At 40.3% G+C, this 72,089-nt stretch overlaps 1 protein-coding gene and 2 pseudogenes across 2 annotated transcripts; 2 read left to right on the forward strand and 1 right to left on the reverse strand.

The window, feature by feature from the left end:
- Window positions 1-8,131: 8,131 nt before the first annotated feature.
- On the reverse strand, window positions 8,132-9,801 carry LOC129680506 (arylsulfatase K-like; annotated as a pseudogene).
- A 15,905-nt stretch (window positions 9,802-25,706) lies between these two features.
- Window positions 25,707-26,144, forward strand: LOC129680507 (60S ribosomal protein L26-like; annotated as a pseudogene).
- Window positions 26,145-27,357: 1,213 nt separating this feature from the next.
- On the forward strand, window positions 27,358-45,678 carry Atp1b4 (ATPase Na+/K+ transporting family member beta 4). 2 transcript variants are annotated; one of them, XM_055612193.1, is made up of 8 exons: window positions 27,358-27,420; window positions 31,700-31,961; window positions 35,778-35,906; window positions 36,166-36,270; window positions 40,913-41,109; window positions 42,313-42,369; window positions 44,703-44,798; window positions 45,517-45,678. In XM_055612193.1, the coding sequence occupies exons 1-8, from the start codon at window positions 27,358-27,360 to the stop codon at window positions 45,676-45,678; spliced, it is 1,071 nt and encodes a 356-aa protein (XP_055468168.1). The 2 variants fall into 2 exon arrangements, with proteins under 2 accessions (XP_055468168.1, XP_055468169.1); XM_055612194.1 differs by having other exon boundaries at window positions 31,700-31,949.
- The last annotated feature ends 26,411 nt before the right edge of the window (window positions 45,679-72,089 follow it).

Raw genomic sequence — 72,089 nt, forward strand, 5'->3', positions numbered from 1 at the left:
TATTCTGAATTTCAGACACATTATTTTGGAGCCTTTCATTGGTGTTTATAAATTTCTAACATTTCCATGTTTCATATTATAGCTTTACAAAAGCATTGTCTCCTCCTAATATAATCCATTCATTTTCTGGATGTAGGTGCTAAAGACCACAGATTTTGTTCTCAGTTTTCTGCCTTTCCACTAGAATATTTATTTACTCAACACTTGCTTGATTCTTTTTTCTTTTTCTTTGATTCCATTTCTGTATGGGAGGTAAATTTAAAATTAGTTTAGTATCCATTGAATAGTCTACTTAATTTTTAAATCATATTGAATTATGCATCTGTATGGGTCTGTGTACATGAGTGCAGGTGCCCAAAGATGCCAGAAGTCTTGGATCCCCAAGGAGATGGAGTTATAGGCGGTTGTGGGTCAACTCATTTTAGTACTGGGACTTTAATGCAAGTCCCCTGGCAGAACAGTACATCCTCTTACCCACTGAGCCATCTCTAGCCCTTTGAGTAAATTAGTATGTACTAGTTACCTATGGGGTATTTACTTTTTATCATCAGTAAGTTCACGGAATACTATGGACCACAAACTTATAAATGAATAAGCACATATAAAGCAAAGAATTACATAGTACAAAGCCTCAGAAGACTAACAATGCTTTCAAGAATCTTGAGAAGGCGCTGTAGAAATGGCTCAGTGCTTAAGAGCATGGATTGTTCTTCCAGAAGACCCAGATTTGATTCCTACAGCCATCTGTGACTCTAGTTCTAGGGCATTCATTACCTTCTTCTGCTGTCCTCAGATACACAGACATATGTGAAAACAAAATTCTCATCCCCATAAGGTTAAAACAAATGAATCTTTTTTATTTAAAAAAAGAGAGAGAGAGACTCTTGAAGAATGTCAAGTAACATCATGAATGAATTGGAAGAACGGTATGTACGGAACAGAGGAAAGAGCTTTGAAAATAAATCAAAACAACCCTGAGATTTCACCTTACACCCATCAGAATGGCCAAGATGAAAAACTCAAGGGACAACATGTAGCCCGCGTGGTCGTCTCGCCTGCAAGAATGCACACGGACACCAGGATTCTTCTGCAGCAAGCATTTATTCAACAGTAATGAGAGGAAGACCTAGAGCCCCAAAATGGCACTCCTTTTATACTCTAAATGGTGACTTGTTGGTTCCTGATTGGATGCAGCCCATCAGGCCATCTTACATCACTAAGTGAGCTAATCTTTGGCTCGAATTCAGCTTTAGCGCATGCGCATAGGCAGTTGTTTACAATCTCACACACCGTATGCCGGCGCCATCCTGTAATGGCGTTTGCTTCAGGCTCTTTACAACAACACATGCTGGAGAGGTTGTGGAGAAAGGGGAACCATTCTCCACTGCTGGTGGGAATGTAAACTGGTACAACCACTCTGGAAATCAATCTGGCACTTTCTCAGACAACTAGGAATAGCGCTTCCTCAAGATCCAGCCATACCACTCCTAGGCATATACCCAAAAGAGGCGCAAGTACACAAAAAGGACATTTGCTCAACCATGTTTGTAGCAGCTTTATTTGTAATAGCCAGAAGCTGGAAACAACCCAGATGCCCCTCAACTGAAGAATGGATGCAGAAACTGTGGTACATCTATACAATGGAGTATTACTCAGCAATGAAAAATAAGGAAATCATGAAATTTGCAGGTAAATGGTGGGACCTGGAAAGGATCATCCTGAGTGAGTTGTCCCAGAAGCAAAAAGACACGCATGGTATATACTCACTCATATAAACATACAATATAGAATAAACCCACTAAAATCTGTACATCTAAACAAACTAAGCAAAAGAGAGGACCCTAACTAAAATGTTCAATCCCCATCCTGAAAGGCAAAGAGGATGGACATCAGAAGAAAAAGAAAATAGGAAACAACAGAGGGCCTCTGAAAGCCAGAAGAAAACAGGAAACAACCTTGAAACCTGCCACAGAGGGCCTCTGAAAGCTTCTGCAGTATAGACTGTCAAAGCAGATGCTGAGCCTGATGGCCAACTGATGGGCAGAGTGAAAGGAAGTCTATGTAAGAAGTGGGAAATAGTAAGAGCTGGAGGGTACAGGAACTCCACAAGGAGAGCAACAGAACAAGATAATTTGAACACAGGGAACTTCCCAGAAAATCATACTCCAACCAAGGACTATTCATGGAGATGACCTGGAACCCCTGCACAGGTGTAGTCCATGGCAGTTCAGTGTCCAAGTGGGTTACATAGTAATGGGAAGAGGGACTGCCTCTGACATAATCTGATTGGCCTGCTCGTTGATCACTTCCCCCTGAGGGGGGAGCAGCCTTATCAGGCCACAGTAGAGGACAATGCAGCCACTTTTGATGAGAACTGATAGACTAAGATCAGAAAGAAGAGGAGAACCTCCCCTATCAGTGGACTTGGGGAGTGGCATGCATGCAGAAAGGGGAGGGAGGGTGGGATCGGGAGGGGAGGAGGGAGGGGCTTATGGGGAGATACAAAATGAATAAAGTGGAATTAATAAAAAATTAAAAAAAGAAAAAAAAAAGAAAATGGCATATGAGTGCCTCGGAGACATGAAGGTCCTTGTCCTGTGAAGAGAATGATGAGGAGTTTGAGGTGGTTGGAAAGCAGTGTTGGAGGTCCGGAGGACTTAACAAAGGAAATTGGAAAAACAGATAGTACTAAACCAGAAAAGAACAAGGAAAGATATTTCCTCTCACATTTCCTCTACCACCAACTGCAGCACTGTCAGTATTCCTGCTTCTAAAGAAGAATTCATGCTAGAGATTGCGTAAAGCAAGCAAGTAATCAAGTTTTATTGCAGCCAGCAAGAAAAAAGCAGAAAGGAAACCCACCCTCCAGGATAGAGGGAGTACCAAGCAGAGCAATGGAAAAGGGCATCCTCTAATATCTGGAGTCATTAGTACTAACCAACCATTTTCTCCTCCCCTTAACCCACCCCTAGGGCAATCAGGAGTGTTCTCCTTCCTGGAATAGACAGAGGATTTCTTAGAAGCCATCTTTACCCACAATTCAATCTGTTACAACGTGTTCAATCTGTTAGATACATTAGATGCCAGACTATGCACAAAGTTGAGTTCACTAGGAGTAAAGTCCACAAATGCCTCCCACATGCTTCCCAGAAGAAAGCACGTGGGAGCTGGACAGAGCTTGCACAGAGCAGCGTTGTTGTTTTGCCCAGAACCTTGTTCTTCCTCTTATCTGGTCAGCTTGGCTATCTCGCACCCAGCAGCAAGCCTTATTCTCTTCCCCAAGTGTTCCCAGCCTCGGTATTTTAACCCTAACACTGATTTTAACCCTTACATTTGTGCTCACCATAACTAGGCTGCTCTCCTTAGGACCCCTTAAAGGACATCAGTATGTACAGACTGTACTTTCATAAGTTGGGCATGTTCAGATTGAAATATAAGTCAGTGGTTCAATGTTTACCCAGCATTGCGGAAGACCTGGACTCTACCCTCGGCACCACAAAACAAAGCAAAACAAAATTTGCAAAGTTAGTTTTAGTCTATTTAATTCAGAATATGAAATAAGTTATATTCACAACTTGAAGGAGTAAGTTATTCACATTTCGCATTAGATGAAAACTACTACTGGTGATTTTATTTCCACCCAGTCATTTTCAATGTACATTATATACAAATGTTTTGACCAAAAAAAAAAAAACAATTTTACAATACATGTAAAAACAGGGGTTAGTTAAGACATTTTTGAAGAAGCAGAAAATAAAATATTTTCTTTCCCAAATATAAATATTTTTATTTATGCATGTGTTCATGTATGTATGCATATACATGTTTGTGAGAGAATGTGTATAAGTTTGTGTATATTGTATGAGTTTGTGCAAGTGTGTGTGTTTGTAAGTGTGTGTGTGGTATGTAGGAGTATGCAAGTGTACGTGTGTGTGTGTGTGTGTGTGTGTGTGTGTGTGTGTGTGTGTGTACACCGGGGCTTTCACCGAACCTAGAGCTCACCAGTTGGCTACAGTAGCTGCCAATGAGTTTTAAATATCCTCCTATTTACTTTCATCCCCTACCCCAGCACTAGAATTACGTATGCACACCTTGCCCAGCTTTTTACATGGTCCCAACTCTGATCCTCATGCTTGTACAGCAGGCACTCTACTTACTGAGCCATCTCCTCTGTTCAAGATATGAGACTTATTGCAAAGGCACAGTACAATAAGCCACAAGACAGTATAATATTGGCAGAGATAGGAGGAGAGAAGGAACAAAAAACAGTGGCTCTGACCAAATTCCTGTAATGTGGAAACTTGATACATCATGACAGATATGGCACTGTAGCAAAATAGAGAGAAGATGGCATTTTATTCTAACGCCAGTGGTAGGACTAGAGAGCGGGTTCAAATCTTAAAAGCACTGACTGCTCTTCCAAGGGACCCAAGTTCAATTCCTAGCACCCAAGGCTATTAAGAATTGCTTATATCAGGCAGAATGGCTATCAGTAATAACACAAAGAAAAACAAATGCTTGCATGGGTGGGAGGAAAGGGGAACACGTATAATTCACTACTGATGGGAGTGAGAATTAGTGCAGCCACTTGGGAAAGCACTGAAAACTTCTAAAATAAAACAAGAACAAAACCCTAGAAGTAGAACTACCATTTGGTCCAGCTATATCATTTCTTGGCATACCCAAAGAACTCTATACTAAGATACCTGCATATCCATGTTTTCAGATACTTCCCACAATATCTAAAAAATCGAATCACCCTAAATGTCCTTCAACTTATGAATGAATACTAAAAATGTGATACATATACACAACAGAATTATATTAAGCTATAAGTAAAAAATAAACAATGAAAAAAAAAAGAATTGCTTGTAACTCCAGTTCCAATGGAGGAATCCAACACCGTTTCCATCCCCCACGAACACCACTCATGCCAGTGGTACATACACATACATGCATGCAAAACACCCATACATGTAAGATGAAAATAAATAAACATCAAAAAGTTTACAGAGAGTTGTGAGCCACCTTGTGGCTGCTGAGATTCAACCTAAGTCCTCTGGGTACTGGGAATTGAACCTGAATCCTCTTGAAAAGTAGCCAGTACTCTTTTAAAGAAAGGAAGGAAAAGTTTGTTTTCATTGTTTTGTTATTTGATTTCAACTGGAGTCCTGTCCTAACAGCTATGCATAGAGGTCAAGTAAACATGCCTAGCCTTATTCTTAACTCTTGTTTTGGAGGGTTGTGGGAAAAAGAAAAAAAAAACTTATATCCTCTCTCACTTCATTTCTAAAAAAATTATTTTTTATATAACATATTTTGATCATATTCCTTCCCCTCCACATACTCCCCTCACAACACTTCTGTAACTCCAGTCCCAGCATATTCTCCACCCTCTTCTGAACTTTGTAGACAATGAATTGAATATGGTGCACAGAAATACATACAAGCAAAGCACCTATGTGCATAAAATAATAAGTAAATAAATAAAATGTTCCAAGAATTTAAAAAGCATGTAATTCTTTCCTGTGTAAATCTTTCCTTTGTTTGCAAGTGATTTTCTTAATTCACTTTTTCTCTTGTCAGCATAATAGAAGTTACTTGCATTACTGATCCGTTCAAAGAACAAGGTTATGGTTTTGCTCATATTCTCTACTTTTATTGCATAGTTTATTAGTTTTCATTCTTATCATTTTAATTCTTTCCTTCTTGATTGTTTTATTTTTACTTTGCTCTTTTTTCCTAGCTTCCTCACTGAGAGCTTAATTTATTAACTTGTAGTTTTTCTTCCTTGCTTCCGCTGGAAGAAATCTGGCTGCTCTGCCCAGGCTACTATCAAACTTCTGGACTCAAGTGATTTCTCTTTTCATTTGAGCCTCCCAAGAGCTGGTACTTAAGGGCATGTGGCAATAACATGGATTCCTCATCATCTTCCTCCTCCTCCTCCTCTTCCACCTTCTAATCCCTTCCTCCCCTTCCTTTTCCCTTCCTTTTTTTCCTTTTTTTACATTCTGCACACAAAGCCTAGAACCTTGTGCATGGGTAGGCAAGTGCCCTTTCCTCATGTGTAATATAGTTATTTGCAATTTTTAATTTCTCTAGTTTTGTATCAGCTATTATCTTGTAAGTTTTGATATACCAAGTACTCATTTACACCCATCTCAAGTTACTCCAATTTCTCTTATCATTTACTCATAGAGCCATACATCAGGTTGTTAGTTTTCATTTTTGTAATACATTTTTGAAATTTTGTTTATTTCTAACTTGGCTACATTGTGTATATAGAATTTTTTTTACTATTTTTCTTTCTTTTTTTCCCCAAAACTAGATTTCTCTGTGTAGCCTTAGCTGTCCTGAACTCACTGTGTTGACCAGGCTAGCCTCAAACTCACAGAGATCTGCCTGCCTCTGCCTTTCTGAGTGCTGGGATTACAGGCTTACACTACCACATTTGCCTATTTTTTTATTATTTATAACATCCTGGGTATATTGCTACTTACTTTTTGAAATATTGTATGATTTACTTACCTCAAGAGAATATTCTGTGCTCACTTGAGGAGAATGTGTGTTCTGCTGCTGTAGGGAAGAATGTTTTACACATAGCTGTTAGAGCTGTTCGACTTCTATTAGTGGTCATATCCATCATTTTCTTGTGTATCTTCTCTGTCATCCTATTCATTCTTGAGACTAGGATATTGGCTGGTTTGTCTATTTTTCTTCTTAATTGTCTAATTTTGCTATAGTTATTTTTTGTTAAGTGAAAATATATTTGATATGTTTTTCGGATGGGTAAAGCTGTTTTTAACATTTACTTGTAATACTTATTCGGTATGAAGATTTGTAAGTATGTTACAAGAAAATACAAATTTCTACGTGTTAAAGAAATCTCAGGTCATTATCAAGAGACAATCTTAAAATATTATTTCCAGTGTTTTAAAAATATGTATGTTACTATTTCATGTGTATGGATGTTTTGCCTGCATTTATGTCTGTGCACTGCATTTTAACTGGTGCCCTAGGAGGCCAAAAGAGGTCATTATTCCTCTAAACCTAGAAACATGGACAGTTGTGAGCTACCATGTGGGTGCTAGGAATTGAACCTCTAGAGTTCTCTAGAAATGCAGCCAGAGCTCTTTATCACTGAGCCATCTCTCCAGCCCTCTCCCCTCCTTTCCTTCAAAAGCTAATACCTAAAACTTACATGAAACAGAAAAGCAAGGCTAACAGCCAACAGAGAGAGATTGGTTAATAATAGAAACAGGGAATGTAATCATAGTAAAAATTATAGTGGCAATTGGATATATGAAAAAGTTCAACAGTTACAATAAATAAAAGTAAAATATTTGCTTTCAGGCTAGCGAAAACACCAAGTTACCCAAACTTCTTTAAAGTAACTACAGAAATTCTATAGCTATTCTTGATTCAGCAATATCACTTCTCACTGTCTACTGTTAATTAGAAATAAATACATAAAACAGAAGGCTATATGCAAGAAGAGACAGCATAGCATATTACTAATTGTGTGTGTGCTTGCATGTGTGTGTGTGAAGAATATATCCATTGGTGCCAAATGTGTAACATGTCCACAAAAGGATACAAACAAGGTAGTTTTAGTAGTTGTCTTTTGGAAGGGGGCCTGACAGGAAAAGGAAAGAAACTTCTTTATATCCTCTTTGTACCTTTTGACACTTTCCCTTTCTGCGGATGTTATCTATTTTTTAAAGTATTGAAATGAGCTATATGTAGGGTTTATGTTCCACAAAATAATTCTAATACATCAAATGCAACCAAATAATCTCATCAAATACAAGTAAGTCATGAAACATCATGGTTTATAAATAATAACCAACAATTATTAAAACATTTAATATTCTATTCTATGTTATCCAGGGAAACTTCTACTATTAAGCTGTCAGAGATCTACAGCAATAAATCCTTAGTAGCAATCATTTTTGAAAATGTGTAGTTGTGTAATCATTAGCCTCAAGACATAATATATATTTTACTACCTTAACCTACAGTCCACATTCTACCAACTGAGCTGTTAAATGAAGTTTACAGTACATACTTTTAAATGTATATAAAATTAATAATTACTAATGCTGTCTCAGCTTAATCTGCATGAGTGTATTTATCCACAGCACAAGAACCCTGTTTTGTTATTGTCCACTGCTACTGCAGAAGACTCATTTTCAAGCCACAGGTGGATCATGTTTTCATGCTTCCTTGGTTCTTTTCTTTGCTCTTGATGCCGCATAAGGTGTGCCATAACATTAGTTCTACACTGTTTCTACATGATAAACTGTTCTCTATTGTATTGGTGAACAAAAGCAGGCAAGGCATATTGGGGTAGTTTATAATATAATGAAGTTTCTGGCCAATAGAATACTAATTTCTGAAAATTCCATAGCAATATTTGTTAGTTCATCTAGATCTGAGGAAAGACCAAGATATTGGGGCCACATCGAAGAACCATGAGTGTACAATATATACTCCCACTGCCTGTTCCTAACATGTGGGTAGAAGCATTTACATTGGACCCATGGAATTCATTCAGAATCCAAGGCATAAGGAAGTTTCTGTGTGCATGTTCATTCACAGATAATCCTGATGACATTGGTAACAAAAAGTATCCACTCTTGGTCTGAGACAGAGGAATCGCAACAATAATATCAAGCATAGTAGGATAAAGATCCCCGAAAGAAACCATACTTGGTACTTGTAGGTTGGCCAATAATCAACAGTGGAACATGGGAACTAGGTTCATAGATATTCATTTTATAAAACTGCCAGTGTTCCGTGGCTATCGCCGTACATATAACAGTATTTTTTTTCTGTAGAAGAAAACTTGTGAAGAACCAAAATCATTTCAGCTACCATGACATTTATCTCAACACAAATAGTGTATGAAATTCTCTAATGTTCTTAATTTCCTTTTCAGCAAACTTCCCAGTGTAGTTTTTGTTGTTGTTGTTGTTAGCATGAAAAGAATAATAATCCACAGGCTACATTTCTGACAAAGGTAACCTACAAAACTACCTTGTTTGTATCCTTTTGTGGACATGTTACACATTTGGCACCAATGGATATATTCTTCACACACACACATTGGTATTATAATGACATCACAAGCTACTTTTTCATGCCAATAAAGAGTTGTGTGAAATGTTGAAGAGCCAAAGTTTTCTCCTGAAGATAGTGAAGGGTAAAAGTGTGGTAAATTCAACCCCATGTAAAGGACAAATGGTTTAGTGTAGCTAATTGCATCATATCTTAGAAAGTTGATCACTTTTGTGTTTTGCCAGTTCCTTCCATCACTCTCTTTTATTTTTATTAGAGATAAGACTAACCCTAGGCCTACCTTCTGGTCTCAGTCATAATGCAATATCTCTTGTTCATGCTTCCACACAATCACCAATGTGGTGATGACCTGAAGTATAGTTTAGTTTCCCAAATGTGTGTATCTGGTAGCCATACTTCTCTATGACATCCATCCATGTTATACAGAGACCCTGAAGAGGCCACTCCACACTGCTGCATATGATGGGTAGCAGATGAGAGTTTGTGTACTTTCATGAAGTTGATAAAGGAAAGTTTTGCTCTCTCACTTCCTGGTTGAAATGTTAGTCTTCCATCAAAGAAATCGCTGGCAAGCAGCACTACATTAGGTGCCTTGTCCACTCTCATCCTCTACTCTTGTGGACTTGTGCCATTGCCCCCATCACTAGCACTTGCAACAACAGCATAGAAGACAGACAGAGGTGTCCAGAGGCAGTCACTACCCTTCCTCTTCCAGACCATTGTTTAAGGGCAAGGAGGGCTAGGAGCCTAAACTTTTAGTTTGATTTCCATATCCTACAGTGGGGTTGAACTAGTCTCATTACAAAATGTGTTATGTCCTAGTATTTATTTTCTTAAAATCTACCTTGTTATGCTTTCTTTGTTTAAAAATATCTTATTTATTCTTTAATAATGTTATACATGTATATAATGTATTAGTCTCATAAGCATCCCTATTTCTCTCTTTTATATAATTCCTACTCCCTCTGGACCCCCTTTTTCTCCCCAGCATGTCCCTCTCCTATTTCCATGTTTGCCTCATTTTCTTATAGTTGTTTTTTGCATATCTTTCCACTCTCTTTTACTTCTAATTTATTTTGTATTTTTTATTCTAAAACATGTTTTTAAAGTAGCATATATTGGCTATGTCTTGAAGCCAATGCCTGCTGGATAGCTTGTTCAATACCATAGATGTCATTGTTTTTGAGAGAAGACCTATGCCTAAAGTCCAAGCTGTCCTGTTTTAACCTCCCAAGTGCTGTGATTCCAGGCATGTGTCACCACACCCAGCTTCAATATAATTACTGGTGTAGCTGTATTCATGTCTGTCTGTTTCTTGTTTTCTATATGTAGTATGTTTGTCTCCTTTGTTCCTGTATTGTTCCTTTACTGATATTTTTACATTAAGCATATTATATTTTAAAAGCAACATTTTAATTTTTAAAACTTCTTTGGACTTTTATTTTCTTAGTGCTGCTGTAGGTTCAGTATATTCTTATTATCAAAATAATTTTGGGAACCTATTAAATTATTTACAGTGAAATATAAATAATAGTCCTATATTGAACAATATATCCTATGACTATGGAAATAAAAATATAGTAATAACATATATCTGTCTTTTGAGACTTTATTAAAAGGCTACATACTATATGGTTCTAATGATATAACATTAAAAAAAAGGTAAAACTGAATACCACAAAATGTCAATGATTGCAAAGTGTGAGGAAAAAAGAATGAATGAATCATAGAATACAGAAGATTTTGAGGGCTATGGAACCATTGTAAATGATGCTGTAATAATGGACATGTCACACAGAGTAAATCCAAATGTAAACTATGAGCTTTGAGTGATAGTTATGTATCCATGTGGACTCATCCATTGCACCACTCTGATGGAGAATAGTGCTAGTGGGGGAAGATATGGAAGAGAGCAGGCAATGTTTCAGAGTTCTCTTTACCTTGTGTTCCATTTTTATGTGACCCAAAACTGCTCTGGATGAAACCAATTGAAATGTATTTCATCAGTTAGCAGAACTTTGGCATAGAATGTGTGTGACCCAGCATCCATCCCCAGCACTGTAAGAAGGTTTTATGTGCATTGCTTTCACATTTTGTAAATGGATAAATGTCTGAGAAGTTATTGTAGCTATAGCGCTTTAAGGATTTTTTTGTTGTTGTTTGGTTGGTTTTTATTTTTTATTTTTATTTTTTTTTTTTACTCATGGTCTCTCTTTGTAGCCTTAGATGCCTGGAACTTGCTATGTAGACCAGGTTGGCCTTGAAATCATAGAGGTTCAATTGCCTCTGCCTTCCAATGCTGAGATTAAAGGCTTGTGCCATCATGCCTAGCCAGGTTCTTTTATTTTTGGTAGGATCTGGTAGGTTAAATTTGGACTTAGTTATGTATACTGAGATGTCTCCATGAAATTCAATGTCTTTTCCAAGTCTATGTCTTATACCATCCTTATGTAGAATCAAGTTAAGAAGTATTGACTTCCCAAAAACTCTTAGCTCCAATCCCAACAACTGAATAGTAATACTTAGTAGGCAGCCTAATTTTAACAGCAATCATAGATTTCTTCTTTTTCCTTACCTTTAAAGGTCCCTTTGTCACTATTTTTGAAGGCTCCTTTAGATCCCAATCTTGTTAAAAAGTCAGCTTCTCTCCTTGACCCACAAAGTCACAATAGCTGGGGGAGGGAGGTTACTGCCCCTCTGCCACCCTTTGCTAGAAGTCAATCAGCACCTGCCTCCTACTCATCTCCCAAGATGAAGTGTGGAAGAAGTTCTGACATCACACTTGGAAAGTTTCTTGACTCAGGATCAAGGGGATTATACCAAGAAAGAAGACAAGCTAATGATTAAAGTGAGAGTTGGGGATACTGTTTCTTTGCTACTATTCCTAGCAGTACTGTACTAACATGTGATTGGCCCAGTTTAACACTTGAGTTTCTATCTGAGAAAACAGGGAAAACAATCTGTCTGGACTCATGGATTACTTGGGGAAAACTGTTTCTGTTGCTACCATAAGAGTGACTGACCAAAGAAGTCTGGGAATTTTTATAAATAAAATAACCATGATTCTGTAAATACCATGTCATTCCACGGCATCATTTCTTTTTTAGCCACATTTATTTTAAGGAACAGATTGTTGATTTTTTTATCATTGTGTAGATACAGGTTTGGCTGGGAATGGGAAGAGTAGAAGTTATAAGGGATTTATAAGGTATAATTCTTGCTTTCAAAGTTCTCATACTCTTACTTGAGAAAGAAAACATTTACTGGGGCGGAGGAAGTATAGTGACAAACTGGTGAACATCCTAGCAATTCAAAGCATACAGTCCTTCCAGGAATGAGGTTAAGTTCTTATGAAAAGAACTATTGTGTGGCTAATAAACTGTGAAAAACGGAGACACTAGCCAGACATGGTAGCACGTGCTTGTAAAGTCATCACTTAAGAAGCTGAGGAAGGAGGATTATGAATTCAAGGCCATCCAGGGCTACATAAAGTCTATCTTTTAAAAAACTGAGGGTACTGTATTTGTTCCTTAAGAATAAAAGACAAAGCTGGGCACAGCAACACATGCCTATAATCCCATCACTCTGGGAGACAGAGGCAAGCAGATCTCTGTGACTTTGAGGCCAGCTTGGTCTACAAAGTGAGTCCAGGACAGCCAAGGCTACACAGAGAAACCCTGTCTCAAAAAACCAAACAAAAAAAAACTGTTAGGGTCCAAGAATCACGGAGGAAAGACCCCAGACTCAGGTAGTGTGCATGAACAAAGAGTGTTTATTGTGCAAAAGTTACCTGCATGCTGCGATCACCATTAGGACAAAAGGGTGACACAGAAGTGAGTTCATAGGCTCAATTTATAGACAGGGGCTTTGTGTGGCAACTCTTAAACTAATTGGTCATAAATGACATAAGTTTATGAGGGAACCCAGGATTGATTGATTTCTTAGGGATTTTACCCTAGTTACTGGGGACTTTGTTGACTCATTGATGTTTGGCTTTCTCTCATGTGTTAACCTTTAATTTAATTGGGTAGAGCTGGCTATGCTTTACTTTGGGAACAGCAAGGCCATGTATTCATAAACATAGCTTCGGGTCAACATGATTTGTTAGTTGATTGGTTGTCCTCAGGTTGTGGATTTTCTAGGAATTATTTGTTTGAACTCTAAGAAACAGATAATCAGGCCTAGTCAGACAAAGTAGAGAAAAGAACCCTGCATGGTGTCAAATTAGACAAACAGATAGACCCTTAATCTGCCCCAGCTTATTTAAATATCAACCAGGCCCAAACAAAATAGATCAGGGCTGTCTGGAATCCTATGCCAGTAGACTCCAGACCCCTCAGCTATTGGACCTGGATTGGAATTAACTAGTGTCTGTGGAGGCTGTATGACTCTGATTAGAATTGGCTAGCCTTTTGGAATTAAGTCCTCCCCAAACAAACATTCCTTTGATACATTGTTGTCGTTGTTGTTTAAGAGAATGGCTCTACTAAACACAGATCTGAAATCCCAGCACTTGGAAGATTAAGGCAGGGCAGGAGAATTATACATTTGAGGATAAAGAGAAGGAAAGAAATAAAATGTAAAAAGAAAAAGAAATGACTGTTCTAAAGCCTACTGGGATCTGTTCTTTCAAGATGTTAGCAGATTCCAGAAGCCTTATTTCCTTGACCTTCCTTTCTATCCCCAGTGTTGCTGTGCCTGTGTTAAAAAAGAAATAGGACTCCACTCCTTGGACAGTGTGCTACATCTCAGCTGCCCTACAAGTTTAGACTGACCTTTCATCTAGTTAAAGCCCAGGAGTGAAGTTTGACTCCATCAAGGAAAAGTGGTGAGATATGTGGCCCTATATGGACAGTACTTAAATTCAGTGGGGTACTACATATCAAATTAGCAAAATATGGATGGCCTTCTATTCTAAATGTTCTGCTTTCCTGATAAACAATAATTTCATGTGATTTATTTGTTTGTTTCCCAAAGTAAAGAGCAAGTATCATGGGAGTGATGATCCTGTCCTTTTTCATTCTCTGCATTTAGTATCAATATCTGACATGTGTTATATTAACGATGTAGTTTATAGATGGATGGGTTCATTACTTAACAAATTAATTAAACTAGATTCAATCTTGGCAGGGTGTAGATGAAAAGTAGCAAATAAGTGAGGAAAGATGGTGAAGGATAAACTGAGGTCTTTGTTGGGAGTCAAGGAATGACTACAAGAACAGAATGGAAAATGTGGAAATTTAGAGTAATTGTGGTGAGAAAGTGAGTGTAGGAATAAAAAAAAATGATTGTTGAGTATCTTCTGAGGGCCTAGTACTTACTTTAACATGTATGAATTCATTTCACCTTCATTATTTCAGAGATGATAACTATTAAATACAGGCTATAGAGATGAAGACTAATTGTGACTTGAGAGATTAGCTAACATGCTCATGAGGACTCTCATGCGACCATCTTCCAATGGTTTTGTATGTTTCTGAACATCTTATGACAAGTCATTCTGATCTACACTGTTCCAGCGTATTTTGCCAACTCTGTGTGTATAGCTTTTCAAGATAGCGTCTCTCTGGAGCAAGCAAAAGACTCAGATTTATTAAGCTCACTGTTGCTTGCCTGTATTACAACATCTAGTATGTTCAGGCCAGGCAGTGCTGGCACACACCTTTAATCCCAGCATGCAAGGAGTCAGAGGCAGATGGATCTCTGTGAGTTTGAGGCCACCCTAGTGTATACAAAGTGAACCCCAGGACAGACAAGGCTACACAGAGAAACCCCATCTTGAAAAACCGAACAAAAAAGAAACAAAAACCAAAGAAAGAAAGAAAAATGAAAAGTCTGAGACAGACCCTGTGTTCAGATATTTCCTCTTTGAGTAACTTCAGCAGGAGTTAGGGGCAAGGTATATTAATCTAAGACAATATTTATATTCTGGCTAATACTGTTGCTATGAGAAAGAGTTCCTTATCTCTCAGGATATTAAGTCAGGAGTTTCATGTCTTCTGCCAGCATCAGGGAAAATGTGACAAGCTACCTTGTTAGCATTCGAGTCATATTAAGAAATCACAATATCTTCACAGCTCTTCTCTGTCACAAGGTGAAATGCATAAGATTTTCACCCAGAGCTCTTAACCCCTAGGATTTGTATCCTTTTCCCAGGGTGGTTTGTTTCAGGAGTTTGGTGTTGCATTTGATGGCATTCTACCCTGAGTTTTGCCTTGTACCTATGGGCCACTAGAACTGACATAAGTTTTCAAGTTTGGGGAATGGGTGATCCATCGGGGACAAATGGAACAAGTTTAAAGTGTCTGATTGTTTTTCCTGTTATATTCTAGGTGAGTGAGAAGACTTTTCTTGCTTAGTCATGTTCTTTTCTGGGGATATGGTTTTTTTGAGTCAGGAGTTTGCCAGGTAGAGCTATATGAATGGAAAGAATCCCCAGAGGGTACAACTGAACATCTTAGACACTTCATAAATAAACAGCTAGTTTTAGCAGTTTGAGCAATGCTGGCTAAACCCTACATTAAAAACGCTCAGCTTTGTTCTCCTGTTCTGGGCCATCTGAGAGGTAGGATTCCTAGATTACATTTTCCCACTGGTTTTGAAGCCTTAAATTAATCAGGTAAAGCAGTTTCAATAGCTATTTCAAATCTCAGGTGTCCCAAGAATTCCTATTGTTAATTTAGGTCTTTTCCTCTCATTGTTCACAAACTCTTTTTTTTTTTTTTTTATCTCCGGTGACATTAACATGGTTGACAATCCATTCTCTTTGTTCACTAGAGCTAGAGAAACAGCTGCCATTCTGGGGCTGTAGAGAGGAGAAACAGGAGACCGTGGAAAAAATGAAGCCATTTTCATTTATCATGTTCCCAAAGGACTGTTCCACCAGAAAGCCTGATGATTAGTTTAGGATTTTCATCAAAATGATGGCATGCCACCCTCACAATAGCCCTCCGAAGACATGGAGGTCTTATGAGATTAAGTGACTGGGCCAACATTACGCTGCAGTTATAGAAGCCCTGTGTTAGAATTCCTTTCACTACAGTGGATGTTGGTACATTCAGAGGGGAGTTCCAAGGAGCTGGAGAGCAAGAGCCTTACGACAAAGACTCTGATTCCAACAAATTCTGGCCATGCTGTCCAGAAGACATAAACTTGGGGGCCAAGAACCAGATGAGTCAATTTTCTTCCATGCCATGCTTCCTTCCAGAAATGTGGGGCTGAAGGAACATTTGGATTGGTGTACTGGTGTACTGCAAAAATTTGAGACTTAGAAAAGTTGCCCTAGCCTTTGCCATCCTCTCTTTGGATCTTTCCAGCAGCTATTGACACTGAATGCAAAGAAGATGATTGGGTCATTGGGGAAATAGATTCTCTAGGCTGGATTCTACTTGAGTTGAAGTCAGAAATGGTGAGAAGAAATAAGTTCAAAAAGGGAATAAGTTTTGCTCCACTCTAAACTAATCACGGAAGACTAGAGAGAGGAAAGTTAGGTCCTTGGGTCACAAGCCTGTACACCAGTGGTTCTCAACCTTCCTAATGCTGTGACCTTTTAGTATAGTTCCTCATGTTGTGGTGATTCCCACCCATAAAATTATTTTCACTGCTACTTCATAACTGTAATATTATTTCTTTATAAATTGCAATGAAAACATATCTGTATTTTCTGATGGTCTTGGGTGAATTTCGTGAAAGGGTCATTTGATCTCCAAAGAGTTGCAACCCACAAATTAAGAGCTACTAATCTGCATGGTAAGAGGATCTTGAGCAAGTTGACTCTGGGTTCCTTTGCTTGACTTGTGTGTCTGCCTGAAGATGCAAGAGAAAAGAAAATAGCTTATTTCTGGCCTGTTAACTTTGGTCGGCAGCAACAAGCCATAGAAATACTTTTATTTTTCATGGTCTGAGTATTAGGAATTCTTTAAGGACAAGGGATTAGCTCAGTGGTAGAATGCTTACCTAGCAAGCACCAAGCCCTAGGTTTGGTTCCCTACACACACACACACACACACACACACACACACACACACACACACAGAGAGAGAGAGAGAGAGAGAGAGAGAGAGGAGAGAGCAGCACAAAAAGACAAAAAGAACAAACAAACAGAAACTAGGAATTCTATAAACACTGGTAACTTCATCTAGTGTGCATTAATTTAATACTTTAATCATAGATAAGAGGTTTTCTTAATATACCACAAAGAAAACAAAGGTTATAGGGGAACATACATATCTTAGGGACCCACCAAGGATCCCAAACTATCTCTAGTCAGCATTATGCCATTTCCGCATGTTGTGTGTCAGGCAGGTATTCTACCAACTGAGTATATTCCCAGTCCCTCTTTTTCTCACAAGTAATAGTCCTGCTTCCCTCTTTCATTTTTCTCTTCTTGCCATTGACTGGAAAAAAGCATAACAAATAGAAATAATTCCATAGGGTGTTACTCTACTTCTCTTTGCTTGCTACTGTCTGTCCAGTTGGGTATCGTCTTCTGTGTATTTTTATCTGTTATCAAATTGTGTGGCTCATTCCTGACATAGTCTAATTCCATCACCAAATACATATGTGTGTATAATACCTACATACGTCTATGACAGAAAGCATATATGTAATTGTTAAATGGTAACAATTTATAGCTAATGGGCATGCAGGCATTTATCATCATTTGCTATAAATGTGTAGCATTTTTCCAAGTAAAAAGTTGAAACCGATATTTATAACTGGCTGGATTTTCCTTCCTGAGCAGGTGAGAAAGAGCAAAGTACTGGACATAGTATCATAGATGACAAGTCTAATATCGAGGACTTCCCTCTGGAGGTTCAAGTCAGCCTTAGACAAAACTAATCAAATAGAAAGTCAACTGGACAGGAAAGAGAGAAAACCAGTTATTTATGTGGAAAAAGCAACTCTGTGTGCCAGTGTTTCCCAAAGCATGATATGTGAACCTATTATCACATTTATCTTAGGGTTTATTAACCCTTCAGCTTTCTGTGCCTATACCTCAGACCTACAGAATCAGAATTTGGGGATTGGGGTTGGGAAAGCAGCATTGTTAATATGCTCTTCATTTATTTTTGTGCACAATGAAGTTGAGACTCATTTATATTCTTTGTTTGACTTATTGCCTATCTCTAGAAAGTTTCCCCCCATTTTCTGCCCAATAGGTAAAAGCTTGCGCCATCCCTAGAAGATAAGCTGAGATATATGTGCCTTCATGAAGCTTTTCTTGGTTTCCTGTTTCCTTAACTTCAGTACTCTTCAATTAAGAGAGGTGAAGGATACTGGGGGTATATCAAGTGAGATACAGGTGCCTATTGGGATATAAGAAGTTGCACATTAGATGAAGTGTGGGAGGTATTAATATTTAATTCCAAACTTTTACTTGGAAAATATATTACCAACTGAAAGTAACCTTGATAAATACCAACATACCTTTCATTTGTAAATTGTTAACATTTGATATTTGTATATATGTATTCTTTTATAAATACATATAGGCAATGCGTACATGCATGTATTTGGTTATAGCATTATAAATAAAATTACAATCATATCACTTCACAATTAAATACTCCTAATACCTTCTAAGAATAAGAGAATGCTCTTCTTCTTTTGCATAGTTGGAAAGCATCATATCCCAAAAAAGCCAACATTTTGATAGACTAAAATAACATCAGTTCAACATTCTAAAATTCTCTCCAAATTATTCTAGTTGTATTGATGGGATTCAATCGAGAATTACGGATTTAATTTCGTTGTCTTTTAAATATTCTTTAGCCTAGATTCTGAATGATTCTGTTTTCCTCTCTATTAATATTAATACTTTTGAAGAATCCAGGAAAGTGTCTCATAAACCACCTGGATTTTTCTGACGTTTTCCTCATGATCACATTCAGATTAAATATTTGTGGCAAGGATCCTAGAGTATTAATGTTATTTGATTCCCTGATAGTGCTGGCTCATTTCATGTCAATTTGACACAGATTAGAGTTAACTGAAAGGAGGGAACCGCAACTGGGAAAATACCTCCATAAGATCCGGCTCTAGGACATTTTATTAATTAGTGATTCATGAGGAATGGCCCAGATCATTGTGGGTTCTATAAGAAAGCAGATTGAGCAAGCTATGAGAAGCAAGCCAGTAAGCAAAATCCTGCCATGGCCTCTGTATCAGCTCCTGCCTCCAGGTTCCAGATCTGTTTGAGTTCTTGTCCTGACTCCTTTCAATAATGAACAGAGATATTGAAGCATAACCCAAATAAACAGTTTCCTCCCCAGCTTGCTTTTGGCCATGGTGTTTCATCACAGCAATAGTAACCTGAACTAACACACCACTATATCAGTTAGATATTCATATGTCATTTATAATGACCCTGTGTTTAGCTGTGGTAAATTTGATGATAACTTAGCTAAGATGTATGTTTTCTGAAATTCTTCGTTGTAAAGGTGCTTTTTTTTTTTCTTTGAAAACAACAAGTAATCTTTGGAGTAATACTTAGAGACTGAAATATAAATTGACCCTGAAAAAAACACTGAAAACTGAAATCAGGTTTGCCATGAAAATTTTCACTAATAGTTTTAGAATCCATGGATCCAATTGCTGGATTGATAAAAACAAAAAGAGTTCTAAGAAGTCATATGTTCTTGGAGATACTTACAGGCAGCAGCCACACAAGATATGATACCATGGCACCCACTTTTAATCAAAGTACTTAGGAGTCAGAGTCAAGCAAATCTCTCTGAGTTGTAGGCCAGCCTGTTCTAAGTAGAGAGTTCCAGGACAGCCAGAGCTACATAATGAGACCTGTCTCAAAGAAAAGATATAACAGTAAACAAAGAAAGGCACTTAAGTTAAACCATTCATACCAGTCTAATGATTGTATGCCTGGGAAAACAGGAGATAAGAGAGGTGAAGGCCACATAATTATTATGAGCAGAAATAAGCCTGGGAAGATGGAACAGAGGGCAAGGTTGTTTGCTCTGCAAACATAAGAACCTAAGTTCAAATCCCAGCATCCACTTGAAAAGCTGGTCATGGCTGTACATGTCTATAACCCCAGAACTGAAGAGCAAAGACAGGGGTGTCTCAGGAGCTCACTGGCCAGGCAGCCTAGCCAAAATGGGAAACCTCCAGTTCAGTGAGAAACCCTGCCTCAGAGCAATAGGTAGATAGTGACAGAGAAGGCTTCTGTGTTATTTGTGCACAAGCATGCACACTCCTATTCTTGACTGAATATAACACTTCCTTCTCTTACTGACAGACACACACAGATGAGAGAGAACAGAGTTGGAAATAGAACGAAAGGAAGATGGAAGAAACTGTTTAGGCATTGTGGCACTTACTAATAATCTTAAACTCAGGAGACAGAGGCAGAAGGATCATCATGAGTTGTAGGCTAGCTTCATCTACATAGCAAACCCCTCTTCAAAAAGAATGAGAACGTAGCTTATAGGTAGCATACACAATTCCCTGGGTTTGATGCCAAGAACTGGGGAAAAAAAAAGGTGGATACCAAATTAAAACCCAGTTTTAATTCTAGAATCCATATTTGTACAGTACAGTATACTCTTTAATAAACAATTTCCCCTGACTTCAGAAAACTCTTTCCCAGTTTCTTTTCAAGAGTTCTAGGTTCACAACATTCCTGAGAGTGAGATAGCAGGGACACTGGGATTTCAGGGGGATTTGGCAAGTGCCACTGAGAAATCAATTGACATTCTTGTGGTCTTACAGAAAATGAATAACTGGGCATGGCTGTTGATGGAGAGATCTTTAGATCTTGCTTATGAGTTTGACTTTGATTTAATACACAGCTGAAAGCCCCTGTGATTTTTGACTAGTGCTTTGCTGAATCGTGAGTTCATGGTAGATGAATATCACCTGCCTTCAGTGAGGTAAAATGCAGCTGCTTGATCATAAACAGGGTTGCAGCATTTTGTAGGAAAGCCCAGTGTTGCCTAACTGCCCCTTCTATGCTTAGCATTTTTGATTGGATCTTATTAGGTTCACAGCTCTCTCTTCTCTCTCTCTCTCTCTCTCTCTCTCTCTCTCTCTCTCCCACCTGTTACAGGGAAATTTTTTTCCTCTTAAGATATAACTACCTTTAATAAAGAAATTTGCTTAACCATGTTTGTAGTAGTTCTATTTGTAATAGACACAATCTGGAGACAACCTAGATGTCCCTCAGTGGAGAAATAGATATAGAAATTGTGGTACATTTACATAATGCAATACTACTCAGCAATTAAAAACAAGGAAATCATGGTGGGATCTAGAAAAGATCATTATGAATGAGGTAATCCAGAAGCAGAAATACACAGATAATATATACTCATTTATAAGTGGATATTAGCCATATAACATAAGATAAACATACTAAAATCTATAGCCTCAAAGAAGCTAAACAACAAGGAGGACCCTAAGGAAGATGTATAATCCTCACTCAGAAGCACAAACAGGATAGACATTGGAAGTAGGAGAAGACAAGGAACAGGACAGGAGCCTTCCACAGAGGACCTCTGAAAGATTTTACCCACTAGGGTATCAAAGAAGATATTGAGACTCATAGCCAAACTTTGGGCAGAGTGCCAGAATCCTTATGGAAGAAGAGGGAGCTAAAAAGATCTGGAGCGGACAGGAACTCCTCAAGGAGAACAACAGAGCAAAAATACCTGGGCTCAGGGAGGCCTGCAGAGACCTACATTCCAGCTATGGACCATGCATGGAGAGGACTTAGACCCCCTGTTCAAAGGAAGTCCGTGGCTATTCAGCTTCCAAGTCGGTTCCCAAGTAAGGGATACAGGGGCTGTCTCTGACATGAACTCAGTGGCTGGCTCTTTGATCACCTCCTCCTGGGGGGGAGGTGCAGCCTTTCCAGGCCACAGAGGAAGATGATGCAGCCAGCCTTGATGAGACCTGATAAGCTAGGGTCAGATAGAAGGGGAGGAGGTCCTCCCCTATCAGGGGACTAGGGAAAAGGGCATAGAGGGAAAAAAGTAAGTGTAGGTAGAACTGGGAGGAGACAATGGAGGGGGCTGCAGCAGGGATACAAAGTGAATAAACTATAATAAATAACTATATAAATAGAATTAAATGTTTAAAAAGATATAACTACTTTCAGGAAATCTCTCACACTCACTCTATACCATCTATCCTCTTCAGACAGGAAAGTAGCCTTGGAATGTGTGCCAAATTAGTGTAGTCCATTGTTTCCTTATTAGTCTACCAACTCCTGCTTGAGAATGCACAGAAAATGCAGCAGTGGAACACATACAACACATATGCTTACATATATACACACATAGACAGTAACACACACATAAACACAAATATATATATCAACTCACATACACACATATACACACAAATAAGCACCAACACACACACAAATGCACACAGACATACATATACACCAACACACATATACATCAACACATGCATATACACACAAATGTATACAAACACAAACACACAAATACATATGCACACAAAAATATACAGCAACACACATACACATACAAGCACACACAGAAATATACAGACACATATACAGAAACATATACATATACACCACTAACACACACACACACACACACACACACACACACTAATAATCCGAAGACTCTTCTGCCCAAAAGTGCCATGTGTAATGTTGGGCTTCATTGACCATTTAATTTCAGGCTACCCATTTCTTAGTGACAGAGGTGTCAGAGTGGCAAGTCTGCACCTGTTGCAATGTCTCACTTACAGCTAGACACAGATACAGATACAGATACAGATACACACATATAGAATATCATCCCAATTTTAGCATATGTACTGTTGAATAAAGTGCATGTACATATAAAGTATTGTCCAAGTTTAGCATATGTTTCAATAAAGCAGCCAGCATCAAAGATGTAGACACAGCACATTCAAGGTTAGGCAAGCACTAAGAGGTCATGCATCAAAGCCTTCCTACCCACTCTGACAGTGAATGCTCAGGACACCTCTATTCTATGACACCAAAGTTTGAGCAGCTCCAGGGACAAGTTGCTTTACTAACGTGCAGAGGCAACTGATTTTTTTACTTGATTTGCTTAACAAAAACCTTCCAAAAATAAATTCTGTTACTCCTATAGTTTTTTGCCTTTAGAGGCTACTGCCTTCCTTTGGTATGACTTGGAACAAGGGAAGTGCTTTTCCCATGTAGAAACTAAAACTTCTGGCACCAGTTCCCAGCAGGGACTCTGAAATGACTTCTTCCCTGTGTATTCTGAAGTTCATTTTCACAGTCAGTGCTGCCCCACCTATATTGTAACACTCCACCTTGCTCACCGAGCAAGCAAAGGTTGCTAGGAGGCTGAACTACTGTGGATCCACTGCAGTGCCTTCATTTTGCTTGCCAAAAGCCATTTGAGGCAGCAGGTAAGTAAGCAGTTATAGAGGCACATTGGGTTCCTGAGAGGTACAAGTCTAGCAAAGGCAGGAATAGGCTCTAACTTAATAATCTGCTCATCACACACAGTAAGAGACACCCTGACTTATTCAAAGACACCGTGGGTGGTGCAGAGGATGAATAAGCATGATTCACTGCCACTCTGGCACCCGGGGCACAAAGAATAATAAAACCCAAAGAACTGTAGCCACCTGAGTAGTAAATTAAGAGGTCCACGGCTCGGCTAGACTCTAGACATCAGTGTTACCATGGCAATGCAGGGCCCCAGCGTTCAGCAGCTATTACAGAGCAAACATCTAATAGGCTAGGTCGATGTCACAGCCAAAGCCCAAGAGGCTTGCAGAGAAGACCAATTAGCATATCCATTTATTACAGGCCTCTGCACACTTCTTCTCTTAATTCCAATTACTTGTTTTTTGGAACCAACATCTCTTTCTTGTATTATACTCATTAGTACCTTTAAGCCAGCAGAAATAAGATTGACTTTCCACAAGGACTTCACAATTTCCCAAGCCTTCATTTTTTTCCCCTTGGGGCCTAGTCTTATATAGTCACAAACCCATGGCCTTCAGTCCCTCGAAATGAAAGCATCTTTTACTTTACAACTGTACTTGACAGGTGGAAACTGCTTTGGAATGTGATGTGCTAAGGGATTTTCCTGGAACCTAGTGAAATAGGGATCTGGAGCCATAATCTGAACCATTTAGGTCAAGGAAACCCTCTGATCATAGCCAGTGAGCCTGCTGGCTATGCCTACTGGCCATTACTCAGAGGCTAGCTGTTCAGAAGGGGGAACATTGGATACCAGGAACCAAGCTGACACCATCAAAGTCAGGCAGTTACTATTCCATTCTGAAGAACTTCCTTTCAAGGTCTGGCCTGAGGCCTGCCTATTCTGGAATCCCTCCCTTGATCATCATTACCACAAGTGAATTCTCCCTCTTCCATTCATTTCAAGGAGGACACCCTTTGTTAGGAAGTGTTTATGGGAAGCCTCAGGCCCTAGTTTGACCTCTCACTTCCTTGCTCAAATGACTTACCTCTGGAAGAGGAGCCAGTGTTCTTAACCACTGAGTCATCTCTCCAACTCTTCTTTTTACTAGAGTTGAGTATAAACACATACAGATTTTTTATTTTTATTTTATTTTTGTTTTTGATATCTTATAGGATCTGGGTTTGGTTTTCTCATCCAGCAGTTGGCACTACAGAGGGCAGTCAGGACAGTAGTCAAAATGCATTGCAAATATATTAAGTATGTATCAAACTGATAACCCAGAATACTATGGGATAAAAGATTCTGGACAATGCAATCTTGTTACTTGAAGTCTTGTCATTCCAAATCTTCTTTTTGTCTCCCTACTCTTGACTCTTGAAATGTAACTAAAATTATTATATTCTCTTTTGTTCAGATGTATTTTATTCCATGTTTTCACTCAGGCAAAGTGAGTGTTGGTGTCCATGGAGGCCAGAAGAGGGCATTATTTTACCTGAAGCTGGAGTTACAGATAGTTGTGTGCAACCTGACATGGATACTAGGAACTGAACCTGGGTCCTCAGCAAGAGCTCTTACTGCTGGGCCATCCCTTCAACCCCCTGGAAGATAGGACCAGTTAATAGATCCTGTATTTAGTTTTGAGTCTTCTATGGGCCTCAGATTTCTCATATTCAATAGCAGGGATAACAGTAAGTACTGGAGTGGAGAAAGTATAAGAAATAGAGTCAGATATCAGTCCAGTGCAGATCATTCCATGAAACATATCTTTTTTTATTAATTACACTTTATTCATTTTGTATCCCCCCATAAGCCCCTCCCTCCTCCCCTCCCTATCCCACCCTCCCTCCCATTTCTGCATGCATGCCCCTCCCCAAGTCCACTGATAGGGGAGGTTCTCCTCTCCTTTCTGATCTTAGTCTATCAGTTCTCATCAAAAGTGGCTGCATTGTCCTTTTCTGAAACATATCTTAATTTTATTGAAATCCAAAGAGAGTAATAGATTTCTCTTTTTTGTAAGTAATTTCTTTCTCTTAAAGAAATGGGGGCAGGTGTGTCTGTAAGAAAGAGTCCTGGTGAGTGACATTAAAATAAACGAAGTCTTTATTTAAAGTTAACCATAACTAAAACTATTGACATCAGGGAATGTTCTGTGGACGGTCATGGGTAATCCTCAGCCATCTGTGCCTCGGCGCCAAGATGAAGTTCCATCCCTTCATGACTTCTGACTGAAGCAAGAACCGCAAACGGCGATTCAGTGCACCGTCTCACATCCAGAGGAAGATTATATCTTCCCCTCTTTCCAAAGATCTGAGACAGAAGTGTAATGTTCCCTCCATGCCCATTTGAAAGGAAAATGAAGTTCAGGTTGTCCAAGGACACTACAAAGGCCAGCAGATTGGCAAAGTGGCCCAGGTGTACAGGAAGAACTATGTCATCTACACTGAGCAAGTGCAGCAAGAAAAGGCTAACGGCACAACTGTCCACGTGGGCATCCACCCCAGCAAGATGATTATCACCAGGCTAAAGCTGGACAAAGACTCCAAGAGGATCCTGGAGAGGAAAGCCGGGTATCAGCAAGTAGAAAAGGAGAAAGGTAAATCCAAGGAGGAAGCAATCAAGAAGATGCAGGCATAGAGGCCTCTCATAAACAACTTTCATTAAAGACTGTTTCAGTTAAAAAAAAAATGAACTATTGTCATCAGAATAGTATTTGTTTAGAACTATGATTAATTCTGCCTAAGTGATTATGCTATTGGGCTTGCTAATGCCAAGAACCTTCGTTTCTGCAATATCTGAGCTCAGCCATCTGGATAAAATATAGGTGGAGAGTGGTTTTTAAAGGAAAGGTCACAAATTATCTAGACCCTGGAGTGGTGAACCAAACAGACTCAAACTGCTATACCATGTTTTTGTTTGTTTGTTTGTTTGTTTGTGTGTTTGTTTGTTTTTAGCAGTTTCTACTCATTTTCTTTTGGTGGATCCCATTTTGGCTTCAAGAGTTATATATGTCTGGGAAACTGACACTGCAAAGGTCTGGTTTGTTCCCTGCCCTGATGCTAAGGGATAAATATAGATCTCAACCACTACAGATATTTGGCCAGTATTCCAAGGGTGTGTGTATGAGGGGCAGTGACTGATGGGGCCACTGTGACATGTGGCCTAGAAAAAGGCTTCTTTATATCCAAGACCCTCTTTGGAATAGGGAGGGTTAAAGCAGGAGCTTTACACCTAAAATTAAAAGGCAGAATACACATTTTCAGGACTTCGTGGGCTGATCCAGTAAGGAATATTTTATAGGTGGCTTAGAGAGTGTAGGGATAAGATGGTAGGGAGAGCAGAGAGAATCTTCCCTGACACCGTAGATCCTTTTGCATGAGATCAGCCTTACAAAAAAAGCAAGTTATTCTTGGCCATCTCCCCTCACCCTAACTCCCACCCTTGCCCCACCCCCTTGCACACACACTGATATCCAACTTTCAATTGAGAATAATATGACTTAAGACTTCCATTGAGTCCTTCATATTTCAGGTGCTGGAGAAGGGGAAAGGGAGGAAAGGCACGTGGAGGGGGCAGTGAGTTGCTCATCCTCGTGACCCAGAATATCAACCCCTCCCTGTTATGATGAGCTTGCTTTTCCAAAAGGGCTTTTCTTTGATTCCAGGAAGGGGCCAACCAATGAGAGAGGAGCATGCATGCTAGATTATTTTGGGGAAGGGCTCGTGCCAGCAAGGTTCACTTTTAGTAGGCTCCAAGTGTCCCCAGCAACCAGTGTCTCCTGTACCAGCAGAAGCTCCAGAACTCTGCCCTACTCGCCTGCCTCTGTGGCATCTTGGCCCACTGAACAGCCATGAGAAGGCAACTCCGTTCCAGAAGGGTTCCTGCCTTTCCTTACGGTTACCGCTACAGACTTGTGAGTCTTGGGGAGCAGAGTATTTTGCTGCCCTTTTTGAATTGGTTGGGTTGGGTGCTGTGTAGACTTTGGATTATGGCTGTCTTGCCTTAGGATAAAGAGGAATAAATGAGGCTTAAAAATTCCCAGGCTTTGGAGGAAGAGCAGTGACTCCCAGAACCCAGAGCACCCTAAATTACTGAATGGAAGGAGGGCTCATCTCTTTGTGGGGGAACAGAGATAAAGGCATGGGAAGTTACTAGGGAATTAGGAGCCCTTTGAAGCTTTACCTTAGGAGTCTATTATATGAGCAGACCTCTGGAGTATGGGAGCAGGGGTTTCATAGCAGGAAATTTGGCCGGGAAAAAGGAGAAAGAGAAGAGGAAATGAAAGACGCTGCCTGCCCAGCTGTTTCAGTCCCTTTGGGTGGTGACTTTTAGGAGCCAGCTGCTCTTTTTCTAAGGCATAACTCTCAAACTACAGCTAAAATCACAGAATCCTTGATAGGAACCAGACGGAGACCTAGACATCATCTCTCCAGAACCCCTCGTTATGTTAAAGAAGGCTGCTGGGTAGCAGAGTTCTAGATTGACTTGCAAGTTAGTGGGAACCCCAACATGAGAATGTGCATCTTGTCTCTAACTTGTGCTCTTTCCGCTGTGTTTGTGGTAGGCAATCTCTCAAAGCTCCGATCCACTGTTACTCATGTCACTACTTTGTCTGCTACCTCACCTCACCAAACATATACATACACACTCGTGCACACACACTGCACACACCTTCCATATCATTGTTTACTTCCAGGTTCCTTTACAAATGCTTTTACTTCCAACGTGTCTTGGCATTTACTATGCTCTAAACCATAAATGTGTACATATACAACACTCTCATGAGGGGTATTCTGAAATATCCCTAAGATAGTTATTAGATGATTCCCAAAGGAAGCAAAGCGGAAACAATTTCTTTTTGCATATGGCCACTTATACCCCTAAGGAATTGAGGGAAAAATGTCAAGAGTGAGCAGGGGGAAAAAAAAAACATAATTCTTCTTTTATCCGCATGTCAACCACTAAGGGAATTGTTTAGCATTCTTAGAATCTTTCTTTTGATACCTGAAATTTCTTTCCTCTCTCAAGATCAGTCACAGTCTACAGAGTATATATTGCTGTATCTTATTTGGCTTCCTTCCTATGCTGAATTGCTAAAAATGTTGTGTGTAATTTTTACTATTCGTCCAGGAGTTTCAATTTTAAGTGAGATCTTGCTCTTCATAATATCTGATCGAGTTAAAAATAAATCATTTGCCACAATTGTATGTGTATTTTTTCTTTTAAATTAATCGGCTATTCAGATGTTTGCATGATGTTAACTCAGTGGAAGATACAAATTTATCCTTTGGGTCATACTATTTATTTGTATATTTGTTTATATGTTTATATATTTAGATTGCTCAAAATGGAGCTACCTTGTGTCCTTCAGGTTTCCCTAAAAGGGAAACATGAGGGCCCCAGTACACACCCACTACCATATCCGAGCATGCTCACACTCACTGTCACATGAGGGTGGTGCCACTTTAGGAAACTGACAGAAACAGAACCTTGGAGAGGAACGTCCTCATCACCAAAGCATTTCCTACTGGAGCGTGTTAAATAATTGCATGGAAGTGCATTTTATGCAGGATTTCATTAACAGGGAACCTCTGGGAAAAGCCTGTGTTGCACAGTGTGACATTTTCCTGTCCCTGGAAGCAAGGTAAAGGAAAGAAGCTATTTGAGGTTCCTGAAATAAGGCTCAGGTGGTAGGAATATGTGACGGGAAAATAAGCTCCAAGAAGATTAATTCTTCCTGGGAGGATAAGACTTTAATGGCAGCCATTTTAACAAGATTACTTTGAGAGCACATATCAACAAATAAGATAAGGCTGAGGTCATTGCCAGCTGCTTCCTCTGTAAAGCAGATGTGGAAGGCAGGCATGGGTAACAAAAGGAAGTCATTCCAGAAATATACAGGGATTTGAAACCCTTCCTGATGAAATGTCACATTTCACATTCTGTGAGAATTTGGTGCACGGGTTTTCTAGGGATAATGATGAGTTGCTAGTCTAGTATATATGAGCTTAAGGATGGCAAATTCTGAGACTATTCCTCCAGAGTCCAGGCAGTAGCACTGATAATACTCACTGAGTACCTTACTATGAGCTTCACACTGTGGACAGACCACAAAACAGTAAGAAATATGGACCTTCCAACTGTATGTCAATGCCTGATTTGGGAGATAATTGTATACATAAGTTCACACACAAGTGAAAGATTTAAAGATATGCATTAATTCATTTAGCATAGGCAAGGTTGATTTTCCTAAGCCTTATACTGTAAATCCATGTTAAAGTCAGAAATCCTTGATTATACGCACCTACATTTCAGAAACATAGACTCTAAAACATTATCATGTTCATAAATCTGCTAAGCCACTTCTAGCCACTTGTGTTTAATGTGATGGAGGAGAAAGTGTGTAGTTTATCAAGAGACACAAGTTCCAAGAATGTCAACTCTGTCATGGATTTGCTGTGTGGCTTTAGCCAGATCCTCTCCCCTCTGTGGAGCTCAGTTGGACAATCATATTTTGGAATCCCCTGTAAGTTCTGACATGGTATGTAATATGAAGCTGTATGTTTGAACATATTAGAAATCAATTCAAGGGTGCTCTTAATCAAGAGCTGGAGAGTTCTGAGCAGACCAAATGCAGAGAACCAAGATTTGTAATTCTGTAACACTTTGACTGATTCTGAACCATCCAATTTGCTCAACTCTCTGCTAGAGGCAGCATGGGTAGCTGAGTGCCCTCTAAGTGGCCTTTGAGGAATCAGGCAGGAAGGGGGCAGTACAGAGTCCATGGCCTCTAGCATTTGACAACGCCAACAGGTGCACCGGCGTTGACACTCTTCAGACTTGGACAGCACAGAGAAGGGAGTGTAGCCTGATTTTCTGCTGTTGCAGGGAGCCTTGGCGTACTCCCAAAAGACAATGGTACAACCCTCCAGCCTTCACCTCAGAGGCATTTGAAATACCACTGACGTCATCTGGTTTTTTTTTTCCTTTTTCTTTCTTCCTCTCTTTCTGTTTTGTTTAGCTTTTGTAAAACATTTCAAAGACTACTGTTTCAAATCTTCAGTGATGGTTGTAATAAATCAACAAATGTATGCTGAGTACTTACTTTGTGCCCAAATTTTCGTTTTATATATTTTAATTTAATTTTTAAAATTAAGCTATAACTACATAATTTCCCCCTTTCCTTTTCCTCCCTTGAACCTCTCCTATTTAAGCCCCTTTTTACTCCCTTTCAAATTTATGGCCTCATATATATATATATATAAATGCAACCTGTTCAGTCTGTCTAGTATAACTTATACATGTATGGTTTCAGGGCTGACCACTTGGCTTTGGGTCATCAGTTAAGATGTGCCTAACTTTTTTTATTTTTAATTACACTTTATTTACTTTGTATCCCCCCTCTAGTTCCCTCCCTCCTCCCCTCCCAATCCTTTCCTTCTTCTCCCTTCTTCACGAATGCCCTTCCCCAAGTCCACTGTTAGGGGAGGGTTTCTTTTTCTTCCTTCTGATCCTAGTCTGTTAGGTCTCATCAGCGCCTAACTTTTTAATTAAGCTACAGGGGGAAACAAAGGAAGTATCTGCTGGGATCTCATCTCTCAGAGGATCTGTTCATTTAGCTTAAGGCAGGAAGCAGGAAATGAGACTTTGTGTTGGGAAGGCAGTGGAAGTTTTGAGGAGGGGTACAGCAGTTGGCCTCTCCTCTTGATATCTGTCCGAGCCTATTTTTAGCCCCAACTTAGGATGGTGAGGTCAAGCAGCTGAAAGTGCACAGAGCATTAGGACAAAGCTGGCTCAGGCTGGGAAGTTGCCATCAAAGACATAAACGTCTAAGACTTCTCAGTCCTTCAGTGCAAGCTCCACTCAGTCCTGATAGGTCAAAGTTCATTAGGAGTCCAAGGGCCTGGGCAGGGCCAGTGCCATAATATGTCCTACAGGAAAAACCTAAATACCCGATGTTGAAAGTAAAATTTAGCACCACTGTGGAAATAATAGTTATTCAATATGATCCATAGAAAGGATGCTTCCTCCAAAAGAACGGAGAAAGCAAATCCACCTCTTACAACAATGGATATTTTTCTGGGGATGTAGAAATTTGAAACAACTCCAAATATTGAGTTTGTTTCTATTTGTTTTCGGCTGCCATGAGGATTTTTTTTCACAGAGAGATTTGTGTTCTGTCACCGCTCTAGGACGATCAGGATGAAGTGAATCATAACTACTTAGCAGATGAAGAGGAAGAAGCGGAAGAAGAGGCTCAGGTGATACTGGCACCTGGTCTGGAAGAAGAGGAAGAAGAAGAGGAAGGAAAAGAGGAGGAGGAGGAAAGGGAGGAAGAAGAAGGTCAGGGTCAGCCACCAGGTCGTGCCTGGTGGCAGAAATTGCAGATTGTGAATGAATACCTGTGGGATCCGGAGAAAAGGATGTCTCTGGCCCGAACAGGTCAGAGTCAGAGTAAGTCCCATTGGTCCCAATTTCCCAGTCTGGTGTCCTTGGCTTTTAATGTGGTATCCAGAGCTCCTTGGCAATACACTGAATGGGTTTGTTACAGATTTCTCTTAACATTTCACAGAAAGACACCAATAGCTGGTAACATCCATAGGTTTGTGGACAGATTGTATTCAACAGAAAAGACACTAAATAGATGAACAAGAGTGAATGTGTTACTGAAATCTACTAATGTCAATACACAGTATAAAGATAACACTGAGACTAGGTTGAAAGATCACAGGATTTCTTTCATGTCAACTTCATGTCACTGTCTATGCATGTGACAATAAGCTCATCATTTACCCTCTCATAGCTTCAGTCTCCCCATGTGGGAAGGTAGGGGATTCTGCTCTGCTTCTTTCATAGAATCAGCATAAGACTCCAATACAGGATGAAAACCATAAGGTTGAAAAGACTGTGTGGAAGATGTTTCTAGAATACAAGACCAAGGTCCTGCTAACATGACCAAGGGTTTATAAAGCTTTATTAGTTCACTTACCCATGTTTAGAGAAGGAGAGCCCAGAAGCCTGTCCTGATCCCCACTCTTCAGTGCTTTATACCTCCATGGTAGACACAGAAAAATTGCTTTTAAAGAGATTACTAGGGACTAAAGTTGAGCTTCCTTGTTGTTTGATCAATGATAGAATGCTGTTGTCACCACTTTTACTGCACAAATTGTCCAGGAAGCCCTTCCCAGGGTTATACTCACATCTTAAACTATTACTGCGGAGCCTTCTCCTCAGAAGTTGTTCAGGGTAATAAAGAATCATACTTGTCACATCTCACGCAGAAAAAAAGAAAGCAACTGTTGATTCCTAGCTCAGGTAATCCACAGGAGAAAATAAATTTTTAAAAAAAAGCAGTGGATGCCATGGATGAAGTACTAATCCCCTGATGCCATGGAACTAGGCTGTTGAAGTTGATGGCCATTCCTTCCAAAGGCACTTTTGACTAAGATTTGTCAGTTTTGTGCTCAGTGCTGCTAATTCAACTCAGCTTGCCTGAAGTAACCAGCTCTATTTCCTGAAATTAGGAATAGCAGGTGTGAGGCTCTAAACAACACACAACGCCCATTGCTCCTCCTCAGTTCCCAGCCCCACCCTGGAACTGGAACTAATGTACCATTTAAGGGACATTCCAATGTTCTGGAAGCTGCAGACAAATGCTGGACATTCACTGGAGCTCCAGAGGGGGCACAGCTGTTTCGTCCTTGCCTAAAGATGCCGGGAAAAGCAGGCTTTATGAAATGCAAGTACGATTCTGGGAGGGGGAGCCATACTTTAACCTTTAAACAGCCACTGAAACTTCACCAGATATCATCCATCTAAATTGCTGTGGTGGACGACAAGCTGACAGCAAAGAAAGATGAGGTAGGAAGGTTCAAGTCTTTGGGGAAAACACAGCCAGGGGGGATGCTTCATTGTAAGCTGCAGCCAGACCACTGGTTCACAGGTCTTAGGCTAGCTCAGCAATGAAGACACCTATGAAACTGTCCCAGGGTGAAGGACAAATGTTCATATGACACCTACATCGTGAGGTTAAGGCATTTGCTGCCCTCTTTTCTGACAGCTAGGTGACCACTTGGGCATTTACTAATCCTACTCGAATCTTGTCCAAACTATTTGCTCAGCGTGTTAATACAGTTTGGCCTTTTCCTTCAGTAGCTAGGCAACACCGATTTTTAGGAACCGTATGTTATTTTATTCAACACTGACAAGAATCATATGAGGTCATTTTGGTACTATCTCATTTACAAATGCAGAAACTGAGGCTGAGAGAGGATAAGTTACTTGCCTAAAGTCACACAGTAACTAAGTGGCAGTTCTGGGGTTCAAATACCAGAGTTCATTCTCTTGTCAGAATGCCTCAGTATCTTCACAAATTTGAACAATGAACAAAGCCTTCTATGATTTGTAAAGTCTTTGGAAACTGGCTAAGAGTTATGAGTATGAGCAGTTAGTGGTCTGTCCAAGCCTGGGTGGGAGGGGGTGTATTCAATGCAGAAGCCTAGAAGAGGGCACCAAGGAAAACTACCTGGAGCAGGAAGGATGAGAAAGATTGATGCATTTAAATGGAATGAGAGACTAGGCTATCACAGTCCCAAGGTCACCTTTCCCCATGGGGGTCCAGGGGACTCATTACTGATGCCATTATCTTACCTACAGTTTTCTGGCCCACATGTCTTAAGGAGGAAAGAAGATAGTGCCAAGGGAATTAAACTGGGTTTCATTGATTCCCCTTCATGCATGAAACTGGATCTCTTGGCTCCTAGGATGGCTCTGGGCTGTTGATCCATTCCCAGAAGGAGAATGGGAGTGGAGAAATGGAGGCAGAAACACAGAACACCCCCTGAAACACGGCCCTTTAAGATAGCTAGTGAGCAATAGGCAAGAACCACAGGCACCAGTGATTGTTTTTTTTTTCCTCTAGGAATTTAAATCAATGTGTGCATGTTCCAGTTCTACTTTAGTTCATTCTACATAAACATAAAGAATCAGTTCCATTTCCAGCTAGATAACTAGTCAGTCTCTCTTCCCAACTCCTCAGTTTTATTCGGTTCATGGTTCAATTCAAAATATAATATTTGCACACATTTTAGGGTACAAAAGAAATTATGTAGTTTGTCCCAGCTTGTGTTCATGATTCAGTTCAAGTCAGTAATTCCAACATCATGTCACTCCTTTGAATGAAGCCAAATATGTCTTCCTGAGAGGCCTCCAAGGAAGGCTGGAAAAAAGCTTCTGGGCAGCTGTATCATGCTCACTCACCTCATCCTGTGCCACACAGTCCTGGGACAAACATAATTCTAATACAACCCACAGAAGGGCAATTCATACAATTGTGCTTCTGAGCCTATAGCAATAATAACAATATTAATAATAGCAATAATCGTGGATGCCATTTATAGAGCACTTAGGATCTGCCAGGCTCTTTGCCATAGTGTTGATATGCATTATTTAATGCTTATTTAATATAGCAAGTACTATGCTACTGTCCTTGTTTACCAGATGAGGACACTGAGGCCCAGAGTAGCAAACATCATATCCAAGATTAAACAGCCAGAAGTAGAATCAGGATAAGATTATGAAAAAAAACCAAACACCTGAATTTCAGATATTGTCAAGAATACAGAAATACATGTTGTAGATTCTACAGCTTTCCCAAGTTCACACACAGCAAGTATCAGTGATTAAGTATCATTTCCTCCTACTGTCTTTCCTGTTCTTCATTAGTGTTTTCTTTGGAAAGAAGACCCACTTAAACTTCGCTAAGAATGAATAAGATTTGAAATAAGTAGGCAAGAATAAGCCTTGATTAGAAGTAAGTCCATTGGAAATGAGTCAAAGGTTTGAATTCTAGATCATGTGAAAATATATGTTGTTTTCACCTCTTGCAACTATCTAAATAGCTTAACCCAAGTTTCTAGGTCTCTTCAGGACAATTGCAATAATGAAGAGCAAAGAATGAACTACATTCAGGACATCAGCCATGGTTTACCCAAAAGACTTCCAGGCAATTTCCCCTCTATTGTGCGTTGAAGTCCTATAGTCTTGTTCAAAGTCATCATGCACACAGTGAGACTTTCCATTGGAGATAGTGTAAAGGAAAACCTCATTCAGACCCCTGACACACTCAATCCCCACAAATCCCACATTGACAAAGTCTGAATAAGCCAGGATATTCTAAATCTTTCTAAGCTTATCATGGTTCATGAGTTCAGTGAGGAAGTGAGGATGATTGGTAAGCACTGACCACTGCCATCTTCAATTACTCTACAGGTCTTATTTTAGTCATTTACTTCTTCTTCTATGCCTCCTTTGCTGCTGTGATCACACTATTCATATGCATGCTGTTCCTAGCCATCAGTCCTTACATGCCGACCTTCACTGAGCAAGTGAAACCTCCTGGTGAGTATACCCAAATACCCAGCATCGTCAGAACTCTCTGGGCAGAAATCTGCTTGCACAGCATGCTTAGCCTCAATTAACTTTGGTTCTTCCCAGTAATAACTTAGAGATTCAGTTAGTAAGAGGAAAAGTGAAATGGTACTTGGAAAATTATGGTTCTTTTCATGTTGTTTGCCTGGGTTGGGGGAGTGTCATGGGAATCTATGTAACCAATGTCCAAGAATGGGTTACTATATCCAAGATCTGTTTCCATTGCCAGGCGTTATGATCAGACCCTTCGCTCATAGCCTTAACTTCAACTTCAACGTTTCTGAACCTGAAACTTGGCAGCATTATGTGATTAGCCTAAATGGCTTTCTCCAGGGTAAGTTCTCCTGAGGAGTAGAAAGGTCTTTAGAAAAGTAGTGGGTGGGAATCCAAAATGCAAAATCCATGTGGCCTGGAAATCTGATTTAGTCTCCCCTACTGATCATGGCTCTGAGTTGTTTTGCATACCTGCCAGCACCCTTTATAAAATTTAAACAAAAATAAAAAAAAACAGCTCTGATTGTGTGTTGCCCAGTGTGAGCTCTTTAAGGCAGAGAACTTGTTTTCTTTTCATGAATACCCTGCAGCACCTAGTTAAACCCTGAGCACATCCAGGTGATCTTTTTTTTTTCTTTCTTCTTTTTATTAATTATTTTTATTTTTATTAATTACAGTTTATTCACTTTGTATCCCTCCATACCTCCCTCCTTCCTCCCCTCCCAATCACACACTCCCTCTTCCCCACCCGTGTCCCTATCCCAGTCCACTGAAAGCAAGGTCTCCTCCCCTTCCCTCTGACCCTAGTCTATCAGGTCTCATCAGGAGTGGCTGCATTGTCTTCTTCTGTGGCCTGGTAAGGCTGCTCCCCCTTAGGGGGAGGTGATCAAAGAGCAGGCCAATCAGTTCATGTCAGAGACAGTCCCTGTCCCCATTACTATGGAGGCCACTTGGAAACTGAACTGCCATAGGCTACCTCTGTGCAGGGGTTCCAGGCCATCTCCATGAGTGGTCCTTGGCTGGAGTATCAGTTTCAGAAAGGACCCCTGTGCCCAGACTTTTAGGATCTGTCACTGTCCTTTGGAGTTCCTGTCCTCTCCAGGTCTTACTATCTCCCACTTCTTTCATAAGATTTCCTGTACTCTGCCCAAAGTCTGGCTATGAGTCTCAACATCTGCCTCTATACACTGCTGGGTAGAGTCTTTCAAAGGCCCTCTGTGGCAGGCTCTTGTCCTGTTCCTTGTTTTCTCCTTCTTCTGATGTCCATCCTCTTTGCCTTTCTGAATGGGGTTTTAGCATCTTAAGTGGATACTAGACATATAATGTAGGATAAACATACTAAACTCTGTACACCTAAGGAAGCTAATCAGGAAAGAAGACTCTGGCTAAGATGCTCAGGTGATCATTTTTACAAATGATCTCTTATGAAAGTTAACTCTGGAGGGAAATAATAGCAACTAAAGGAGAATGTTATCCAAGAGCTGCAAGATTCATGCCTTCTTATACATGCTCAGAGTAAGAGAACTGAGGAGATGAACTATCTTGAGAGAAAATAAGTGTCTTTTTATAGCAGCAATTCAGAAAGGAGTCAGAGGACTAAATCTCTGACTAGCATGTTGATCTCAAATACCTCGAGATTTCCTGCACTTGTAGTGCTATCAGGTACAATTGCAGGGACAAAGGAATGTCTTTGTCTTTCACTTTGTGAGAGCTAAGGTATTCGTAGTTTGGGAAGGCTTGGAACCTTTAGGAGAATGAGCAGTTCTGGAGGAAGTGAGTCACTGGAAGCAACCCTGAAGGCTTTATCGCCAGACCTCACTTCTGCTTACTCTCTGCACTGTGGCCACCCAGCTCTCTGTTCCTGCCGCTGTGCCTTTCCTGTCATTGTATATTCTCTACCATGACAGACTGTAACCCTCTAGAGCTGTAAGTGAAAATAAACTCTTCCCCCTTAATTTGCTTTTGCTACAGAAAAGTAACTAAGAACTCCAACTTGGAAATGGTAGCACATGCCTTTCAAACCAACATTCATGAGTTTCAGGTAGGAGAATAACTTGGACTCAGGAGTTCAAGACCAGCATGAGCAATTTAGGGAGACAACCATCTCACAATCAATCAATCAATCAATCAGTCAATCAGTCAATGCCCTCTTGAAATTTGCATTGCTGCACCTAAACTTTATGGATAGGAACACCGAGCTAGACTGCTTTGGATAGCCTGGCTGAAATGGGGGTTGAGGGTGGGGTAAAGGTAGCTAGTAGAATATACACTGACATAGGGGAACAGTCTCTTAGCATAAGCCAGGAAGAATTATTAAAAATAACATGTACATTTTGTTATTCAACTTTCACCAGACATAACAGAACCCTTTGTCCTCATTTTTAAAATGAGAGAAGTGGGACTCAGAAAGGGGGAGTACCTTCCTCACAATCTCCTGGCACCAGAGTCAGTCTGTGAGCTCAAGTGGTTTGGTGCTGTTTGTTATTCAAAAGTGTTATCCCAGGGTCTGCAGCATGGGTGTCACACAGCATCTCAGACCCATAGCTATTGAACCAGTCTCCATTTCAATTTTCTCAGACGATTTGTATCAACTTTTAAGCTGGAGAAATGCCATGTTTCCTTAACTATGCTGTTGCCATTTAAGGGGATGTTAGAAATTCAGTCTGGTGCTAGTAATGCTCACTGCTATTTGGGGTGAAATTGAGTTTCAGAGTCTGCACCTGTAGAATGACAGAGCTGGATTCTTTCTGATTCATGTAGTTCTATTTTGGGCTGCGAAAGTATTTTGGGCATCTTAGTCAGCATAGTGTCTTTCTTTAAAAATGCTTTGAGCTATTTCAAGTATGCATATTGCCAGAATTTCTGCTGAGGAAATCCCTGCAATGAGATAGTAGATGGGGAAATACCAATTTTGACCTGATGATGAAAGTAGGGAACAACAGGACGGCATTGGGTTACTTCTAAAGAGTAGGTAATATATGACTGGGGAGGTGGTAGCTCAGCAGTTAAAGTACTTGCTGCTTGCCAGGCAAGCAAGAAGACCAGAATCTGGGCCTCAGAAGTCACATAAATGCTCTGTGGATATGGCAGGCAACCCATAATTCCAGCCTCAGAAGGCAGAGACTTGGAAGACGGACTAGTGAGACTAACCATGTCAATGAACTCTATGTTTGAGACACCCTTGCCTCAACAGATAAGGTTCCCAACATCAACCCTGAGCCTCCATATGCAAATGCATGTGTTTACCCACAAACATGCAAACAAACATACCACATACATAATAAATACACCTGAAAATAAGAAAAAAAAAAACCCAATAGATAATCCGTCCTTCCCAAAGGAACAGTATCTGAAATAGCTATCCCAGAGCATCAGTTTTGTTCCCATGAGGATAGGGATGTGACATTGCCATAAATGCCATGCCTATGTCACATTTTTAATGGAACTACCTCAAGAGAAATGCTGAGCGTGTAAGTGCAGTTTCTATTTTAAAAGACATTATTTGAGCATACTTCTTAGTTCTTAAAAAAGATTAAAAGAAATCCTTGAAACAAATATAGTTTTCTCAAAATAAAATAAAACTGTAGTCATCCTCGGTGTACATCTCTGGGCTGGGGGAGGGGCATAGGTAGAGAAAAAGGAGGAAGGGTGGGATTAGGAGGGAATGAGGGAGGGAGGTACAGCTGAGATACAAAGTGAACAAATTGTAATTAAAAAATTAATAAAAATAAAATTAACAATTATATCTTATTAACATTAAATCCAAGTCACAACCTGTCTAGATGTAGAGCCCACAGCACTTATTGAGTTTTATCTCCAGTGAGTCATAGGTATAAAATGTTTTCTGAAAAATCGAGTGATTTCAAATATGCCTGCATGTCTGGTAAAAGAGCTCCACCATTTAGCATGATACAGTAAATTTCCACTGCCCAATTTTATGGAATCTAGTGGCTCAAATAGTGAACATAAAAAGGCCCAGTTCTCTCTCTGAGAGGCGTAGCTGGGACAAACGTTATATTCCATCTAATATAAAAAGACATGAATCCAAAGTAGCTCAGTCTTAATCGGACCTTACCCCCACATTCTCTCAGTGGAGACCCTATAGTTGTGTTTCTATCTTTCAATGTGAACATCTTCTTTTTAGTGTAAATTGCTTCTTTAGAGTTGGGAAGTTTGTTGGGGATTTTTTTTCTCCTCTTTTCCTTCGTCTTCTCACCTCCCTTTCCCTCATATTCTTTTCTGTTCCCCAACAAAGCTGTCTGTCCTTTACCTCAAAGGGAAAGATTTCCTAAATTGAGTTTAAGGAATTTTAACCTAGGAACTCAGCCTCCTGACATACTATGCCTTGATATGATATAGCCCTTCTTCTAAACTCTTTTGATATGTGTCCATTTTCCTCTCAGAATAGGAGGGATGGCTACCCCAACTTTGCTGTTTGTGGTATCCAAAAAGAAATAATGAGAAATAGAGAAAAGATATTACATTATCAACCTATGTCCTGAGAGGAAAGTTCTGAGGGAATAAGCAAGGGATTTTACCATCAGATGGGCTGAGGTGATTACACAAGAAGGCTTCATAGAACACTGGTTCTCAACCTGTGGGTCATGACCCTGTTGGGGATTAAAGTACCCTTTCATAGGGGTCACCTAAGACCATTGGAAAACATAAGTACTTATATTATAATTCATAACAGCAGCAAAATTACAGTAATAAAGGACAACAACATTAGGAAGGTTGAGAGCCAAGACTATAAATTCAGGGATCATTTCTATAGTTCATTGAGAACCACTGTCCTAGCAGGATGCTGCTAGAAATATCCCTTGAGTACCTTATACCAGTCCACAGGGATTAAGGCAGAACAAGTGAACTTCTGAAGGAGTACAAGCATGTATGAACAAAGGGAGTTAGAGAAAAACCTTGAAAGCATGGGCTTCCCCTAACACCTCTCTAACACTACCCTTTGCCACCCACACATGCTGTAGGGTATAATGATAGTCTTCAAGAGGAAATGAATGTAGATTGTCCTCCGGGACAGTACTTCATCCAAGATGGAGATGAAGATGAGGACAAGAAGGCCTGCCAATTTAAGCGCTCCTTCCTGAAGAATTGCTCAGGACTTGAGGACCCTACTTTTGGATACTCTACTGGACAGCCTTGCATCCTCCTCAAGATGAACCGGGTATCTTAGCCCTTGGGACCTGTTGATGTTAAGTAGATGAGCGGGGTAGGAGGGTGTATAAACCACATTTGTGTTTTGCTCTGGTATTTACACACTGCAGGTTTGGCCATTTTTATCCATAGCATCAAAAGTACAAACAACCAGACAAGTTGACCAATTCATTTTCCCTGAACATTTCCTAGTGTTACTCTTCTTTCCCATACACAAACCTGACCCTTGATTACTTGAACGTAATGGAGTATGTCTCTAATCTCAGCACTCAGGAGGCAGAAGCAGCAGAATCTCAAGATCCATGCCAGACTCTATCGCAAAAGGAAAAAAAAAAAATGGGAGTCCTGAGATGTTTGGAACACAGAGTTGACATGGTGGGGACATAGTGGAGAGAAATTTGTTGTTTGTTTGTTTGTTTGGTTGGTTGGTTGGTTGGTTGGTTGGTTTTTCAGGACAGGGTTTCTCTTTTTAGCCTTGGCTGTCCTGGATTCACTTTGTAGGCCAGGCTGGCCTTGAGCTCACAGAGATCCACCTGCTTCTGCCTCCCCGAATGCTGGAATTACAGGCGTGTGCCACATTGACCAGCTTGTAAAGCGATTCTTACATTCTCATGTCATTTGAAATTGCACTGTTCCAGGTAAGAGAGATGGCTCAGGGCTTAAGAGCATTGTCTGCTCCTCTAGAGGACCTCAGCTTTACGTTCAGCACCCACATGGCAGCTTACAACTCTCTGTATCTCTAGTCTTAGGGGATCCAACACCCTCTTGTGTTCTCTGCAGACACCAGGCACGTACATAATGCATACACATACATGCAGGCCAAATATTCATGCACATAAAAATAAATTAACTCATTCTTAAGTGCACTTTAAAAAAAAATCATGCCTCCCTTAGCGAGTGGCAGAACCTTTTGCCATATACACTCTTCTTAAAACTAGAAAGTTCTTTACATCCTTTTGGTTATTTTGCAGCAGTTTTTCTGTGTATGGGCCTAAAAATACAAATTTAATAGGAGTAAACTGGTCTATGCAACTTTGAAAAGGAGCAGAGATGAAATTCAATTATGGGGAGTGATGACCAAAAGCAGGGAGAAAAGTTCCAGTTTTGCTGTGAAATATGTTTCTTAAAATAAATAGAAATAGATAGGGGAAAGAGAGAGATAAAGCACTGTTTGTTTGTTTGTTTGTTTGTTTGTTTGTTTGTTTTTCACTAGATTGTAGGCTTTCGTCCTGAGCTTGGAGATCCTGTGAAGGTGTCCTGCAAAGTTCAGGTAAACTATCCCTTTGAGTAAGTATTGTTAGCACTTTTGTTTCAGGCAAACAGAGATAGTTCATCTGTTCCAAGGACTTCTACAAGGGCGGTGAGTAGGAAAAGCATTAATGTTTTTCATAATTATGCGTCCTTTTAATGCATTAAGGGCATCCTATTTCTAGAAAACATTCAGTGTGTGTGTGTGTGTGTGTGTGTGTGTGTGTGTGTGTGTGTGTGTGTCTGTGTGTCTGTGTGTCTGTGTGCCTGTGTGCCTGTGTGCCTGTGTAGCTGGGTGTCAGTGCCACTTACACTTATAAAAACCAGAAACTGAACCTCAGCTAGGGTCCACAGCAGGGAACAACACTGTGCCAAGGCATTAATTGGGATTCTGTTTACACTTTTGCTTTTAGTTCTAATGGCTTGTTTCTTTGAACTAAACAAGCAGCTTTCATTAGAGTCATTAGTCCCTGATTTTAAAACTGAATTTCACATTTTACAGCAATGACCAGTGGCACTGGGTGTTGCAATAACAAATGACTACAAGGGAAGTATAAACAGAAGTCCATTAATATGCTAATTAACTGTCCTTCAAGGGACCATTAACTCCTATCTCATCTGCACCAATTAGCTCCTTTGTAGGCAAAGGCCCTCAATCCTGACATTGCCTCTTAAACAGGCAGTAGCTCCCTTCTGTTTAGTGACATCATCTGCATCCTCTAGCCTTTGACAGTTGTCTTGGAAACATTGCAAAAATGGTCATTGTCAGAACTAGGAATAAAGTGGACAACTCTAGCCTTTGTGGAGACGGATCAGAAACCAGCAAAAGACAGTACTCATTCAGCTACTCTTCCACACTTGGCAAGTGTTTATTGATCACTTATTTTATACTAGCTATTTAACTAGCTTTTGGAGATGTCAAGGTAAACATGACTGTGAAATCAGGGCCAAGAAATATTAACAAGCACAATGAAAGGCACTGTGGGGGCATGGAAGAGCAAAGGTCAGTTCCATGTGGGAAGGAGTAATAAGGAAGATGAGCTTCTTAAGGTCAGGCAATATTTGCCAGCTGAACAAGGTAAGAAGAGCATTCATTCTGTTCAGATGTACATGTGTGAGCATAAAGTCACATGTGGGATATGACTACAAACTAATGGAATTGATCCCACAGGCTATCATTAAAGACAAATTCAGTCCTTTTTTGAATATATGAATAAGTCATAAAGAACAATCCAGTCTAAAGTAGCAGCAAGTGCTGTGCCACTGATCCACATCTTTAGCTCTTAACCTGACATATTAATTGGGCCAGCTTCTATTTGCATTTCCCTAATGTAAGCTGTTCACTTTCCAAGTTATTATATACTGAACGTTACTGAGAATGACTATTTAAAAAAAATAGAAACATTAACAGTCTATATACCTTTTTAAAAAAAAAAATCAATACAGGTCAAATCCACACCCACTTGTACCAATCAAACAGGATGAGGTAATAATCAGAATGAACTATAGGATGCTCAGCTTGTTCCAAAAACAATTATAACTATATTGTATATAGTATATAGACAGAAGTGATCCTATGGCTCTAGTGAGTAATTGGCTATTAGAGATGCACTCTTTGTGCATTTGAACCCTAAACCACTTCTGTTTATAACAGCTATAGTTCATGGACATTCCATTACCTGGTGTGATATGATAAGGGTAGCCCTGCTTAATCACTCCCATTATTTGGTTCCTCTTGCTTACTCTCTGAATTCCTTGTACAGTAATTAAGCAATACAAAGAATGTGGACAGAAATATGAGTTTGGGTGAGCTAACTACAGACTGTATGTCTATACATCAGGTTCCTGTGTACCTGATCTGACTTCCAATGGAACTGACCCTGCAGTGAGGACTTAGGAAATGTTTTCTACTTTATACCTGACTCAGCTACTAAATTCAAGACAGGGTATCATGCTACAATTCTTTGGAGATAGGCTGTAATCATAGGCCCTTTCTAGAACAGTGCCAAGTACTCAAAGGCCTTTGAATCCTTTCTGCCTTGGACAAAAGGAACCAGAACAGAGCTATACCAAGTACCTTTGGCTTCAGAAGCCCAGGCTTTCTGTATGTTTTTTGTTTTGTTTTGTTTGTTTTTGGTTTTGTTTTTTTGAACTGTAAAATCAAGGCACAGTCCCACCCTGGAAATGTTTCTCTGAGGACAAGTCAGGGTTGAGCTCTGCCAATTCTGATTTGGGGTTTTAGACAATTGGTTGAGAGTCACACTGTGATTTTACCTGAACACCAGTTCCTTTAAGCTAGACTCTAACTCACTTTGTGACCCAGCATCCCACATGTATCTCTTCTTTTTCTTACAGAAAGGTGATGAAAATGACATAAGATCCATCAATTACTACCCAGAGTCGGCTTCTTTTGATCTCCGCTACTACCCTTATTATGGCAAACTGACTCACGTAAGCAGTATCCTTCCTTCTTCTGTGTCATAAAGGGCTCCAAGACAAAGGAAGGGCTACCTGGGATTTGTGAAAACTAGAAAGCAGTGGCAGTAAAAGACATATGAGTTGATATATACTATAATGGGGTGTGGAGGCAGAGAGGAGCTCCCTCCACACATTTCTAGTGACCATGATCTTTGCAAATCTGAAACATTGTCATACATAGTCTCATCTAAACACTTCAGTTTTCATATGAGAAAATTGGAGCTCAGAATGGGAAAGGAACTTACCCAAAGTCACACAGTTAATTAGTGGCAAAGGCAGGAAGATAGATTTTTAACAATAAGTTTTATGTCCAAATAATAACACTTTCTTGTTTCTCCCATTACACACAAAGGGCCAGCGCAGGCTTCTTCTCCAGTATGGTATTTTGATGTATACTAGTTTTGGTTGGATTTATGGTCCGGTATCCATAAAATCAAACCATTCTGAGTCAAGATTTGTTTTCTCCTGAAAATAATCAGACATTTTGACATTAAATTATAAGCCAGCTGTGCAATTTCTCCAAAGCAGGGAAGGTATGCTAGTTGCTGTGGTCATTTGTAACATGGCATCATGAAACCTGCACGGTTCCCTTTGCTGAGGCTAACCTAACCAGCCTTGAGTACCTGATCAACAGCCCCTACCCTGGCTGTCACCTTGGTCCATTTAGAATTCATTGTTCTTTCACCTACAGGTTAATTACACCTCCCCCCTGGTGGCAATGCATTTTACAGACGTGGTGAAGAACCAAGCAGTGCCTGTCCAGTGCCGACTGAAGGGCAAAGGCATTATAAATGATGTCATCAATGATCGTTTTGTGGGGAGAATAATCTTTACCCTGAACATAGAAACCTAGGAACTCCAGGGAGCCATTCCCACCAGTTCTGATTCTGTTTTATTTTGTGTTATCCCTGGTAGCACCTCAGTTTCTTTTTCTTCAGTTAAGATACAGCCAGATGGACACCTAACACAGCAGATCATCTTTCCTTGCCTTTGATGTGTGTTTGAAGTGATACTGTGGGATCTGCTTGGTGTTTTTTTTTTTAATGTCATCTTTCCTGATGACAAACAGACTATATTAATTTCCTTTCCTTCACTTCAAATTCAGACCTGTTCTTGCTGCTAGAAGCCTCACTATATATATATGTATCTGATAACATTCACCTTTGTAAGAAGAATGTCTATCATGTTTTCTAAAACATAATGTGATAATGTGTTGGTTTTAGAGGTGATTTTATTCCCAGCCAGGTAGATAATCTTACCATCCACCACACCTTTAAAACTGCTTGTCAAAGTCTTTCCTTAGAAATCAACATCAGACCAACCCAGACTACTACTCTCTCATCAGAACTTTATATCTGGGGGCTGGGGTTGGGAGAGGGGCTTGAAAGTTCGGCTGTCTCCCATAGGCGACGGGATACTGATTCAAAGACTCCATTATTTTCAGAACAACAAGCAATGTGGACAGGTCAGTGATCTGGGCTAGAGATGAAGACCTTCTTTGAGACGTTTTTCTGGAGGGAGTTAGATCCTGCTGCAACTGGGGAGAACTGTTAGCATAGGGGGATGCTTGATTTTTGATTGATGTGTAGTATAATCAGCCAAACACAAACAGATTTTTTTTCTCCACTCCAGGTTGAAGAGAAAACATGAAAATTGCTCTTTGGTCAAATCATCTTGGCCCATTTGCTTGATAGATGTGTAGTTTTCTTTGAGATCAGCAGGGATGGGTGCCTTGACCCCTAGCTACAAACCTTGGGGTTTGAAATTACGGTTCTCCAACTTATACATGGCCGGACTGAAAGTTCCTGCCAGGCCTCCCTGAAGCCAATGCTCATCAGCCAGTTTTGCAGTTACTTAAAAAAAAAAAAATCACATGAGGCAGATGTTTATCCAGGTTGTGGATCAGCCAAGTTGCTTTGTTTTATCTTTGGCCATGTGACCATTCCAATTGCTTCTTAACACCTCCACCAGGGGGAGAGGTGAGACAAAAAGAAGAAGCAAGCATTACAGACTAACAGAGTATCTCAGGGTCCAAAGCAAGCTTAAATTCCACTCACAAGCTGGCAGAGTCTAACTTTACAAGGGTTAGTTTCTCCAAAATAGGGAACTGGAAGACTGATTGCAGAAGACAAGTAAAGAAGTAACTATAATATAAGGTGACAAGAGATGTAAAAATATTATATGGAAATGCTATGGGGAACGTGAGGGACAATAACTCTCTCTGACTGAGAAAGTAGCAGAAGAAATTACACATTCAGAATCTTAAAAATGAAGAAATCATGTGCTTTGGTAACTCTGAACTGTTCACATGAGAGCTCAGAGGAATGGCTGGGAGAACGGATTGCATGAGTATTCAGGGACGTTGAGCAAAAGGGAGTCTCTAAAGTGTTTTAATCAGAAAATCTCTGTGAGCACATTTCCATTTGATCAAGAGCACTTGGGTATCATGACATCAGGGATGAATCTAAGACAGAGAGGATAAGACCAAGATGGGAATGGGGTTGAAGGAAGAGGGAAAAAAATGAGCCCAGGATTTCCAGCTTGGCTAAAGCCAGTAGGGTAGTGATATTTTTATCACTTTGGGACAGTTTTACCTTGTGGTTTCCTCTGGTCAGACACTGATGTGGAAATATGAACACATGTAGAGTAGAAGAGAAGGAAATCCTAAAACAAAAGCAACATTTGCTTAATTGAACTCATTTAGGAAGTATTTAATCTTCGGAACTTGAGCTAGTTTGGTAAACACACCAATCTAGCTCCTAACTTGGTGCTTTTATCTGGGTCTTGTGGACTGCTATTGCTCTTGGAATTCTCTTTTACAGACCCCTTCTAAATTTCCTCCATAGACTAGTGAGGGGCAGACAGCATTTAACAAGCAACAGATGAGCAGGACAGCAGGGCTACATAACACAAATACAAAGAAATTGACTCCTCTGAATCTATATCCTCAACAAGTTTAAGTTTCCTATGTTTTGAACAGAAAACTAGTAAAATGAAAATGACAACTTGAAACCATTTTAAAATTACCTCAACCAAATTATCAGGATTTAATAGCAAAAGAGTATACACCATCTGATCTGGAAAAGGTCTTTAGGAAAAACAACCTGCATTACATCTGACTCCAGGTCCAGTGCTCTTTCTACTTGGAGCTGCTGCCTCCCAGGAAATACCATCTTTTGGAAAATCAATAGACCATATCCCAAACATTCTGAAATGTGTCAAACTTGAGTTTAAATAGTTAACATTTCACAGGAATTCAACTACTGGTGCTATATTTTATATGTAATACATGGCCCTGTTGAATATATTTAACTATTAGATAAGGAATTAGGAATGATTTTTGTCATAAGTGTTTCTCATTCAGTGGCTAATGTCATGTCCACAATTTTTTTTAATCTTTATGATGGGCAGAGTGAATGGAGTTTTATGTAAGAAGTGGGAAATAGTAAGAGCTGGAGGGAACAGGAACTCCATGTCCACAATTTGAAAGAAGTATTGAAAGTACTAAGACAGTTTGGGCTGTCAACTGGAACATGAACAAAACAGCTTTCTTATACAAAACTGGATATTATACAGAACTGGATTAATGAGTGTGTTCATTCAAAGATTCAAACTATTCAGTAATCTTCTTGTTTATTAATTTAGACAGGCTCCCATACTGTGCTGTACCAGGACTTTATTTGTATACCAACTGTTGCAATGCACTTGGCTTTACTTGATTGTCAATGAGAAATACTACTTCCAGATGGCTTCACGGTTTTGTTCTTGCTATATTTTGTGTATGATTTTTCACTTTTCACTCCTCTGAAATCATAATTCTAAGGTAATCTTTCTTAGGCAACCATTTACTCGGATTCTTCATACAGAAAATATTTATATTAACTTGGGGAGTTGGTGACAACAATAAAAGAAATTTAAAAGCTGTTCATGATTTCCTCTGTTTGGACCATATCATTGATTTTTTTTTTTTTTCTGCAGGGATGTTGGTCAGCAAGGCATATTGGGGAAAAAGCTTGACAACTGACAACCTATTATTTGAAGACTGGTTTTCTTCTCAATATTTTTTCTTAACTCTTAGGGTTTTATCTATAGCAGTGGTTCTCAACCTTCCTAATGCTGCAACCCTTTAATACAGTTCCTCATGTATAAAATTATTTTTGTTTCTACTTCATAACTGTAGTTTTACTACTATAATGAATCACAATGTGAATATCTGTGTTTTCTAATGATCTTAGGTGACCCCTAGGTTGTTCAATTGCAAAGGGTGTCATGACCGACAGGTTGGGTACTACTTATTTCTAGGGACATGAAGTTAAAATCTGTTTTATTTGAAGGCGTTTTTCTTTCCAGTATCCATTTCCTAGTTTTTCAAAGACTTCTTTGTTATAGCAGCCTTACTTTTTCTTTTTATCTCACCCCTTTTTCTAAACAGCAACTGTAATTCTAGGCTGGTCTTGAAGCCACAGTCTTCCTGCCTTGGCTCCATCATGGCCAGCATCTTCCTTTTTCAAGGTTGAATCCTGATATAAATTGTTCAGTTTTTTTATATACGGCATGGTGCTTTGAGAAAGAGGAATGAAACCAAGATCTAAATAGAAACTCTGCAAACATTCAATGATTAGCGACTTCCAGGCCTATCTGACCACACAAACTGTCTCCCAAAGTAAATCTGTCTTGGACATGGCAGTTAAAAACAAATATTTCCAGCTTTGTATTCAACTTAGAGGCTGGGCTACAGCAGGGATACTTTATTTCCTTGAAAATGTCCTCAGGTGAAGATATATTTGATCTAGGATATATTAAGAAAGGAAAAAATATATATTTTCCTGGTTTTGGCTATTCACTAGAGACTGTCCTTTTACTCTTTCCCTTAAAATATCTATATGCAGTAAAGTAACTTAAATAATACAAAAATGTGATTTACACTGTGCATTATTCCAGGCAGAAAAGTTTTAAATGCATGCCTGTGTTGGGAGTGGGAGAGGAGAGGGACGAAGGGGGGGAGGGAGAAGAGAAAGAGAAGAGGGAAAGAGGAGAGAAGGACAAGATAGAGTGAGAATGTGTGTTAGGGACAGTGAGGGTAGACAAGCTTGATGAATGCAAAACAGAAGGAAGAAGAAGTTGAAAGACTACTGCACAAAGTTCTGTAGTACAGCAGAAGCTAAAAGTATTTGATAGGAATATCCACAAGGTTTAAGAAGAGCATGACAGGATAAGCCTGGAAGCTTTCTCTCCAGAATACACCGCCTTACAGGCTCATTGCTGAATCTAGCATTAATCAGAGTCCCAGTAAGAAGTAAATAGCAATAGGCAACTTGACAGTAAATAGAAGAAGGTTTAGTTACAAAGGTTTAGTTACAAATTTATAGGAAGCATAGATGTAAGGAAATGCAAATAGCACAGTGACCCAGCCTAGTAATGGAGGAATACTTGCCACTCCTAGAGCCTGTGGTTCAGGGGCACGTTTGGGATTTGTAGAGTTGTCTGTCTGGAGGAGAGTGGTGGCTTCATGGAAGGATTAAGAGGTCCTAGGTGATAGGTGGTCATTTAGAGAGGGATAAAAAGAATACACACTCAATCTTCTTCCCTCTGGCTCCTTGCTCAGTCAGACCAAGGGAACAAAAATAGAAGCTATTGATGTGATTCATGCAGGTCAGCCTCCCAGGAAAGAATCCAGAATTCAAAATGGCAAACAATGTATCTGGAAGATTAAAGAGCAGGTACCTAGCAAAGCTGTCAGGTGGAAGTTCTGTGTGAATATTCTTTGGAGCCTGCAAAAAAATAATCAGTCACTAAACCAACTTCAGTCATGGGGTCAATTTTGCCTTTATAATCACTCTTTTCTGTGCCTGTACAGTCAAAAGCATCAGCTTTACCATTGTAGGGCGCTTTTCTCTGTTCTTTAGTATCCGTTCTCTTTTTAAATGATCCTACTTCTCTAATCCAGTAACCTTTGGTACATAATTTTGAATTACTTTGCTTGCTCATGACAAAACAAACCACTGAACACCAATAGCAACAAAATCCAATTTTACTGAAGGAACAAAAGGGACTGTGAAGTCTGAATATAATTTAGCTTCTGCTATAAGTCATGTCTAGAAACTCAAATATGTCATTAGGGACTCTCTAGGCTTTCTTTCTACGGTCTCCCTTCTGCTTTCTATTAGGCTCCATATTCAAGATATGCCACAAGGCTGACAGCATTACTAGTCTAATACCCTAATGGAAAATGGTACCTTGAAAAGCAAAAAGGCTTCTCCTGAAACTTCAAGTGAACAATAAAAATTTGAGTCCTCTCAAACTTTCTATAAAACAAAAAGGGAATTAACATTAACAAATCATTCTAAGAGCTGACATTATCCTGATTCTGGAACTGCATAGAAACACAACAAAGGAGAGAATTATAAAACATTCTCCTAATGAACACAGATGCCGAAATTCTCAATGAAATTCCTGCAAATTGAATTCAACTACATATTAAGAAGATCACGTCAAATTCCCAAATTGGTTTCATTCTAGGGATGCAAAATTGTTTCACAATACATTAATCAATAAATACAATTCAACACATAAGGAGACTTAAGGAGAGAACCCACATGATGATCTAAATCAGCGGTTATTAACCTATGGGTCACAACCCTTTCACAGGGTTCACATACCAGATACCCTGCATATCAGGTATTTACATTATAATTTATAATAGTAGCAAAATTATAGTTACAAAATAACAACAAAATCATTTTATGGTTGGAGGTCACTTACTACAGCATAAGGACCTGAATTAAAGGACCACAACTTTAAGAAGGTTGAGAGCCAAGACTATACATTCAGGAATCATTTCTTTTTTTTTTTAATTCTTTATTAATTACACTTTATTCACTTTGTATCCCGCCTGTGGTTCCCTCCCTCCTCCCCTCCCAACCCCTCTCTTTGTTCCCTCTCTGCACCCACACCCCTCCCCAAGTCCACTGATAAGGGAGATCTTATTTTCCTTCCTTTTGATCCTAGTCAATTAGGTCTCATCAGGAGTGGCTGCATTGTATTCTTTTGTGGTCTGGTAATGCTGCTTCCCCCTCAGGGGGAGGTAATTAAAGAGCAGGCCAATCAGTTCATGTCAGAGACAGTCCCTGTTCCTATTACAATGGAACCCACTTGGATACTGAACTCCCATGGGCTACATCTGTGCAGGGGTCTTAGGTTATCTCCATGCATGGCCCTTGGTTAGAGTATCAGTCTCAGGAAAAACCCCTGTGCTCAGAATTTTTGGTTCTGTTGCTCTCCTTGTGGAGTTCCTGTCCTCTCCAAACCTTACTGTTTCCCACTTCTTTCCGAAGATTTCCTGCACTATGCACAAAGGTTGCCCATAAGTCTCAGCATCTGCATTGATAGTCTGCAGGGCAGAGCCTTTCAGAGGTCCTCTGTGTCAAGCTCCTGACTTGTTCAGGGATCATTTCTATAGTTCATTGAGAACCACTGTCCTAGCAGGATGCTGCTAGAAATATCCCTTGAGTACCTTATACCAGTCCACAGGGATTAAGGCAGAACAAGTGAACTTCTAAAGGAGTACAAGCATGTATGAACAAAGGGAATTAGAGAAAACCACTGAAAGCATGGGCTTCCCCTAACACCTCTCTAACACTACCCTTTGCCACCCACACATGCTGTAGGGTATAATGATAGTCTTCAAGAGGAAATGAATGTAGATTGTCCTCCGGGACAGTACTTCATCCAAGATGGAGATGAAGATGAGGACAAGAAGGCCTGCCAATTTATGCGCTCTTTCTTGAAGAATTGTTCAGGACTTGAGGACCCTACTTTTGGATACTCTACTGGACAGCCTTGTATCCTCCTCAAGATGAACCGGGTATCTTAGCCCTTGGGACCTGTTGATGTTAAGTAGATGAGCAGGGTAGGAGGGTATGTAAACCACATTTGTGTTTTGCTCTGGTATTTACACGCTGCAGGTTTGGCCATTTTTATCCATAGCATCAAAAGTGCAAACAACAAGACAAACTGGCCATGATAAAAGGCCTAAAGAACTAGAGGTAGAAAGAATGTACGTTGGAGCTGGAGAGATGTGTCAGAGGTTAAGAGCACTGGCTGCTTTTCCAGAGGTCCTGAGTTCAGGTCTCAGCAAACACGTGGTGGCTCAAAACCATCTATATCTCTAGTCTCATGGGATCCAAAGCTCTCCTCTGGTGTACAAATGGCAAAAAAAAAATATTTATCACCCTGCACAAAACTAAAGTCCAAGTGGATCAAAGACCTCAACATTAAACCAGACACATTAAATCGGTTAGAAGAAAAAGTAGGGAAAACCCTAGAACTCATTGGTACAGGAGACAACTTCCTGAACAGAACACCAATAGCACAGGCTCTAAGAGCAACAATCAATAAATGGGACTTCATGAAACTGAAAAGCTTCTGTAAAGCAAAGGACACTATCATCCAAACAAAACGACTACCTACAGATTGGGAAAGAATCTTTACCAACCCTTTATCTGACAGAGGGCTAATATGCAGTATACATAAAGAACTAAAGAAGCTGAAAAGCAGCAAACCAAGTAATCCAATTAAAAAATGGGGAACAGAGCTAAACAGTGAATTCTCTGTAGAGGAATATCGAATGGCAGAGAAACACTTAAAGAAATGCTCAACCTCATTAGCCATTAGGGAAATGCAAATCAAAACGACCCTGAGATTTCCCCTTACACCCATCAGAATGGCCAAGATTAAAAACTCGAGTGACAACACATGCTGGAGAGGTTGTGGAGAAAGGGGAACCTTCCTCCACTGCTGGTGGGAATGTAAACTGGTACAACCACTCTGGAAATCAATCTGGTGCTTTCTCAGACAACTAGGAATAGCGCTTCCTCAACATCCAGCCATACCACTCCTAGGCATATATCCAAAAGAGGCTCAAGTACACAATAAGGACATTTGCTCAACCATGTTTGTAGCTGCTGTATTTGTAATAGCCAGAACCTGGAAACTGCCCAGATGCCCCTCAACTGAAGAATGGATGCAGAAATTGTGGTACATCTACACAATGGAGTATTACTGTGCAATGAAAAATAAGGAAATCATGAAATTTGCAGGTAAATGGTGGGACCTGGAAAGTATCATCCTGAGTAAGCTGTCCCAAAAGCAGAAAGATACACACGGTATATACTCACTCATATAGACATATAACATAAGATAAACCTACTAAAATCTGTCCATCTTAAGAAACTAATCAAGAGAGAGGACCCTGACTAAAACGCTCAATCCCCATCCCAAAAGGCAAAGAGGAAGGACATCAGAAGAAGAAGAAAATAGGAAACAACCTAGGAACCTGCCACAGAGGGCCTCTGAAAGCCTCTGCCCTGCAGACTATCAAAGCAGACGCTGAGATTTATGGTCAACTGTTGGGCAGAGTACATGGAATCTTATGTAAGAAGTGGGAGATAGAAAGATCTGGAAAGGACAGGAACCCCACAAAGAGAGCAAGAGAACCAGAAAATTTGAACACAGGGCTCTTTCCAGAGACTCATACTCCAATCAAGTACCAGGCATGGAGATAACCTAGAACCCCTGCACAGAAGTAGCCCATGGCAGTTTAGTGTCCAAGTGGGTTACATAGTAATGGGAAGAGGGACTGCCTCTGACATAATCTGGTTGGCCTGCTCTTTGATCACTTCCCCCTGAGGGGGGAGCAGCTTTACCAGGCCACAGAAGATGACAATGCAGCCACTCCTGATGTGATCTTATAGACTAAGATCAGAAGGAATGGGAGGAGGACCTCCCCATCAGTGGACTTGGGGAGGGGCATGCGTGAAGAAGGGGGAAGGAGAGTGGGACTGGGAGGGGAGGAGGGAGGGGCTTATGGGGGGATACTAAGTGAATAAAGTGTAATTAATAAAATAAAGTAAAATTTAAAAAAAAACTCCCACACCCAAAATAAATAAATTAATAGCTGGGTGTGATGGCACTGGGGGTAGGGACAGAGGCAAGCAGATCTCTGTGAGTCATATGTAGGGTGGTCAACATAGTAAGTTTCAGGACACCCAGAGCTACACAGTGAGACCTTGTCAAGAAGGAAAGAAAGAGAGAGACAGAGAAGAGAGAGAGAGATATCCCTCAACATAATAAAAGCTATACATGACAAATATAAAATGGGAAGAAACTGGTAGCATTTACTCTAACATCTGAACCAAAAGGATGGTTTCCATTATATTCACTTGTTCAATTCAGGGCTCATGGTCTTAGCTAGAGCAGTAAGATAGGGGAAAGAAGTAAAAAACTATATAACCAGGAAAAGAAGAAGTGAAATTGTCCTTATTTTCAGATAACATTGAGAGGTCTGATAACACCAAAGCCTCAGAGAGACCTCCAGAAAGCTCACGGGCTGAGACCAACTGAAGTTATGTTTGGGTTTTTCTTTCATTTTTCCTGTGTTTTGTTTACATTCTCTTGCTTCTGCTTATGTTTGTGTACATCTTACTTGTTGTTTTGTTGTGGTGGCTTTTGGAATAAAGTGTCTAATCACGGGTCAAACTACATCTACACCCTTGAGTTTAGTGCTGGGGCACTTCAAGGTTTTCTGCTACATTGCAGAGAATTCGGGTTTGGCTGTTTGTTCGGATAAATTAACCAGCTTTTGCAGGAGCAAATGGCCTACCTTCAAAGTTGGATGGCCAAAGGAAGGAAAATTTCATTTACCCATTATTTACTGGATTAAGGCTCTCATCTAAGGCAACCCAGGACACCCAGACCAGATTCCATATATCATCATCTGGCAAGATCTAGTAGAGTGCTCTTCATCTTGGCTTAAACCCTTCCTAGCTCCTATTCCCACTATCCTCCCCATCAAGGAAGTGTCTCTGCAACCCCTGCCTCTCTTGCTCCTTCCTTCAGCCTAGAAGGAAGATGATTTCCACCCCCTACCTTATATCCTCACCCCAGGGACTGACCCAGTCCCTCCACCCTCTCCAGGGGAAGCCAAGTTGCTGCAGAAGCAGAGCAGGCTCCCCCTCCAGTTCCTTTAGTGAGCCCACCTTACACCAGGTCTAGAGCAGTTCTTGTCAAATGGTACCTGAAGCTGACTCCACTGTGACTCTCCCTTTGTGAACCATGGGCCCCCTGATGGTAACAGTAATGATTTATATAATTGGAAATTGCAGAACCCTACATTCTCTGAGAAGCCAGCTAAGCTTATTGATGTCTTAGATTCTATCCATTGCCAACAGTTGTTACAGGTCCTTTTCACAACTGAAGAGAGGGATCGTATTATGTCAGCTGCCTGGAAAGTACCCACCCAGGTCCAGACTGACATAGATGTAGCTTTTCCACTCACCCTCCCTGACAACTGGGATCATAACACAGCAAACGGTAAAGAGAGGCTCTGAGTTTACCACCAGGTTCTCATGGGGTGCTCCTAGAAGACACCAGGCAGTCCCTAAATTTAAACAAAGTCAAACAGATAGTGCAGGGGAAAGATGAGAGTCTCGGCACCTTTCTGGAAAGATTGCTGGAGGCATACGACACCTATATGCCTTTTGACCCTACTGCTCAAGAAAACCAGCCTGCCATCACCAGTCTGCACCAGATATTCACAGGAAGATTTAATGGACAACTGACTTGGACCAGGCTGCCACAAGGGTTCAAGAATTTGCTCTCCATCTTCAATGAAGCATTACATGAGGACTTACGTGAGTACAGGCATATCCACCCAACATTAGTCTTTGACAGTATGTGGATGACCTCCTAGTGGCTACTTCAGATCTACACAACTGCTGTCAAGCTACCACAGACCTGCTACAAGAACTGGTCCAACTGGGTTATCAGGTATCAACTGAGAAAGTCTAACTTTGCAGAAAGGAGCCCATCATCAGCATTCAACGAGGCCACTCTTTTTGCCGGATCTGAATACATTCAGCATGACTGCTCCATCATGCTACAACATGTCCAAAATCTCTGACTGGATCTGACTGATATCCCATGGCCAGACAAACAGGTCGAGTCCTCTTCACTGATGAGAGCAGCTTCATCTCAGATGGCACCGGCTCTTAAGAGAATAGTATCACTGAGATAAAATCTGGGAAGTGATTCCTCGGAGTCAGTACACAGAAGCTGTATTCCAGAACTGGGTTAGGTTTTACCTCATGCTGGCAGTGTAAAAGTAACCCAGGTAGTTCTGGTTTAGAAGGCATGAGGGGGTTACGGAGAGCAGCTGAGGCCTGGCACCTGAAAAAAAGCCTATGAGAGGCTATTGATGAAAGTGCAGCCCAGTTTCAGGAGAAGATCCTCGTGTTTGGGAAATGCCAGTACTATCAGATGACCACCAAGAACAGCAGCAGCAGTGGAGTGAAACCAGCTGGAGCCTAAAAGACAAGCTGTGTGCATCAGAGGGCAGATCTATAAAAGTGTCCAGAGCCCTTTGGATTGTGAGTGGATCCCAGATATTGGGCAGTTGGAGTTTATAGATACCTTCTCAGGATGGTTAGAAACTTCCGCACCAAAAAGGAACCTGCCAATGTAGTGGCCAAGAAGATACTGGAAGACATTATACCCAGGTATGGATTGCCCTCTTTCATAGGGTCAGACAATGGACAAGCCTTCATCTCTCAGATGACCCAGTGACTAATAAATGTATTAGGAATAAATTGAAAATGTCATTGTGCAGCAATCCAAATTGCAATGAACAGCACAGACCATATCTGTTGGACAGAGGATTCAAACCTCCAAAATTGGTGAGTGAAGGGGCAAATGAAGACAGAACATCAACACTGAAGCTTCCTGGATAAAAGGGAACAACCAATGAACTGCGACAGTTTGGATCCAGGTCATGTGTGGACATCTCTGGGGTCTGAGAGTAGCGAATATTCAATCCCCCTGCACTTCCACTTGCCCCAAGCACAGGTCTTCCTGCTCAGCAGAGATAGCAGTAGTTGCCCGAAGCATGGAACTCTATGCTAGGTGACTGAGACCGCAGAGGTGGCAGCAGTATGGGCCTCCCAGCTTTCTTGCTGCTACTGCTGCAGCAGCTGCCCCAAGCAAAAACCTCCTTGATAGGTAACTGAAATAGCAGAGGCAGCTGCCCAAGTATGGGTCTCCCTGCCTAGAGGCCAACACCACAGAGCTGACAGATCTAAATTTTCATTTGCCCATGCAGGCCCAAATTTGACGGTAGAGAACAAAAGGACCTCCTGTGCTTTTCGCATATACCCACAAGAGAATAGTGCACCTTTAAGTGAGTGCATGCAAACCCCCAGATCAAGAGACCCTCTACTCTAGGAGCTAAACATTGGATCCCTCCCACCCACATCCCCACTGTGGGAAACATAGGGATCCTTGGCTCAGCATTCTCAACATTGAAGGCCCTGTTCTGTGGGTCTCCCAGTGGAGTCCAGGCAGACAATTCCAGGAGCCAAGATGGTGCAACCCAGAGAAATCTGAATACCTAGAGGATAGTACGACAGGCCTGTGGGTCACTGAGGCATTCAGGGCACCTGCACACGGGTATTTCACCCATGAACAGCACCAGCACCCCACCTGTGCTTATGCACCACCCTTCCAAGCATCTACAAACTCTAGCACCCTCTCCTTCAAGGTACACACGTTCTACTCACATTCCTGCACTTGCACACATGTGCCTGAGACCTTCCTCCCTTAGTTACAGCTGAAATACCAACATCCACTCATGAACCAGTGGACCTCTCTCATCTTCCTGAAGAATAATCCAGACTCCAGAGTCAGACAGACCCAGTCTGCAGTACAGACCCCAGAAACAAGCAGCGGAGGTTACAGATAAGCAGACGGCTAGAGGTTGGTGTAAGAACATGTCCAACAAAAATCAGGACATCATGGTTTAACCTGAAACTCCAAAAATCAATGAATATTTTAATTCATTGGAAACAGGAAAATGATCCCAAATCTATGCTTATCCAGTTACTAGAGGCACATAAAGAGTAAATGAAAAAAAAACTGTCAAAGAAATACAAGCAAATACAGTAAAACAAACAGAGGCACATGTAGAGGCAAAAGTAGAGGCATATAGAGAAGGAACAAACAAAAAAAAAATAGAGGCCATCATGGAAAGACAGGAATCCACATTCAAACAGATGAAGGAAATGGTGCAGGACATGAAAACAGAATTAGAATCAATAAAGAAAACACAAGCAGAAAAAGCCCTGTAGCTGGAGAACTTACAGAAAAGATCAGGAGCCACAAAGGTAACCATCACCAACAGAATACAAGAGATGAAAGAGAGAATCTAAGGTTCTAAAGATACAACTGCAGAAATTGATACATCTCTCAAAAAAAAATGAATGAAATAGGAAAAGATATAAACACAAAACATCCAAGAAATCAGACACCATGAAAAGACAAAACCTAAGAATAATAGGAATATCAACAGGGGGGCAAGATGGCGGCGCCGGAAGGACTCTCATTCTGAGCAGCAGCAGCAGGATCAGCACAGTGACCAGCAATCAGAACTTGCAGCCATAAAACACAGTCATTGTGTTTCCCAGGTGAGAGGATACCCCACGGTGGGGGATTCAATCAGCTATTAACTCACCCGACTAAACCGCAAAAGAGATCCCGGTTCCGCCAGATGCTTGGCTGCCGGCCACCAGCCCCAGCCCCAACCCAGAGCCACAAGCCAGTGTCTCTGGTTACGGTCCCAGACTGAACCGTGTGCACCCCACTATCAGAGACTGGAATTTTCAGTCGAGAGATAACCCCACAGTACAGGAAACGATTGGGACCGACCTTAGGTCACACAGACATCCCCTGGAAAAGACTCGGGTTCCACAGGCGCCCCAGGAGCCAGCCCGGAGCCAGAGCCGGGGACCCAGGCTCCAGCACAGAGCCCTGCCTGCCTGCACACCTGATTAGCTGCCTGAGCTAGAACTGTGGGCACCAGGGCACCAGCGAATGAGTTTCACTGTCCAGTGCAAACCCACAGGGAGGGAAACGGTTGGTCTGATCTCAGAGCACTCAGCCGACACCCCCACCCTGAAAAGGTCTCTGGAAAATTATCCAGTTTAGGCAGACACCCAGGCTCCCAAAGGCCGGAAACGCAGACACAGGCAGTTTCTGCGCGCCAGACAGCTGGTCGAGACTGAGCCGCCATCACTCAGCTGTGCTCCAGACACAGGCAGTTTCTGTGGCCAGCCAGCTGGCTGAAACTGAGCAGTACACATCAGGGCAAAAAAAGAGACTGGGAGTCCCTGTCTCCAGAGAATTCACAGGGAAGGAAGGAAACTGTACTGACTTAAATCACCCAATCCTTCCCTGTAAAAAGTCTAGCAAAGACTGATGGGGCCGAGCCGCCATCAGTCAGCTGTGCTCCAGACACAGGCACAAACAGTTGCTGCATGACAGATGTCCAACTGGGTCATAGCAGCTGATCATTAAATTTACAGCAAGAAACCCAGAAACAGGGCAGCTGTCTTCAGGACTTCCCTGGGTGAGAGGAGAACCCTCTCGACTAACAGAGACCACAGTTACCACTCAGGTCTCTATCCCTGAGGTGAGCAGCAGCAACTCCTGAAAAAACGCCACCCATCCAGGGACTATAACCAAAAAGCTGAGAAGACATCCTTCAGGAAAAACCAGCTTTCTACAAAGGGGATTCTCTCCACCACAGGATCCCCAGGAACCACCAGAAAATAACACCAAACACCTAAGATAGCACAATGGGTAGAGGCCAGCGTAAAAGCTCAAGCAACAAAAGACAGAGCAATATGACTCTCCAGAACCCAGTTACCCAGGGGCAAGTAGCCCTGGACACCCCAGCATAACTGAAATCCAAGAAGATGACCTAACAACTATGCTCATGAAGATGATAACAGAAGAAACAAATAAGATATGTAAAGACATAGAGGAAGATAAACTCAAACAGAATATAGCCATCCTTAAAGAAATAGAGGAAGCTGCAGCCAAACAGTTTATGGCCTTTAGAAAGGAAATGCTTAAAGCACTGAATGAAATAAAAGAAACAGAGTTGAAGGAACTAAAAGAAAAACAGGAAAGTACAATCAGACAGGTGAAGGAAGTAAACAAAACAACTCAAGACCTGAAGATAGAATTGGAAAAATTAAAGAAAACACAAATGGAGGAAACAATGGAGAGGAAGAATCTAGGGAAGAAAACAGGAACTACAGAGGTAAGCATAACCAACAGACTACAAGAGATGGAAGAAAGAATCTCAGGTGTAGAAGATACAATGGAAGAAATCGATGTATCTGTCAAAGAAAATGTTAAATCCAAAAAATTCCTGACAAAGACCGTCCAAGAAATCCAAGACAATATGAAAAGACAAAACCTAAGAATAATAGGTATAGAGGAAAAAGAAGACTCCCTTCTCCAAGGCCCAGAAAATATTTTCAAAAACATCATTGAAGAAAATTTCCCCAAGTTAAAGGAGAGGCCAATAAGAATACATGAGGCCTACAGAACACCCAACAATTTGACCAGAAAAGAAAATCCTCCTGCCACATAATAATCAAAACAGTAAGTATACAGAACAAAGAAAAAATACTGAAAGCTGCAAGGGAAAAAGGCCAAGTAACATATAATGGCAAACTTATTCGAATCACACCTGATTTTTAAACAGAGACTATGAAAGCCAGAAGGGCCTGGATGGATATCATGCAGACCCTAAGAGAACACAGATGTCAGCCCACGCTACTATACCCCACAAAACTGTCAGTCCTCATAGAAGGAGAAAACAAGATATTCAATAACAAAAACAAATTTCAACAATACCTACAAATAAATCCAGCATTACAGAAGACACTGGAAGGGAAAATACAACCCAAGAAAATTAGCTTCTGTCAAGAAAACACAGGAAATAATTAAACTTACTACAGTAAAACAAAAAGCAACCAAGCACACAACCTGATGACCACAGTCAACATCAAAATCAAAGGATCTAACAGCCACTGGTCATTAATCTCTCTCAACACCAATGGACTCAACTCTCCAATAAAAAGACACAGATTAACAGAATACATACGTAAACAAAACCCAGCAATCTGTTGCATACAAGAAACACACCTAAGACACAAAGATAGACATTACCTGAGGGTAAAGGGTTGGAAGACAACTTTCCAAGAAAACGGACCCAAGAAACAAGCAGGAGTAGCCATTCTAATATCAGATAAAATAGACATTAAACCAAAATTAATAAAAAGAGATGGGGAAGGACACTTCATACTCATCAAAGGAAAATTCCACCAGGAAGACATCACAATCCTGAACATCTATACCCCGAATACAAGAGCACCCACATTTGTTAAAGAAACATTGATAAAATTTAAACCACATATAGATCCCCACACATTAATAGTGGGAGACTTCAACACCCCACTCTCAACAAAGGACAGGTCAACAAAACAGAAATTAAACAAAGAAACAATGTCTCTGACAGAGGTCATGAATCAAATGGACCTAACAGACATTTACAGAACTTTAGACCCAAACACAAAAGGATTTACCTTCTTCTCAGCACCTCGTGGAACCTTCTCCAAAATAGACCATATAGTTGGTCACAAAGCAAGCCTCAACAGATACAAGAAGATTGAAATAATCCCTTGTATCTTGTCTGATCACCATGGAATAAAGCGGGACCTCAACAATAACAGAAATAGCAAAAAAGCCTACACACACATGGAAACTGAACAACTTGTTACTAAATGACAGCTAGATCAGGGAAGAAATAAAGAAAGAAGTTAAAGTCTTTCTAGAAATCAATGAAAATGAAGACACAACATACCCAAACTTGTGGAACACAATGAAAGCAGTGCTAAGAGGAAAGTTCATAGCACTAAGTGCCTTCAAGAAGAAATTCGAGACAGCTCATTCAAGCAACTTAATGGCTCACTTAAAAACCCTAGAAAAAGGAGAAGCAGATACACCAAGAAGGAGTAGACGGCTGGAAATAATCAAACTCAGGGCTGAAATCAATCAATTGGAAACAAATAAAACAATTCAAAGAATCAATGAAACCAAGAGCTGGTTCTTTGAGAAAATCAACAAGATCGACAAACCCTTAGCCAAGCTAACTAAAAGGCAGAGAGACACCACCCAAATCAACAAAATCAGAAATGAAAAGGGGGACATAACTACAGACACTGAGGAAATCCAAACAATCATTAGGACTTACTTCAAAAGTCTATATGCCACAAAATTTGAAAATCTAAATGAAATGGACAATTTTCTTGATCGATTTGACTCACCAAAGCTGAATCAGGACCAGGTAAATAAACTAAATGGTCCTATATCCCCCAAAGAAATACAAGCGGTCATCAAAAGTCTCCCATCCAAAAAAAGCCCAGGACCAGATGGCTTCAGCGCAGAATTCTACCAGACCTTCAAAGAAGAGCTAACACCAATTCTCTTCAAAATATTCCACAAAATAGAAAGAGAAGGAACATTACCAAACTCATTCTCATTGTGAGGTTTAGGTACCACAGTCACTTTGGTACCTAAAGCTCACAAAGACTCAAAAAAAAAAAAAGAGAATTTCAGGCCAATCTCCCTTATGAACATTGATGCAAAAATACTTAACAAAATACTTGCAAACAAAATCCAAGAACACATCAAAGATATTATCCACTATGACCAAGTAGGCTTCATCCCAGGTATGCAGGGGTGGTTCAATATACGGAAATCCATCAATGTGATCCACCATATTAACAAACTGAAAGAAAAAAAATCACGTGATAATCTCCCTAGATGCTGAAAAAGCATTTGACAAAATCCAACATCCATTCATGTACAAAGTATTGGAGAGATCAGGGATACAAGGCACATATCTAAACATAGTAAAGGCGATATACAGCAAGCTTATAGCCAACATCAAACTAAACGGAGAGAAACTTAAAGCAATCTCACTAAAAATCAGGGACAAGACAAGGCTACCCACTCTCTCCATATCTCTTCAACATAGTGCTGGAAGTCCTTGCTAGAGCAATAAGACAGCTGAAGGAGATCAAGGGTATACAGATTGGAAAAGAAGAAGTCAAATTATCACTATTTGCAGATGATATGATAGTATATATGAGTGACCCCAAAAACTCTACCAGGGAACTCCTACAGCTGATAAACACCTTCAGCAAAGTGGCCGGATATAAAACTAACTCAAAAAAATCAGTAGCACTCCTGTATACAAAAGACAAAAGGGCTGAGAAAGAAATTAGGGAAACAACACCCTTCACGAAAGCCACAAATGACATAAAGTACCTTGGTGTAACCCTAACCAAGCAAGTCAAAGACTTGTATGAAAAAAATTTCAAGTCTCTGAAGAAAGAATTAGAAGAAGATATGAGAAGATGGAAAGATCTCCCATGCTCATGGCTTGGCAGGATTAACATAGTAAAAATGGCCATCTTACCAAAAGCAATCTACAGATTTAATGCAATTCCCATCAAATTGCCAACAGAATTCTTTACAAACCTGGAAAGAAAAATTCTCAACTTCGTATGGAATAACAAGAAACCCAGAATTGCTAAAACAATCCTCTACAATAAAAGATCTTCTGGAGGTATCTCCATCCCTGATCTCAAGCTGTACTATAGAGCAACAGGTATAAAAACTGCATGGTACTGGCATAGAAACAGAATGGTGGATCAATGGAACTGAACAGAAGACCCAGAAATAAACCCACACACTTATTGAAACCTGATTTTTGACAAAGATGCCAAAACCATACAATGGAAAAAAGATAGCATCTTCAACAAATGGTGCTGGTTTAATTGGATGACTACATGTAGGAAAATAGATCCATACTTATCACCCTGCACAAAACTGAAGTCCAAGTGGATCAAAGACCTCAACATAAAACCAGACACATTAAATCGGCTAGAAAAAAAAAGTGAGGAATACCCTAGAACTCATTGGTACAGGAGACAACTTCCTGAACAGAACACCAACAGCACAGGCTCTGAGAGCAACAATCAATAAATGGGACCTCCTGAAACTGAAAAGCTTCTGTAAAGCAAAGGATGCTGTCATCAAAACAAAGCGACTGCCTACAGATTGGGAAAGAATCTTCACCAACCCTTTATCTGACAGAGGACTCATGTCCAGTATATATAAAGAACTAAAGAAGCTGAAAAGCAGCAAACCAAGTAATCCACTTAAAAAATAGGGAACAGAGCTAAACAGAGAACTCTATGTAGAGGAATATCAAATGGCAGAGAAGCATTTAAAGAAATGCTCAACCTCATTAGCCATTAGGGAAATGCAAATCAAAACAACCCTGAGATTTACCCTTACACCCATCAGAATGGCCAAGATGAAAAACTCAAGTGACAACACATGCTGGAGAGGTTGTGGAGAAAGGGGAACCCTCCTCCACTGCTGGTGGGAATGTAAACTTGTACAACCACTCTGGAAATCAATCTGGTGCTTTCTCAGACAACTAGGAATAGCACTTCCTCAAGATCGAGCCACACCACTCCTAGGCATATATCCAAAAGAGGTTCAAGTACACAAAAAGGACATTTGCTCAACCATGTTTGTAGCTGCTTTATTTGTAATAGCCAGAAGCTGGAAACAGCCCAGATGCCCCTCAACTGAAGAATGGATGCAGAAACTGTGGTACATCTATACAATGGAGTATTACTCAGCAATGAAAAATAAGGAAATCATGAAATTTACAGGTAAAAGGTAGGGACCTGGAAAGGATCATCCTGAGTGAGTTGTCCCAGAAGCAAAAAGACACACACGGTATATACTCACTCATATAAACATATAACATAGGATAAACTCACTAAAATCGGTACATCTAAACAAAGTAAGCAAAAGAGAGGACCCTAACTAAAACGCTCAATCCCCATCCTTAAAGGCAAAGAGGATGGACATCAAAAAAAGAAGGAAACAGGAAACAACCTAGGAACCTGCTACAGAGGGCCTCTGAAAGCTAGAAGAAGAAAACAGGAAACAACCTAGGAACCTGCCACAGAGGGCATCTGAAAGCCTCTGCCCTGCAGACTATCAAAACTGATGCTGAGGCTGATGGCCAACTGTCGGGCAGAGTGAATGGAATTTTATGTAAGAAGTGGGAAATAGCAAGAGCTGGAGAGGACAGGAACTCCACAAGGAGAGCAACAGAACAAGAAAATTTGAACCAGGGAACTTCCCAAAGACTCATACTCCAATCAAGGACTATTCATGGAGATAACCTAGAACCCCTGCACAGATGTAACCCATGCCCGTTTAGTGTCCAAGTGGCTTACATAGTGATGGGAAGAGGGACTGCCTCTGACATAAACTGATTGGCCTGCTCTTTGATCACCTCCCCCTGAGGGCCACAGAAGAAGACAATGCAGGCATTCTTGATGTGATCTGATAGACTAAGATCAGAGGGAAGGAGAGGAGGTCCTCCCCTATCAGTGGATGTGGGGAGGAGCATGCATGAAGAAAGGGGAGGTAGGGTGGGATCGGGAGGGGAGGAGGGAGGGGCTTATGGGGGGATACAAAATGAATAAAGTCTAATTAATAATAATAATAAAAATAAAAAAGATACAACAGGGAAATTATAAAAAAAAGAAGAAGAAGAATAGGAATATATGAGAAAGAAGATTCCAGGCTCCAAGTTCCAGAAAATATTTTCAAGAAAATCATAGAAAAAATTTTCCCAACTTAAAGAAAGAGATATACATTAACATACAAGAGGCCTACAGAACATCAAATAGACTAACCCAGAAAAGAAACGCCTCACATTATAGTCAAAACACAAAATCTACAGAACAAAGAATGTTAAAAGCAGCAAGGAAAAAAGGCCAAGTATCATATAAAAGTAAACCTATCACAATCACACCAGACTTCTCAACAGAAACTATGAAAGCCAGAAGGGCCTGGGCAAATGTTATGCAGACTCTCAAAGACCACAAATGACAATCCAGACTAATGTACCCAGCAAATCTTTCAATCAACATAGATGGAGAAAGTAATTCTAAACTTAAACAAGATCTACACATCAAACCAGCCCTACAAAAGATGCTAGAAGGAAAACTCCAAACTAATGAAATCAACTACACCCAAGAAAACGCAGGATGTAGATAACTTCACAAAAAAAAAAATAAATAAATAAAAGAAAACAAGAATAGAAACACAGTAACACCATCAACTCTACAATAAAAGGAACTAACATTCATTGGTCACTATAATCTATCAACATCAATGGACTCAACTCTCTAATAAAAAGATACAGACTAACAGAATGGCTGCAGAAACAGGATCCAACATTCTGCTGCATCCAAGAAAAACACCTCTGCAACAAAGACAGACAATACCTCAAAGTAAAGTCCTGGAAAAAGGTTTTTCAAGCAAACAGACCCAGAAAAAAAGCTGGAGTAGCTATCCTAATACCTAATAAAATAGACTTTCAACCAAAATTAATCAAAAAAGATGAGGAGGGGCACTTCATTCTCATCAACGGAAAAATCCACAAGAGGACATCACAATCATGAACATCTATGCCCCAAATACAAGAGCACCTGCATTTGTAAATGAAACATTATTAAAGCTTAAAGCACACATTGACCCCAAAACCTTAATAGTGGGAGACTTAAACATTCCACTCTCACCAAGGGACAGATCATCTAGACAGACACTAACTAGGGTAATAATAACACGAAGGTCTGAAATCAAATGGACCTAATAGATGTCTAACAGAACTTTTCACCCAAACTCAAAAGAGCATACCTTATTATCAGCACTTCACAGAAACCTTTTACAGAAGATTGAAATAATCCCTTGTGTGGTTGTTCCTCAGAAACAGGGGACTTCATCGACCTCAACATCCAAGACCCAAGAGCAATACCACTCTTGGGCAAATATCCAAAAGACACTCCATCCTACCACAAGGGAACATGTTCAACTATGTTAATTGCTGCTCTATTTACAGAAGACAGAAACTTGAAACAGTCTAGATGTCCATCAACAGAAGACTGGATAAATAAATGGGGTACATTTACACACACACACACACACACACACACACACACACAAAGAAATAATCCCTTGTATTCTATCAGACCACCATGACGTAAAACTAGACCTCAACAACAACAGACATAACAAAAAGCTTATATACATATTAAAACTAAACAGCTCCTTACTCAATGACAGCTTGGTCAGGGAAGAATTGAAAAAAGAAATTAGAGACTTCCTAAAATTCAATGAAAATGAAGGCACAACTTACCCAAAGTTATGGGGCACAATGAAAGAAGTGCTAAGAGGAAAGTTCATAGCATTGAGTGCCTTCAGAACAAAATTTGAGACATCTCATACAAACAACATAATGGCACACCTGAAAGCCCTAGGGAAAAAAAAAGCAGATGCACCCAAGAAGAGAAGAAGGTTTGAAATAATCAAATTCAGAGCTGAAATCAATGAATTAGAAACAAAGAAAACAATTCAAAGAATTAATGAGGCCAAGAGCTAGTTCTTTGAGAAAATTAACAAGATAGACAAACCCTTTGCCAAACTACTTAAAAGAGAGAAACTATCCAAATCAGCAAAATCAGAAATGAAAAAGGAGACAAAACAACAGACACTGAAGAAATCCAAAGAATCATTATGTCTTACTACAAAAAGCCTATATGACACAAAATTTAAAAATATAAATGAAATGAACAATTTTTTGATAGATTCAATTTGCCAAATTTAAACCAAAATCGGGTAAATAGATTAAATAGTTCTATAACCACCGAAGAAATAGAAGTAGTCATCAAAAGTCTCCCTTCCAAAAAGACCCAGGGCCAGATAGTTTCAGCACAGAATTCTACCAGACCTTGAAAGAAGAGCTAACTCCAATTCTCTTCAAATTATTCCACAAAATAGAAACAGAAGGAACATTACCAAATGTATTCTATGAGGCCACCATCACCTTGATACCCACCACACAAAGATTCAAAAAAGAAAGAGAGCTTCAAACCTATCACTCTTATGAACATTGATGCAAAAATACTCAGCAAAATATTCACAAACAAAAATCAAGAACACATATCCACTATCCACTATCACCAAGTAGGCTTCAACCAAGGCATGCAGGGGTGGTTCAGTATACAGAAATCCGTCCGTGTAATCCACCATATAAACAAACTGAAAGAGAAAAACCACATAGCAATCTCCTTAGATGCCAAAAAAGCATTTAACAAAATCCAACACCCATTCATGTTTAAAGTCTTAGAGAGATCAGTGATACAAAGCACATACCTAAACATAGTAAAGACAATATACAGCAAGCCTATAGCCAACATCAAACTAAATGGAGAGAAACTTAATCCCACTGAAATCAGGGACAAGGCAAGGCTGCCCACTCTTTCCATATCTCTTCAACATAGTACTTTAAGTCCTTGCTAGAGCAATAAGACAACAAAAGGAGATCATGAAGTTACAAATGAGAAAGGAAGAAGTCAAAGTATCACTGTTTACTGATGGTAAAATAGTATTCATGAGTGACCCCAAAAATTCAACTAGAGAACTCCTTCAGCTGATAAACACCTTCAGCAAAGTGACTGGATACAAAATTAACTTAAAAAAAAGAACTGGAAAGGATCATCCTGAGTGAGCTGACCCAAAAGCAGAAAGACACACACGGTATATACTCACTCATATAGACATATAATATAGGATAAACCTACTAAAATATGTACATCTAAAGAAACTAATCAAGAGGAAGGACTCTGACTAAAATGCTCAATCCCCATCCAAAAAGGCAAAGAGGATGGACATCGGAAGAAGAAAACAGGAAAAAAGTTAGGAACCTGCCACAGAGGGCCTCTGAAAGCCTCTGCCCTGCAGACTATCAAAACAGATGCTGAGCCTGATGGCCAACTGATGGGCAGAGTGCATGGAATCTTAAGAAAGAAGTGGGAAATAGTAAGATATGGAGAAAACAGGAACTCCACAAAGAGAGCAAGAGAACCAGAAAATTTGAACACAGGCGTCTTCCCAGAGACTCATACTCCAACCAAGTACCAGGCATGGAGACAACCTAGAACCCCTGCACAGATGTAGCCCATCGCAGTTTAGTGTCCAAGTGGGTTCCATAGTAATGGGAAGAGGGACTGCTTCTGACATAATCTGATTGGCCTGCTCTTTGATCACCTCCCCCTAAGGGGGGAGCAGCTTTACCAGGCCACAGAAGATGACAATGCAGCCACTCCTGATGAGATCTGATAGACTAGGATCAGAAGGGAAGAGAGAGGGACCTACCCATCAGTGGACTTGGGGAGGGGCATTCATGAAGAAGGGGGAGGGAGGATGGGATTGGGAGGGGAGGAAGGAGGGGCTTATGGGGGGATACAAAGTGAATAAAATGTAATTAATAAAAGTTTAAAAAAGTAGCCCTCCTCTATACAAAAGACAAAAGGGCTAAAGACAGAAATTAGGGAAATGACACCCTTCACAAAAGCCACAAATAACAGAAAATACCTTGGTGTGACTCTAACCAAGCAAGTGAAAGGCCTGTTTGAAAAAAACTTCAAGTCTCTGAAGAGAGAAATATCAGAAGACGGAAAGATTTCCCATGCTCATGGATCCGTAGGTTTAACATAGTGAAAGTGGCCGTCTTGCCTAAAGCAATCTACAGATTCAATGTAATTCCCTTCAAAATATCAACACCATTCTTTACAGAACTTGAAAGAACAATTCTCAACTTCATATGAAAAAAAAAAAACAGAATTGCTAAAACTGTACTCTACAACAACAGATTGTCTGGAGGTAACTCCATTCCTGAATTCTCAACTTCATATGGAAAAACAAACAAACAAACAAAAAACAGAATTGCTACAACTATCATGTACAACAACAGATCATCTGGAGGTATCTCCATTCCTATCTCAAGCTACAGAGCAATAGTAATAAAAACTACATGATACTGGGATAGAAACAGTGTGGAGAATCAATGGAATCAAACAGAATACTCAGAAATAAACCCACATACCTATGAATACTTGATTTTGACAAAGAAGCCAAAACCATATAATGGAAAAAAGACAGAATCTTCAACAAATAGTGCTGGTCTAACTGCATATCTACATGGAGGAAAACTGCAAATAGATCCATACTTATCCCCCAACACATAAGTAGAGTCAAAGTGGATCAAAGACTTCAACATAAAACCAGACACACCAAACTTGTTAGAAGAAAAAGTGGGGAAGAGCTTGAACTCATTGGCACATAGACAGTTTCCTGAACAGAAGACCAAGAGCACAGGCTCTAAGGTCATCTATCAATAAATGGGACCTCATGGAACTGAAAAGCTTCTGTAAGCAAATGACACTGTTATAAGAACAAAACAGCCTACAGACAGGGAAAGGATCTTCACCAACTCTATATCTGATAGAGGGCTAATATCTGGAATAAATAAAGAACTCAAAAAGTTAAGCACCAACAAATCAAGTAATCCAATTACAAAATGGTGTACGGAGCTAAACAGAGAATTCTCAGTAGAGGAATACAGAATGGCAGAGAAACACTTAGAGAAATGCTCAACGTCCTTAGCCATCAGGGAAATTCAAATCAAAACGACCTGAGATTTCACCTTACACCCATCAGAATGGCTATGATCATATCTCAAGTGACAACACATTCTGGAGAGGTTGTGGAGAAAGGGAAACCTTCCTCCATTGCTGGTGGGAATGAAAACTTGTACAACCACTTTGGAAATCAATCTGGTGCTTTCTCACACAATTAGGAATAGTGCTACTTAAGATCCAGCTATACCACTCCTAGGCATATATTCAAAATATGCTAAGTATACAACAAGGACCTTTCCCTTCCACACCAGATCAAGGTGCATCGGAACTGAAAATGTCCTCTTACTCTGTGGCCTGCCAAGGCAGTCCTGCCAGGGGAAAATGATCAAAAAGTTAGCAAGTGAGTCCATGTCTGATGTAGTCCGCACTTCACTTGTTAGAGGACCAACATGAATCCTAAGATGATCATCTGCTACATCTTTGTAGGGGGCCTAAGTCCAGTTCATGCACAGTCATTAGTTGATTCTTCAGTCTCAGCAAGGCCCTCTGGAACCTGGTTAGTTGACCCTGTGGGTCTTCTTGTGGAGCTCCTGTCACCTCCAGGTATTTTTCTTTTTCCTCCCACTTTTCCACAAGACTCCCTAAGAAAATTGGAACTAGCTTTACCTCAAGACCCAGCTATATTACTCCTGGTTATGTAGTCAAAAGATGCCCCACCGAATCACAAGGAGACATGTTCAACTATGTTCATAGCAGCTGTATTGTAATAGCCAGAATCTGG

The sequence above is a fragment of the Psammomys obesus genome, unplaced genomic scaffold (assembly GCF_907164565.1).
Source record: "Psammomys obesus unplaced genomic scaffold, mPsaObe1.curated_primary_1811, whole genome shotgun sequence".
NCBI lineage: Eukaryota > Metazoa > Chordata > Mammalia > Rodentia > Muridae > Psammomys > Psammomys obesus.

Excerpts from the sequence above, each read along its gene's own strand:
- Atp1b4 (XM_055612193.1), top strand. The coding sequence starts at position 27,358 with ATGAGAAGGCAACTCCGTTCCAGAAGGGTTCCTGCCTTTCCTTACGGT. Across the intron at positions 27,421-31,699 it reads ACGGTTACCGCTACAGACTT|GACGATCAGGATGAAGTGAA; the intron begins GTGAGTCTTGGG and ends TCACCGCTCTAG. Across the intron at positions 35,907-36,165 it reads TGAGCAAGTGAAACCTCCTG|GCGTTATGATCAGACCCTTC; the intron begins GTGAGTATACCC and ends TTCCATTGCCAG.